Source organism: Amblyomma americanum, chromosome 8 (assembly GCF_052857255.1).
Source record: "Amblyomma americanum isolate KBUSLIRL-KWMA chromosome 8, ASM5285725v1, whole genome shotgun sequence".
Taxonomy (NCBI): domain Eukaryota; kingdom Metazoa; phylum Arthropoda; class Arachnida; order Ixodida; family Ixodidae; genus Amblyomma; species Amblyomma americanum.
In genome coordinates, this window is record NC_135504.1 from 114,836,209 (window position 1) to 114,908,297 (window position 72,089).

Here is a 72,089-nt window from a genome sequence, read left to right on the forward strand (position 1 = left end):
GGCTGAGTCTGGTTTCTGTAACGGTCGTTACGGAAACCGCTTCACCATTAAACAGAACGCGTTTCACGAAACGTGAACTCCTCTGCAGAACAGCTTGGAGAATTCCGAATCAAATTTTCACCCATCAGAAAGCCCAGTATTTGAAAAACGAGGTGTCTCGACCAAACACAGCCAGCCCAATCATAATCCGGGACAGTGCGGCGCCATTGAAGAGAGTTTTTTGCATAATTGGATGTTTGGTCTACGGAATCCAACGCCTCAAAGCGGCAATGGCTATAAGGGACGCTCTGGTGAAGGGCTCTGGAAATATCGACCACCTGGGGTTCATTAATGCGCGCTGACAGCGCCCAGTAGACGGTCCTCTACAATTTCGCCCCAACTGAAATTCGGCCTCCGCGGCCAGGATCGAACCCTCGTCCTACGGGTCAGGAGCCGAGTCCCATAACAACTGTGCAAGCGTGGTTGACGTGTTGGTATGCACTTTCCTGACGCGGTTGCCCAGATGCTTCGTTTTATATTCGATCGGACACCAGATTATTTTATTGTGAGATTTCGCTATTTGTATATTGCAGAAATCTTTGTTCAGACATTTCCTATTGCTGTTGCCAAAATATCTCGTTTTGTATTGGACCGCATACTAGCAATGTTGGTTGCAAATAAAGCTTCCGCTGATTGATGGGCTCAATCAACCTATCCCCGGCGATCATTTAAGCCTCTTCACTCAGCCTCTTTCAGCCGATTTCCTAGGCTGGTTGGAACTTCCACTCAACCTGTAAAAGTTTTCCACTTACCAAGAATAGGTCGCAGAATATAGCTCGGTAAAATTACGCTTAGGCTAATGACTTTTCCTCAAAACTTAATACGAGAAAAGTTTTCATTCCTACGCACTGACGCGTTCTAAATGCAACATCGCCCAAAAAGCGTGCGCAGCGTCTTCACTCGCTCTCTTCATGATGTGTCTTCGATAGCACAAGTATACAATAACGTCTGAGGTCAGTGCAGGCACCCGCAATGAAGGAATGAGAAAGCATCGATGCCTCCTCGTTTCTCGTTACCCCTCTTCGTCTCTCTTTTCTTCACTCATCGACACTTTTTGCTTCACTTGTCCCTTCTGCTCACATTCACTCGATTAGGCACTGATTTAAACAAATTTAGTTTCCCAATTACCAAAATTATGTGTCTTAGTTAATGAAGTTCCAACAATTGCCCATTTTGAGTTTTAAGACTTGGCGCCATGCGTCGTTTTCAAATTTGGCTGCGCGCTTTGGCTCCGCCCACACTTCCGCATTTTCAAATTTGGCGCCACACATTGCCCTGGCTCCTCCCACTTTTTGAACATTTCTGGCTTCATTTAATTAACTGATCACTCTATCGACATAATTGTTTTTTCGACATCAACCTCACATCATCCTCTTTCGATTACAACCATTCCTTTGGCACTACCTCTTCTAAGTTTCTCACAACTGCTGCGGACCCGTTTTGCGGACAGGACCTTCTTTCTGGACATAAGCTAGTAAATCTTTCGCTTTAATAAAGGCGATGGAGAGAACGCGAATAGCGGCGCGCGGAAATTCTTTAGTGGGCGCCAGACCTACACACACAATTACAGACAATCGTGGTATGCAAGATAAACAACTCACTAATCCGTCATTTGTACCACCGGAATAAGAAAAGATCTGGACGTCGGAAGGAACTCACCTGGTAGGCGTAGTGTGAGAAATGCTACAGGACTCGCTTCCGCCGGTAAACCCGAACGCTTTGAAGGAATTTTAGGCGATCCCATGGCCATCGACCACGGGCACAGCGCTGTGATGGTGATGCCTGCATCATTAAGGAGAGTTTCAGATGGCACGGCCCATCACGGCCCTGTCACACATCCGCGTTAACCTATAATAGTGTCTCGATTATTATCAACGCTTGTCAAGCTATCCACATTTCGATAGGAGTCTCCGGCCTGGTCGCCTCCGTCATTGGACGTGACGACTTTCGGCCTTTGCGCGCACTATACTTTATACGGCACTCAGATCGTGGCACTGCACTGCGATTCCAAATCAAGGCTTCAAGCGGCGTAGTCCGCGACTGCCATCCAGTTGTTCTTATTGGCTGTTAATAATGAAATAACAATAGAAGGAAAAGATGTTGCCATTCGCGGCATCTGCCATCGAAAACCGAAACACCTCAGTTGCGACTTTCGGGGGGGGGGGGGGGGGGGGGGGGGGCGGGGGGTCAGGTAGTTACACGCAGTGACCGAACGCTCCGCGAGTTCTACCTTGAACGATTAATAACTGGACGCCCCACTCCAGTTGTAACCTACACAGTGCTGTGCGCGTGTGTGATTTAATTCCTCTAAAGTGAACTAATCACGCGCACAACCTGGACATATTACTTATTGTGCAAATAGTTTGTACATATTACTTCTCCCCCTGTCCTGTATTCCTGTCCCCTCACCTCTTTCATTTCATTTCTCCATTCTGCCTGCTGTCCTTTATTTCCGCTGCCCCAGCTCAGGTGCTTCAGTATCGATGGCAGATGCCGGGGCTAGCAAAAATCTTTTCCTTCCTTTTTACTATTATTTTTAATAAAACCACTACCACCACCACCACTAGCGGGAATAAAAGGAGAGGAAGAGGGAAGGAAAGAGAGGAGCGAGAGGATAAGAAAGAATACCAGTAGGGTGGCATTGTACAGTATGTACAAATAAAGGATGTGGCGATTGGAGAAGTGCAGATGCGGTGCTCGCCGGTTATCCACGGAATTGCGCGCTCCGGACTGGGCGCAGTGTTGCGTACCATCAGCTGCACCCAATAGGCACTGAACCTCCCACGGACGTACGTCCTGTGGACGTTCAGTATGTCTTCAGGGCATCTGCAGGATGTCCAAGGAACGTTCAGTGGCCATTGGGCTGTACCGCGAGCCACTTAATTACGGCGTCCAAGAAGGGGCTCAGGCCGGCGGCTACCTACTTGACCAGACTAGGTGGAAAAGCCAGAAAAATCAGGGAGAAGGGAAGGGCAAGAAGAAGAAATGGAAAGATATTATATACATATTGAATAACGTCGAAAAGCAGCACTTCGGGCATGAGAGGCGTCGTAATGGACAGCTCTGGAATTATTTCGAGCATTATTTAAGCCCGAATTCGTCTTAAAGAAACGCTTCTTCTGTGTCAGCAATTCGAATCATTGAGCTCAGGCTTAGCAGCCGAGTGCTAGAGGGAAAAATCCACTGCGGTGGGTGGACAGATGGACAAGCGGGTCTTTTAAGACTGTCGTATGAAAAAAGCCTACGTTTATGTAACCCAGAACGCAAGACCATAGAAAATCAACTTTGATAAGAGTTGTTATCCGGCGACAAGAAAACTGGTCTATCGATATCGCTAGCCTTCTGGTCTTTCTTTCGACGCCCAAACAGATCCCTTCCAAAGAAAATATGAAATTAGAAGTGTGAAATTTTACTAGCAGAAAAAATTGTTTTCAAAAGATTCACCAGCAAACTCACCTAGAACCAATGAGGAGAAGAGAGAGAGAGGGGAGTAAAAATAAAAATAAAACAATGTTGATGATTTAGAAACGTATGTAATCACAAAACATAGAAGACGTTTTTTTTTTAAAATAATGTATAGGAATATCACTGAGAACGACCTAAAGTCGGGTGACGAGAGTGACAGCGGTAAGCAATTTCAGTTGGAACAGGAAGCCCATATTTGGTCGTCCACAACCTAGTTGCCATGACATCAGATTTGTTAATGTGAGAATAAACGCATAATACTTTTTTACTGCGAACCGAGGGCGCCACCTGGCGTTCAAACTTGCTGGGAATCGACTTCATGCTTTATGGTTTATGTGCGTTTAACGTCCCAGATTCACTCAGGCTATGAGAAACGTCGTAGTGAAGGGCTCCGGAAATTTCACCGACCTGGGTTCTTTAACATTGTCGGAATTGGGAATTAGGTCCTCGGTGCAAATGCTTCAATACTGCCCAGGATGGAGAGGCATGTATTTGCAAAATGAATGATGGACACTTCAATGCTGGTTGATTGACCTTAAAGCTAATTTCTTTCCAGAAGAGACGTGCCAGTTGGACACTGTACTTCCTCACTTCGTGATCACTTGATCCGTGACTTTGGAACACCCACCAGTAGCGAAGCTGGGTCCACTAGTAGCGAAGCAGGGTCCACCAGTAGCGAAGCGGGGTCTACCAGTAGCGAAGCTGGGCCCACCAGTAGCGAAGCTAGGTCTACCAGTAGTTGCTCGGTGTGGAAGAGGCACCTTAATAAGTTCGGGATCTGCTTCAAATAAAGAGTTAATCACTCAAAACGACACAGTGCTAAGCGTTGTTGCTAATCGCATAAATCTCTGTCGACAGCCGGTGAACTGCGCACAATACCCCACAGCTTTGTTATTCTTTACACAGCCCAGAACAGGTACAGTCAAAACTGGCGCGCTATGCACTGGCATGTACATTGAAATGCCGGCAAAAGATTGAAAATTGGTTCTGAGGAAAGGAAATGGCGCGGTATGTGTTTCGCACCTCAGCTGACACCCGAAAAGCGCCATTATAGTAAGGGAGGAAGGTGGGAGTGTAAGAAGAAAAAGAGAAAGGGGTGCCGTAGTGCAGGGCTCCGGAATAATTTCGACCACCTGATGATCTTTAATGCGCACTGACACGCACAGTGCATGGACGTATTTTATTTTCGCCTCCATCGAAACGCGGCAGCCGCACCAAGGTTCTAACCCGGAAACTCTGCTAAGTAGCCGCGCGTCCTAACACTGAGCCACAGCGGTGGGTCAAAATTTTGCAACTTTTTTTCTTATATATTGCTCCACGCTGCACATATTTACGGCCTTGTGGTAGCTGAACTGCGCACTGCCACCTTCAAGTCTCGTGCATCGCTGCGAGGGTTCAGTGAGTCAGTACACGACTTCCTGGTCTGTCGTCCAACCTGCTGCGTCGCAAGTGATCTAGTTGCTGAAGTCCCACATCTCTTCTTCGAAGCGCTCATTCGTTGCTTCTCTGTTAATGCCACCCATAAGCACTGGTGAGCTGTCCATGTGCGGGTGCGCATAGCACGGATGAAGCCCATAACCTCGTTTACGGTTGGAGTTAGAAGTAAGCGTAAGCCACAACCATTCCTTGAGGCACACGCGAATCATACATTTTCTCCCATATTTCTATATGTCTGCTGCCAAGCCCACAGCGGCAGTTTGCACTCGTGTATAGATGGCCGTGCCGGCCGCTTGGTTGTTTGGCCGTTGCTCTGCGCACGCATGCCGGAAGGCTTCCCGACTAGAACCGCAGAGGCACGGCAAGGTGAGAGGGTCTCCTCTGCGGCGACGACTTTCTGACTGCTACGCTCGTTTTCGGTATACAGATATTTTTTTCGGCAATACCACTAACAGAAATAAATGTGAATTCACCTTAAGCATGGGCCGCATGAGGGCTTTCAGGCGGCAAAGCCAAATCCGGGTAGCAATTTCGCTTTTTTCTTGCCCTAAGCAGTGCGATGTCTTTCGGGCAAGGCCAGGCGAAATAATTTTGTTGCGAGAAACCAGACTTCCTGTTCTCCTTAGTGCTGTGTTATCTCAGTCATCTGTTTCTTTTTAAGCTCGAGCCTAAAAAGGACGAACTTTAATTAGCTCGGGTCCTAGGCTAGCTGTGAATTCGGGTTTGACTGAAGCGCTGCTCGAGCCATACTCCGTAAAATAGCTCTCGCTATAAAATTGAACCAATTGGGGAAACTCCTTGGAGGGAAGCGTGACACTGCGTATTTTTTGCTTTGCTCTTGTCGGTAGGACAGTCCCTAAGAGGAATGCTCTCCACTCCCTCCCCCGCACTGCGGGTTTTTCGACAAGTTGATCCCTGATATCGTCGCCTTTTTAGCTTGCGGTATGAGCTATGTCGTATCCAGCAAGCATGGGAGAAGACCTAAACAGCTTTCTGCAGAAAAATTCACGCAGAGTTCAAGCTGAATTTCTGTTCATTTAGAGGAAGTAAAAGCAACATGCATCAGTGAAACCCCCTTTGGAACGCACTCACTCTTTTTCGTATGATTGGCTGTGCATCTGTGCTGCACACGCCTGAACTACGTAAATAGTGCTCAAATTGCGTCTTCCCGGCGGTACCGCGAACTGCGCTGCGGTTCTAGTGAAGTAGACACAAGAAAATTAAAAATTGCCGCATTAGTCATCAAACAATCATATAACAAAAGACATTACTTCATTTTTTTGTCAGTTTTCCGCATATTTCTCTTTTAAACGTCACCTTCAAAATGTCTTGCATGCGCAGTTCAACTTGATGAATGAGGAAGTTGCTTTCATTCTCGGAGGATGCTTCTGGTAGGCTTCAGGGGCACATTGTTGCTTGGTTTGTAAAGATGTTCTCCACTATTAACATTGCAGCAAGCATCAAATTAAAAGCGAACAATCACCATTGGTCCAATGAAGGACAAAATATTAGTAGAACAACTCAGAACATTTCAACTTTATCACTTACTCAGAAAGGAAGGCAAAAATATGTCTTAGGAAGTGTGAACACAACTTGATGCAGCCACTCTTTAGAAGCTGTCTTTTTTGTTATCGTGTTGGCGATTTCATGCTTTCTGGAAGGTGATACCAGTAATCCCTGGCTTTTATGAATAGGAGCACATCCTAATTTCGCCAGGTATCGAAGATCATTTCCGGATACTTTGCGCTACAAACAAACGCCAAGTTTGCCAAGTAAATGATATAGTACGCACCCGCTCTTCGGTATACGAAGAAAAATTCAGGTATTTACCCCTGATATTCGCTTTACTGCAGCTTGACTGTAGATCCCCGTCAGTCTGGACAAGTTCACCATATTGGGCCGTGCAGAGCACAAGTGGGCAGCTGGACGGCCCGGGAAAAAAGGTGAGTTCTTCGGTTGTTTTCATGACAACGAAGAAACTGCACCCCTTCGGCACACCGGCGGCTGCGTTCGAAATTCGAAAACTTGTTAGACCAAACGGCGAAATTTCTTTTTCCTGTATAAAAGAGAGGATAGCTGAAAAAAGGTGGGAACCGTACTTATTGTAGGTTTCTGACAAATGCCACGAAGAACAGTGAGGTTCTGGCTGGTGCAGCCAATCAAACTGTGCAGTGGAGAGGTACAGACCCAAACTCGCACAGTGTCGATATAGCACACAATCCTATGCACAGGCGAGGATGCGGTTGTAGCATATGCCACACGTTACCCCCCCTGCCACTTCGGAGGAGACTGAAGAGGCCGCCGTTGCCCTGGTCATCAAGGACATGGAGGCCCGGTATATACTGTCAAACTAAAACAGGGATACTAAATTTTGCTCACGGGAGAGTTCACGTCCCTGCATGTCACATGCTGAACTCTCTCGCTGCACACCCGCCCCACCACATGGAGGTCACATGGGTGCCTGCCAACTCGGGGAATCACGGAAACGAGCCTGCCAGCGCTTTAGCCCGAGGTTGATGATTATGATGATGATGATGAGCACTTGGGAGGCTTGAGAGACTCTACCGAGCTCCGAGGACCCGGCCAAGCACGTCATCGTCGCAGGCCAAGCTGCCAGCGTCATTAGCCTCCGAGACATGAAGATTTGAGTGCAGTGGGGCCGAGCGGGGGCCCCAAGGACCTGCGTGTCCCAAATTCCACTGCTTCAGATTAGGTTTTCACTATAACCGTATAACACGTACATGTTTACTTAGGTCATTTCCTAGTGGTCAGAACCATTAATAGAGAAGTGACGGATGGATTCTAGAATTAAATTGTCCACTGAGATTTTAGACAGTTACAGCATTATTTTCTTTCTTGAAAAATATCCGTTCCTGTCTCGTCTGCGATGTCAGTTGCTATAATCTGTCCTTTTTAACCTTGCTTCTACGCACAGCGACTTTGCGGTAATGCTTTCAATTGAGAAACTTAAAGGCTGTGCACCCCTCTCCATCAATGCAAACCAGACCCATCCCATTCAATGATATTAAGCACTGCATAAAAACACATGTCGATGCGCGCTAGACATCCCTAGGTGGCCGAAATTATATCGCTGCACTCCTCTATGGCACTTATTTCTCTCTTTCTTATATCAGGCAAATCTCGCCTTTCCTCATTCCTACACGGCCCGGTTAAGACGTCCACCGATATCTGAGAGTGTTATTGCGACGATTCCTTACAAAGAAAGCCACGCCCTGTTGTGATCAGATTCATATGGCCTGGGTTAAAGAAAAAATAGCTCCCGGTTTATTGTTTCCAACACGAAACAGTGTGCGAAAGCATGATTTTAGAGCAAAAGCTCCATCACTGCATGTCTCCAAAGACCTATCTTGATACGGGTCGGACCCTGACGCGCAGGAGCGCGAGCAAACCTCGTGACTTGTCAAACAGAGGCGCACCTACGCGCGCTCGCCGGCACCGCCGCTTGGAAATGTGAAAAATGGTTTTTGGGGAAAAGAAAAGGTGCAGCTGTGCCAAATGGTTCGAATCACTAATTCAGAAGTGATGGCTGTGTTGCCCGGTTCGGGTGTTCACTGAGATATGTGAAACAGTGACTGCGTCATTTCCATTCCTCAATTGGAAATTGGTTTTTGGGGAAAGGAAATGGCGGAGTACCTGCCTCACATATCGCAGGACACCTGAACCGCGCCGTAAGGTAAGAGATATAGGAGGGAATAAGAGAAGAGACGCAGAAAGAGGTACCGCCATGCAGGGCTCCCGAATATTTTCGACAACCTGGACATCATTAACGTGCACTGACATCGCACAGCACACGGGCGCCTTAGAGTTTCCCCTCCATCTAAACGCGGCACCCGCAGTCGGGTTCGAACCCGTATACTCCAGATCAGTAGCCGAGTGCTCTAACCAGCTAAACTCTTCAACGACGGTAAAATAGTACACACATTGGCGTCGCCAATTTCCGAACGTGGCGCGGCGCGCATTTCATTGCTTCATTCCCATGGATGCGAATTTCTTCTTCCAGAAAAAGTAAAGAAAGGCTTAGTGTGCTTGAGCCAACTCGAACAGCCAATCTTGCCACCGCACCACCGCGATATCTGCCGTCAAAAGGGGTCTTGCAGGGACGAGAGTCCGAAAAGCGAATTTACAGTCCTCTTATACTGCCAAAACATCCATATTTATGCATTTCGAAGCAAAAGCTTCATTACGCTGGGTAAAGCCGCTCTTCGCGTGTCGTTAAATTTGTCCTTCCCAGAGCCAGAGATCACGATGTCGCGAGGCTCAAGTGTCCACCGAGATGTCGAAATCTGAGAGCTACTGCATCCTTTCGGCAAAAACGTTCCCGGGTTCAAAGCCAACCGCGGCGGCCGCGTTACGATTGTAGCGAAACGCGAACGCGCCTTTGCAATGTCAGCGCACGTAAAAGATGCCCAGGTGGTCAAAATTATTCCTGAGCCCTCCACAACGGCACCTCTTTCTTCCTTTCTTCTCTTAGTCCCGCCTTTATCTCTTCCTTTACGGCTGGGTTCAGGTCTCCGCCGAGATGTGATATATACTACTCCCTTTCCCCGAGAACCAATTTTCAATTTTTTAGCAATTTTCTTCAAAAAACATGGTTTTGCGGAGTTGAGGTGTCCAGCGAGATGTCCAGATTTGAGAGCTACTGCGCCCTTTCTTTCTGTCAAAAACTTTTCCCTACGTCAAAAAAAATGCTTTCACATTCCTCCACGTAACCAGATTAGGTGCCCTCAGTTGCGTTTCGCCTCCATCGAAACACTATCGAGACGCTATTGCGGCCGGAGGGCAGTGCGCGCACGCGTGAGCGAACTTTGGTGAGCCTCTGCGCATTCCTCGAACACACGGGCTTGACGTCCCGTCTGTTCTCCGTCAGGTAGTTACACGCAGTGACCGAACGCTCCGCGAGTTCTGCCTTGAACGATTAATAACTGGACGCCCCACTCCAGTTGTAGCCAACACAGTGCTGTGCACGTGTGTTTTAATTCCTCTAAAATGAACTAATCACGCGCACAACCTGGACACATTTTTTATTGTGCAAATAGTTTGCATATATTACTTCTCCCCCTTTCCTCTGTTCCTGTCCCCTCAACCCTTTCATCTAATCTCTCTATCCTGCCTGCTATCCTTTATTTGCGCTGCCCCAGCTCCGATGCTTCAGTATCGATGGAAGATGCCGGGGTTAGCAAAAATGTTTTCCTTCCTTATTACTATTATTTTAATAAAAAAACCACTACCACCACCTCCATCGAAGCAAGACCGCCGCGGACAGTTTCGAACCCCGGTACTCTGGATTAGTACACGAGCGCATTAACCACCGTGTGACCTTGGCGGGTACCTATGCAGCGTGCGGAACGCTCTCAACGTTACAGACGCCAAGCCGCTGCCCCATGCCCCTGCAGTAGGGTGGGTGCGCTACCTATTGTGTGCGGAACGCACTCAATGTTAGACGCCAAGCCGCGTCTGCTTGCCCAATACACCACAGCTTTCGCCCTCTAACCAGATTTAGCAGTAGTTTAACCGCAGAGAATTTTTGTAATTTTTTTCAAGACACGCGTGTAAATTGTTTTCAGTCCTAGGCTTAAACACGGATGCTGGTCCATGAGGCAGAAATGGCTTTAAGGTGGACAGCATTGTTCGAATTTCAGTCGCCGGCGCCTTCAGCACATGGAACCAAAAAAGCCGTTGCGTTATGTGATAGTCGCGGACACTCGAAAAAATACATCGCGCCGACGCGCGTGTGACAGAGGAAGTCGAACACGCAATGACCGGCTTCCCGTCTCGTAATGTGACTGTTTTTGAACGTACAAAGCGCACCGAAGCAGCTATAGCTGCGACGCGCGTCGAGTGCTACATCTATATTCAATGCATAGCGAACACGTTGAACGCCGTGGAAAACGAGAAAATGCGGCAGAGTATCCGATGATGGCCTGAACGCCAGTTACCGGGCTAACTATTCTGCCAGAGACCTTCTGGGACATATCCTAAGAAGTCACGAATCTACCTACCCGGGCTCGTTGTCACAGAACATTGCATGTATTCGCGTTGTAAGAAGGGCACTGTAGTCCTCACCTTGTACGATGACGAGTACATCCAGGACCGGGGCAGATGTCTCGGAAAGCACCTGCAGGTAGATATCGCTGCACGTAATTACCAAAAGTGATCCAGATTGTTGCCGGCCCTTCAAGGAGTCCCCTCCTCTGCATTCTGAAGAAGGCTGGTACGGGGCACTAGCCTGCGACATGGTCCGAACAGAGTGGCGTCTTCCTGGACTGATGTCGTAGGCCAGACTGCTTCGTTGGAATGCCACGACAGCAGATCAAAAAGTTGTTGTTGTTGTTAGCCTATCAAAAGATGGCACATACCCACACTGGGGGATCGGCCAAGAATCGGGTGGCTATTCTTCTTCTTCTTCTTCTTCTCCTCAAGTAATATGGCACATACCCACGTGGGGGGATTGGCCAAGGTATAGGGTAGAATGCCAATAAAGCATTTGCGCGGGGAAGGAAACGTCAGAAGACTGAATCAAGATAAAAAAAATTGGGAAAAATAAAATGAATTCAAGAGGTATGAGTCATCCGGAATAGAATCACCTGAACGCAGTGCTCACGTGCTCGCCAACTTCCTCTTCCTTTAGCTGTCCCGTGATTCCTTTCGCGCGCGCTTCCGTCTTGACAAGAAAAATGTTTTTTTTTTCAAGCGATGTTTATTGCCTCAGGGCATAAAGATTATGATATGAGAGATGAGGAGGAGGCTTAAATAAATAAAAAAGATGGGTTCATCTAAATAAATAAAAAATGGTTTTTCAAGAAAGGAAATGACGCAGTAACTGCCTCACTTATCTCGGTGGACACCCAAAACTGCGCCGAAAGGGAAGATAAAGAGGAGGGAGTGAAAGAAGAAAGGAAGAAAGAGGTGCCGTAGTGCAAGTCTCTGGAAAGGTCCGACCACCTGTCGAAAGCGCAAAGATATTCCCATAGGTGCAGAGCAGTGGAGAATGAATGAATGAAAAACTTTATTGATTCCTTTAGGAAGTAGTAGCGGTAGAGGACGAAGTCTTCGTCTTGAAGCTTGGGTCCTCCTTGGCCGTGGGTGGGCCCCTAGTCTAGGGCTCCACTGAGTCGGGCCACCCCGCTTGCGTGTGCTATGAGGGCCCTTTGGACCCCTAGCTCGCAGCTGGTGGGCCGGCTCTCCCATTGCTCCGCACTTAGTGTTTTGTGTTTGTGGAATGCTTTATTTCTTCCGCACTCTCATGTGACATGATATAGTGCTGGTTTTGCTCCGCACCACGGACAGTTGGCGCTATACTGTGTGGGGAACATCTTGTTTAATATGTATAGGTTTGGGAAGGACCCTTTTTGCAGTCTTCGCAGCCTGTGGCTTCCTCCTTGGATAATGCTCTATGTGGTGGGGGGTATTGGAATCTTAGCCCCTTATATAGGTTTAATAATTCCGAATAGCTGTCCCCACAATTAATCTGGGGCCCCTCCGGGGTTAATGACGTTCCTGCTCGGCTGGTCATTCCTCGAGCTAGGTTGTCTGCCCCTTGCCCCTGATCCCTGCGTGACTCGGTATCCAGATTATGTTGTGTATTGGTCGTCCCTCAGGGAGCAGAGCTCTACTGAGGATCTTGAGTACCGTGCTGCTAATTCTGCCTCCAGTATAGTTCCGGAAAACCTCTTGTGAATCCGTTAAGATGTTAAGGAAGAAAAGGTTTCTAGAGGAAAAAAGAAAAGGAGCAGTAACTGCCTCAGTTTTTATGCACCACGAGCCAACCATGAGGGAGGGGAAGGTGGGAGTGAAAAAAGAGAAAGACAAAGAGTTGCAATTGTGGTGGGCTCAAATAAAATTTCGACCCCCCGGGAATCTGTGCTGACATCGTACAGCACAGAGGCGCATTTTGTGTTCCACAACCACGAATAATAATAATAATTGGTTTTTGTGGAAAGGAAAATGACGCAGTATCTGTCTCATATATCGTTGGACACCTGAACCGCGCCGTAAGGGAAGAGATAAGGGAGGGAGTGAAAGAAGAAAGGAAGGAGGAGGCGCCATAGTGAAGGGCTCCGGAATAATTTCGACGACCTGGGGATCTTTACCGTGCACTGACATCGCACAGCACACGGGCGCCTTAGCGTTTTTCCTCCATAAAAACGCAGCCGCCGCGGTCGGATTCGAACCCGGGAACTCCGGATCGAATCCGACCGTCCCTTCTTCCCATTGTTTGTTTAGGTATAGGGTGAGTTGGCTGATTGCTTCGTCGCTTAAATTTCGGATTAACGAGTTATTAATCTTGTCCGCCCCTGCTGCCGTATTTTTTGTTGTTGCCCTTATAGCCTCGACGACCTCTTCTCTTGTGATGGGTCTGTCCGTGGTTGAGTTTTCTTCGCCCTGGTAGTCGCCTTGGTAGCCGTCTACCTGGTCCTTCCAGTAGCATTTCCCTCGTACTGCCTGGAGCAGCTGTTCTTCTGTACCTTCGTACTGATGAATTAGCCTTTGGATCGATTTGCTGCTTTCCGCCTTGCTTTTGCTCGGATCCATGACTGTTCTGAGGATCTGCCACGTTCTAGCCGTGCTGAGGGTGCCATTCAGCGAGGTACTAAACTGCTGCCACCCTTGTCTTGCCAGCTGCGTTGCATATTCCTCTGCTTGCCTGTTGATTTCGGCAATCTTTTTCTTTAGCTTTCTGTTTAGCTTTTGGCGCTTCCACCGCTTGGTCAGGCCTCGTCTTGCCTCCCACAGCCTGAGGAGTCGTTTGTCCACTTCTGGTGCTTGTTCTGTTCGATCCACTTCTTTAGTGTAGAGATCCCTGATTTGTCTAAGCTGTTGGCTCCAATCTTCTGCCGAAGTTATGTCGTCCTTAAGTTGTTTGCAGTGGGTGCGGAAGGCATCCCAGGAAAAGGAAGATTGGCAAGAGCAGTGGGGAAAATTGTTCTAAAGGAAAAAAAGAAATGAACAGGAACTTCCTCCGTTGTTATGCACCACGAGCGCACTGTGAGGGAGGGGAAGGTGGGAGTGAAAGAAGAGAAAGACAAAGAAGTGCAATTGTGGTGGGCTCAAGAGGAAATTCGACCCCCCGGGTAAAGTGTACTAGTTCTAGTATACTTTACCCCGGAAATCTGTGCTGACATTGTGCAGCACACGGGCGCATTTTGTGTTCCACAACCACGAATAAAATTGAAAATGAAAATTTGTTTTTGAGGACAGGGAATGGTGTGGTAACTGTCTCGCATATCTCGCTAGACACCCGAACCGCGCACTATGAGAAGAGGGGAGGAATCAAGGAGGGAGTACAAGGAGAAAAGAAGAAAGACGTGCCGTGACGAGACTCACACGAGATTGCTTGTTAGTTCTACCATTTCACGGGAACAATCGGCCTGTAAACCTAATAGCACGATACAAAATCTGAGCACACGGTCCCGCAGAAATGAGAATGAAAATGCGTTTGTAGACGCACAGACACGTTTACAATATTACTAATTGTTGATATCTGCGTAAAAATAAATCTACGTAGCTTATTTAGCGTTCATGTAAAATCACCAAAATAGCATGACGTGCCTGAAGTGACAAGGCATTGCGGTGCAAATAATTTAGTGACTTCAATGCGACATTCCTGATGCACACAAACTTCTTTAATCAAAATTGCCGTTTGGGCGAGTTGGTGTGACATGATTCGAAAAGACCAGCGCGGAAACAGACAGGGACACGAGAAGAAAAAACACTGACGACAGGACGAGCGCTGTCCTGTCGTCAGTGTTTTTTCTTCTCGTATCCCTGTCTGTTTCCGCGCTGGTCTCTTCGAAACTTCTTTAAATGCATAAAATCGAGTATCGGAAATATAATTGCGTGGTTATCAGTTATTTTGATTACGTGGCATGAAAGCGAACGTGAGAACGGATACGAGGTAATTCAATGTGACTATATTTTTGGCCAGAGCCGTGAGCCTTTCGTCGCCGACAAATATTGAACAGCCGCTGGTGCGCCAGATCTCTTCGTCTGATTTTGTATTTTTATTTTCTTTTACCATATTTTTAATGTTCTAATAATTTTAGTTCCAAGCAAATCTCCACAGTACCTAACACAGTGGCAGGTTAAGAATGATATACATTGCAAAGCAGGCTGCTCATTTCACTGCTTGACGCCTGCTAGGAAACCAAACCACACTGTAGAATTAAAGTTTAGGAGTTCCGTGGCAGGGTAAATGACAAGACCAGAAAAGTTTTGACATGTCCGGAACCACACGTTCCTTGTCCGTGATGTTGCAGTGCCTTAGACAATGCGTAGAGCTATGAACATCGGACATATTCATCTTAGCGTCTCTCGTACAGTCTCCGTTGTTTGGCAGGCGGCTCGATGGTGTCCTCGCAAGATTCGAGAAGTGCAGCGATAATCACATCCAACACCAGATCTATGTGGTCGTCCGCCAGGGTGCACCATCCGTCCGTCTTCATCACTTCGCACAGGTTGGCACAAATAAAATTCAGGGAGTAATGACGCAGAATGGTAGCGTTGAGCTTGTGGCCGACGATGAGACTGAACGCCGCACTCTCGAAGCTGAGGTTTCGAATGAGGGCGTCTTCACACTCGTCCCGCAGAGTCTGCAAGCCATACTTGTCAACCGCCACCATGAGGGCGTGCGCCATGTTGTCGAGGTTCGGTGAACGTCCAGTGTAGATGAAGCGGAGCATTTCTCCAAACACTTCGTACTCGATGTCTGTCGCGAAGACTTGCCCTTGCAGGTTCTCGAGCATGTCGTGCTGGAACATGGTTCGAAAAACTGGTGACCGGGACGCCAGTATCGCCTTGTGCGCACCATACCTGCCGTCGCCCACATTTACAGTGACGTCGGCGCCGCTACCACTGTCCAGGAGCCAGCCCAAGTCTTCCGAGAGACGGCAGTCTGTGACACTCACAGTGGTCCTGTATCGTTCTGTGTGCTCGTTGGAGCAGTCAACGAAAGTCAGATCGCAGCGTATTGTAAGCGAGTATCCAGGCATAAGCTGCGCAGCTTCACTTTGCAGAGCGCTTCTGGTTATGGTGCCCAAATATCCGCTGGTCGCTATCCCGTCCGTGAACGTTAGTACAGTCGCGGTGCTCTTGAGAGCATCGTTGTTCTTCACATCGACGACACAGAACGTTGCTTCTGCAGTCACGTTTTGGCTATCCTCGTGGTGGAGAAAAAAAGACCAGAACTGGCACTCACGGTAATCGTCGTTGCTATCTTCTCCAGTGCGGAAGGCCAGGTACCAAGAACCGTGCGACTGAAATTTGGAGCTAGCTATTTCTTGTCCGAGACGCCCCCAGCAGAAGGAAAATTCTCGATTAGCCATATAGAGGAAGCCTTCGCGGTTTTGCTCGTGGGGATGGAGTCGTCTTCAGGCAGTTTCATGGCGCCCATCTTAGAAGGCTGCGCGTGTTAAATGTCTACGCTCACTAAGGAGCTTGGGGATAAGGAGCCTTAGGCCTTGCAGGATAAGGAGCTCTCAACCGTGTCGCAAGGACCGAGGCTTGCTGTCTCGGAGGTCCCAGTACTGCGGCCGAAAAGGAAGGAAGGAAGGAAGGCCTCAGACGTTGCTGGCACATACCCACTACGGGGGAGTGGCCAAGACACAGGCGGTTAATTACTGGATACAGGAAAGTTCTGACGGGAAAAGCAGTGGAAATAGTATGTAGTCTGATAGATTGGAAGAGGGAAGGAAAGGGGTCCAGTTTACTTGGAGATCGAAGACGGGACAATTGCTTAATGTGCATAATAGTACACAATGCCTGTAATGTTGCAATGTCTTACTGACTGAGAGCGTGAAAAAGAAATTAGAATGGGAGTCACTGCGTTTCTTGAAGAAAATTTTGCACAGCAGAGCGCACTCCTGTAGCTTCGTCCAAGCTAAGAAGCGCCAATGGAAAGAACAACCGCGGAAGACACAGGCAAGCCCATTTGATGAAATGGAATTTGCAAAAGACGCTTCCTCAAATGAGAAAAGCAGCGGCAGAACAGCAGGAAGTGATCTATTGTCTCAGGTTCGGCACAAAAAGGGCACAGTGGGGAAGCTGCCAGGCCAGATCTGTGAAGGTAGAAATTTAGAAGGGGAACCCGGCAACGCAAGCGCGTGAAAGAGACCTCTAGTCTGCGTGAGCGCCAGTCTTTGCTACTCCAAGGATGCAGAAGATGCTGATATTCGGGAGATGATGTAAGAGCCGAGGCAGCAAATTCCTGAAATATTGTGTAGCTGCGAAACCTCACCGCAGCTGTATATGCACACGATGGTAGGACAGCAACAATTGGGCCGCTGAGAGAGGCTCTTGCTAAGGAATCTGCAACCTCATTTAAGTGAAAGCCCATGTGACCTGGTACCCAAAGCAACCTTACCGAATTTAGATGCAGCGGAATCAGGAACTTAAAGAGGCGTAATGGCCGAGAGTCAGTGGGTGAGGATAAGGAAGAGCAAATGGACAGAGAGTCTGTCATAACCACGACCTGGGAAACGGTAGATTCTAATTTTCGTAAGGCTAAGATTACTGCTAATAATTCAGCCAGAAAAATTGGAGTGAAGTCAGGAAGACGGAGAGAAAAAGACCAATCCAGTGAAGGTGAAAAAATTCCCATACCTGCCTTTTCGCGATCCTGCGAGGCATCGGTAGCAATAAGAACATGAGAGGGAAAGGACCTTAGGTGGTCCTGCAATAGACCCTGAAGAAGCGGGAAGGGCTGCAGCTTTGCATTCGATGGGAAAATATCATCGAATTCAATCTGGACAGATGAGGAGTTGTTATATATTTGGCGGACATCTGTGAAATGAATATTTATGCGATCAAGGAGGGACTGCACGTAACATATTTGCGGGGTATGAAATCGAGACCAGGCAGCACTAAAAAAGGCGGAAGGTTGACTGAAAAATATTATACTGGAAGCGTGAAGAGGTGAGTCGCACAATTTTAAAAATGTTTGAACTGTTAAAAGGCGAAACCTAGCTGATAACGAAGGCATTCGCGCCTAAAGGTGCAGAACAGCATTGGCGACATATTTTGGAAGCCCCAGACAAAGGCGCAACGCCTCACGCTCCAAAAGCACAAGAGGACAAAGTTTATAGGCAAGAGCTCCTGAGAATAAAACACACCCGAACTCCAAATTTGGGCGGACGTACATTTTATAAATCATCAGAAGCGTATGCCTTCTCATGCCTGACCTAGCACTACAAAGCCTGCGCAGGATGCCAATGGCCCGAACTCCTTTTTGCAGAAACTTGCTCAATGTGTGGCCGCCAGGAGAGAGTAGAGTCGTATATTACACCGAGATACTTCACCGCCTGAACTTGAGGTATTATGTTATTTCTATAGACCAGGCAGATGTTTACAGGAACAGAAACTGGAAATACTAACAATGCGCATTTCTTCACATTAAGGGACAGATGAATTCTTCCTAGCCAGTTGTCAAGAACATTGAGATAATTTTGCAGAGTTTGATAAAGAGTGTGAATGTCACCTCCTGATGCAAAAAATGCAATATCGTCGGCGTACACATAAGTTTGCACATTTTGAATGCATGGAATTGAGCTTAGAAAAATGTTAAAAAGAACAGGTGAGAGAACTGATCCTTGCGGAACACCTCTTGTCTGTGGAAATCTCCTTGAGGAAACGCCATTTTGGCAGCTGTAAAATTCTCTATTTTCCAAAAAAACAGAAATCCAGGCTACAAAATAGCTTGGGAAGTTGAGTTCCTGTAATCTTAGAAATAGAGTCGAGTGCTCCACGCTGTCGTATGCTTTACTGATATCCAAGGTGGCAAGCGCAGCAAACTTTTTACTATTGCGAGCTAATTTAATACGACTCTCAAGGTCAGTATGAGCACATCAAATTGAACAACCCGGCCTGAAACCAGTTTGACATGGATTCAAGACAGCATTTTCTGAAATGAATGACATGACACGGCTGAGAAGGACCCTTTCCACCAATTTCACTAGGTTCGATGTTAATGAAATAGGGCGTATATTGTCTAAAGTTAAGCCTTCCCCTTGCTTTTTATGCAATGGAACTATTTCAGCAAGACGCCACTCATGCGGTATCCAAGGGCCTTTAATAGAATGGTTAATTAGAGCCAACAGGTCTGCAGGAAATTCATTGAACAAAATTTTGATCATAAATAAAGTGACCTTGTCGGGGCCAGGAGCCGCTGGGGATAAGCGCAGAACAATTTGCGACAGCCCAGGCATAGAGACCTCAGTGAAATCACTTGAGGTGCATGTGAATATAGTAGGAGAAGGTAAAGCAGATCTAAAGCGAAGCTCTAGGCCACACGCAATATCTTCTAAGGCGTTTGCGATGTCAGCAGGGGACTGAACGAGGGATTCAATGTTGGCAGCAGGAGGAATCACCTTGATGCGCCTCATGAAATTAAACAAAGCTCGTTTACTTCCTGATTGGGAAAGGAAATCATAATGATTTGTATTATACTCCTCCTTTGCACGGGCGACAGTGCGCTTAAATGTTGCTGCAACATACTTATAACCCAGCCAATTTTTTGGGCATTGATTGATGAGAAGTTTCTTCCAAGCTGCTTTCCGTCGTCTATATGCACGCGTGCACTCAGCATTCCACCAATTGTTCGCGATTGCACCCTTTGTTCTCTTAACCAAAAGTTCAGACTTTTGCCTTGCATGGTCCAGTACTAAACATAGATGTGCAGCCTTGCTTTCGGCGCTTCTCTGAGCGCGAGTGTTTGAAGTGATTTGGAGGGCTGATTTTAGCGTGTCTTTAAAGCAATTGTAATCTATTAACGTGCGCTGATGTCGCTCAGGAAGAGTTAATTTACACGCAAACTTGAAACTAATCGGTAGATGATCACTGTTTGTTGTGCAGTCAACAGGCGCCCAAGACATAACGGAGACTCCTGTGGAGGAACAAGTTAAATCCAAGGCAGAGCGGCATTGACTGCGAACAAACGTAGGCAATCCGGAATTGTTACAGATCAAGTTGTTGTCAGAAGCCCAATCAAATAGCCTAGAACCAAAGCTGTCTGTTTTAAACCCCCAAGTCACATGGTGCGAATTGAAGTCGCCAAGTAATAGAACCTGAGATCGGCTACTAGACATGAGTGAGTCAAGGGGCCAAGTGTCACGCACACCAGACGAGAAATATGCATTAGCTACCGTAAAGGGCTGTTGACCTGTTGACCGGTGCTTTCACCTCGTTTCTGCTTTTTCATTGCTTCTGAATCACTGGGACAAAATTTTCTTTCTTTTTCATCTCGGGGAATTGAACCTTCGCCCTAAACACGAGGCAATGTTCCAATCCTGTTCACGTGACTTTGTTAATGAGCAGGCAACCCGAAAAAACAAAACTGCTGATAAGAAATTTGCTTCCTTTGCTCTTGGCATTCTAGAACCGCCCAAGATCTTCCAAATGGGGAAACTGCATGGTCTTTTGCCTTTTTATGCTCGTTGTAAAGGAAACTTCACCGAATGCTGCTTTGCGGAACAAGCATTACAAGCAGAGGAATCTGCCACAACCTTTATTGAGACTAATTTTACGGCGGTGTACCTTTAATGCAAACTTTACTAGGCAAAATGCACAGAAGCAGTAATTACCGAAAAAAGAAGTGTGCACTATTGTGAAGAAAACACTTTTTTTGCTTTTATATACTGCAATTGCCCGTTTTAACGAGCACCCGATTTTCATGTTGGCTGAAATATAAAATGCATAATCTAGGCGGAACCTTTATGCACGTTTGCATCTGCGTCGGCGTTTGCTGTTCGTTCTCTATCTTGGCGGTTCTTTTTTGCTAGCTTCGACGATCGTACACATGAAAGTAAGAGACGAGTGACAACACAACTGCAAGACCAGTAGTAGGAGGCAAACGGATAACATTGGAGGGGACACTTAAGCGCCAGCTTAACGGTATAATGCGATAGCTAATTGGTTAATGGCAATATTTGCAGAATTGGGCACTCCCTAATTTGCATTCATTGATACCCGGGAGTCCTCATACCACTCCTGGCGCAGCGGTGCAGCCGTTAAACGATGCGTCAGTGCCCTGCGTTGGCAGGTTCTGTCAATGGTGGGCCCTGTGCGATCCATGAAGCTCTTCCCAAAAACCTCTCGCGACCAATCAATAATATGCCCAACGGCCGTTACCTGCCGCGGTGGCTCAGTGGTTAGGGCGCTCGGCTACTGATCGGGAGTTCCCGGGTTCGAACCCGACCGCGGCGGCTGCGTTCCGATGGAGCGAAACGCTAAGGCGCCTGTGTGCTTTGCGATGTCAGTGCACGCTAAAGATCCGCAGGTGGTCCAATTTATTCTGGAGCCCTCCACTACGGCACCTCTTTCTTCCTTTCTTCTTTCACTTCTTCCTTATCCCTTCCCTCACGGTGCAGTTCATCTGTCGGCCGATATATGAGACAGATACTGCTCCATTTCCTCTCCCCAAAAACCAGTTTTTTTCAAACTGCCCACCTGCGATGGTGGGCAGTTTGCTGACAGTGAAGTGGGCAGGTTGTGATGACGCGACAAGGTCACGTCACCTAGCCACCCCACGTGCTTCCTTGGTTGCTTCGCTGGGCATTTTACGGGGATTTTTCGCTCACGGCCAACGACGCCGACCACGAAGATATCGAGGAGGACAACGCGTTTTCTGTGATAAGAGCTCCCTAGCTATACCGCGTTAAAACATGTTTGCCATCGTCGTACCCGCTGTACTACTAGCGGTAGCGAGAACGCTTCTTCTTCTTCTGTTGTTGCCAGGAAAAAGGAAAGTGCACAGGCCGGCCCACTGGCTCAAGCTGAGCCACAATCGTTACCACGTGCAGAAAGTAGGAGAGTTTAAAGATAGGTTAGAAAAAGAGGATTGAAAAGACGCGCGCTATAATGCCCCAGACCGATCCATGAGGCAGTGCAATACCGGGCCAACCGGTGGCGGAAGTGAAGCAACCTTCAAACACGCCGCCACATTTCCAAAAATATGTTGGGTTCAAATGGGACCCGGATGAGATATTCTATAACAGAAAACGGCCCACAGGGCTTCGAACCCTATTCAAAGCATCCCTGGAACGCGTCCCTGGAACGGATAGTCGCAGAAAAGTGAGGGGCGGGGGCGCGTTGTGCGCAGGTTGGCACCCGGGATTGCAACAGTGCAGAGGGTGCCACCCACGGCGACACGATCACGTCATCACCCCGAGCACATATCCGGGCCCTTGCGCCTCGCGCTAACTTTCCCAGAACACAAATAGCGAATGTTCCAGCAAGGACGACGCGTCTGTATTGGTACACATTCTGCGGCCGTGCAGCCAAGCGTGAACGGAGAAAGGAGGGCAAGGACAGAACAGGGCGGCAGGAAGCCCACTCGGACTGGATCGCTCTTCGCGTAATTAATATTGCATACAAGCTCGTGCAGTCTTTGCGCATGACGAATCTCGCAATCGCAATTCAATTTTACGGCAAGAGCTGTCACAACAAGCTTTCCCTGGTCCTTGGCGTGGCTGGAGTCTACAAAACTCTGCAGGTGCCCGGACATGCACCCATTGAGTGCTCCGGAGGAGGCAGCTTCAGGGCCAGTGTTTCTAGAGTGAAACAGAATGTACAGGTGTGCCTAACCCTTGTTCAATAAAATACAGAAGTCCCCCTCTCGGCGTCCGGACCTGTAATGAGGCGCGGTGGCTCAGTGGTTAGGGCGCTCGGAGAGTGATCCAGTGTACCCGGGTTCGGACCCGACCACGGCGGCTGCGTTTCGATGGAGGCGAAGCGCATAGGCGCCCGTGTGATTTGCGATGTCAGTGCAAGGTAAAGATCACCAGGCCCCCTTTCTTCCTCTCGCTTTTTCAATCCCTCCTTTATCGCTTCCCTTAATTACGCGCATAACAGGTGTCGGCTGATATGTGCGACAGATACTGCGCCATTTCCTTTCCTAGAAAACCAATTATTATTATCCTCATTCTTCCTGGAGGCCTGCTTTACGGACCGCTAAGCCCGCCGGCCAGAAATGGCTGCTTTATTAGGCCTTATGTGAGGCACAAGCCCGTGGACTCCTGGACCAGTAGGAGACCACGCTGGAAGATTTTTTCATTCCTTTTTTTCTGATAAACGTTTTTTCCATCCATCCATCCATCAATCCGCAAACACTAATTTTCACTTTCGCCGTCTACTGACACGATCACCAGCGTCTTGCGATACACCAACTTTTCCCCCTGCAAGCCTGGTATCATCGTCTCCAGGAACCTCAGCGACACCCGTCGACACCACGTTTGTTAAGGTGGGGACAATTTTTGACCACTTTTCGGTCATTTGAAGCTTTCGTCACGCCGCGGTGGTGCTAAGCCTAACGGCGCAGGGGCCTGCGATGGCCCCGGTCGGGGATCCCTCGGCTCTGGCGGCTCCAAATCAAGTCACCGGATACGACCCGCAGTCCTTGCAGATCGTAACAATGGATACCCCTCAATCCAAGGATACGACTCAAGGTGAGGATCCTCTACCAACCGAGGACGATTACGTCGAAGATATGGTCCGCGTCTGGCGCGGAAGAACGCGGCGGCGGCATCGAGGGACGCTGGTGCTGGTGCCACTCAGCAACAGGCGCCGGCTAGCTCTGCGCATACGCAGGGCGGGAGAGCACTCACCGCAGCCCCGAAGAGCTCCAAGCAACTCCGGTGGCGGCCGCAGAACACGCCGTGCATTGAAAAAGATGACATCGTCGTGGTGCTGAAACCAAGAAACACGGTCGACCTCAAGGCAACTTTTGGTCCTGGACGAGCCGGCGCTGCAGTCCGCAGCATCCTCGGGGACGACGCAAATGCTGGACTTGAGGTGTGGCCCGTTTGGGACCAAAACGTCCTTGTATGTGCACTGAAATCTGTCGAAGCCGCGGAGAAGCTACTCCGGGATATTGTGCTGCCAGTAGGGGAACGCGAGCTATTGTTCCGGGGACGCCCTAAACTCTCCGGTGCGTTCTGTCGAGGCGTCGTGACTGTTTCGCCACACGAAACGTCTGAAAGCGTTAAACGAAAACTCATTGCGGAACAAAATGTGGTGTCTGTGCGCAAGCTAGGGGGAACCCCGGTTGCGGTGATCACCTTCGCGGGGACCAAGGTGCCACGGACGGTGTTGTACAGCTACGAACGGCTCCCTGTTCGCCTGTACAAGAAAATAGTACCAGCATGCCACCGCTGTGGCACAGTGGGCCATCGGGCCGATGCGTGCCCGCGACCGCAGCCGGGCCGCTGCAAACGCTGCGGAGTCCAGGTTCCCGATGCCACTTCTGATGGCCCGGCAGAACATGACTTTGTTCCGAGCTGCCTCATCTGCGGAGGCGGCCACCCTACCGGAGCTCCTGGCTGTGCCGGGCGGTTCCGGAAAGCCATCAAACCGAGCTCCCCATCCGGATCCAAACCGAAGACAAAGACGGGGCCCAAGCAGGCTCCTCTGCCCAAGGCCAAGAAAGCGCCAGCCGATCAGGAAACCAAGGCCAAACCCGGCACATCGAAACCTGACAAGTCCGCGACCCAGGCGGTGCCCCCGGTCCTCAACGCCAGGGACTTCCCGCCCTTGGCACCCGTCCAACCACAGGTGAGCAGTTCGAGTAGGGCAGTCTCCGGGCCCCCTACCCGTCCCTCCCCTACCGGAACCGCCCTACAGCAGCAGGTAGAGGAGCTCAGGCGCCAGAACCAAATTCTAGCGCGCAAAATTCAAGAATTAGAGGCCAAACAGGCCGGGTCATCCGAACCAATGCAAGAAGCTGAGCCAGATGACGAGGATGACGGATCATCCGTAACATCTTGCCTCACTAGCGTCTCGCGGCAGTGCGGGGACACGGTAGTTGGATCTGCTGGTCGCGTCGCCGGCCTAGAGGCACTGCAGCGCCAAACCGAGCAACTGGAGGAGCAAGTGGCGGCACTCCCGAATCAAATCATGTCAGCAGTCCGCGAGTCCTTCCAGGACATGTTCAAGGCAGCTTTAACGCAAGCACTTCCCGACCTTATGGCCCAGGTCACTGACTCGGTCCTTAAAGCCGTGCAGCCCTGGGTCAGCACCCAACTTAAGAACGCCACTAGCTGCGAATCCCCTCACCTCAAACGTAAGACAGCCTCCTGCCAGGCAGCGCAGCAACATGGTTCAGGCTCTTCAGCTGGTGGGTCGGTGCGGCCAATCGCTGGGGTTGCGCTGGCTCCCGGCCAGAGCTAGTCCGCTCGCCCGTAAATAAATATAACAAAATGGCTAGCAGATCTAATAGGAATGATAAAAACCTTGAAACATTCCAGATCATCCAAAGGAACTGCAGGGGTTTCAGAGCTTGAAAAAACGGTCACACCTCAAGCTCTGCCTGCAGTCCTTAGGAGACATGCCGGCACTCAATGCCCTGCAGGAGCCCGGTATAGACGCTAAATTATCAGGCTACAGCACCTTTCAGGGGGGCGCCTCTACGTGCATCTTGGTGAATAAAGCTTACACCGTGGTTCAGGTCGACTTAGAGTTGAGTACCGAGCAAGAATATACAATGGTCCGGGTACTGCCTAACAGACGCCGCGACTTGTCAATATATATCCTCAACATATACTGCCCTCCGCATAAACCGCGCATAACCTTTAATGAAATCTTCCTTCGCGCGATAAAAATGGCAGCCAAAGAGCCTCTAGTGATCGTTGGAGACTTCAATGCTCCCAGCCTTCATTGGGGCTACCACTTCGAACAGGCAAGAGGACGTAAGCTGGCGGAGCTCATCTCCACCCTCAGCCTCACGTTGCTCACGGACCCGGCGTATCCCACCCGAGTGGGGAATTCGGTAATCCGCGACACGTGTCCCGACCTTTCTCTCGTTAAAAATGCTAGAGAGGCTGCTTGGGAGAACTTGGGAGATTCTCTAGGCAGCGATCACCTCCTTCTCCGGATTACACTCATGGCGAAGGCAGCGCGCCAAAAATGGGGTCAGGCCAAGCTGACCGATTGGCACAAATTCCGAAATCGCACTATCCCTCCCGTACTATTTTCCGGCGGCTACGCGGAGTGGGCTAACCACATATACAACATTCAGAAACAACACGTCACAGCACTGCAAACCACGGAAGAGATCCCCGCAGTAGACACCCACCTCCTGCATTTGTGGGAGGCGCGCCGGAGCTTAACTAAACGGTAGAAAAACCAGAAAACTAATCGCAAATTACGCGACCGCATAGCGAAACTCACAGAGCAGGCTGCAGCGTATGCTGCCGAACTCTCAGATTCAAATTGGATAGCACGCAGCGACGCCGCAGCTCATCAGATGAGCTCGAAGGGGACGTGGCGTCTCTTTCGCAGTCTAATCGACCTTTCCCAAACGAGAGGGGAGACGCAAAAGCAGCTCCGGCGGGCTCTGCAAGGGTATCATGGTACGACGGCGCACCTTGCGGACACTCTGTGCGACAGATATCTCTGTCGTACGGAGGACCCGCTTGGGCCTGAGTACATGTACTCTGGCAGACCTAATGAAACACTTGATGCCCCCTTTGAGTTGCACGACCTTATGGCGGCCTTAGCAAAAATGCGCCGAGGTACGGCTCCGGGACGGGATCACATAACAGTGAACCTGTTGGCGAACCTACCGGAACCAGCCTACCTCCATTTATTAGAATACATCAACCAGATCTGGGACGGGCGTCCACTCCCTCCCGAGTGGAAAACGTCACTTGTGACGTTTATCCATAAAACAGGTAAGGCCGTGAATACGGACAACCTGAGGCCCATATCACTGACCTCATGTGCGGGCAAGCTTATGGAGACGATGGTTCGGGATCGCCTCTCTCCATACCTGGAGAGTAAGGGCGTCTTTGCAGTCACCCTGTTCTGGTTTCGCCCCCACATGTCTGCACAGGATGTCCTTCTCCAGCTGCACAGGGATGTAATACGGCCCACAACTATGCAACACGACAAAGCCATCCTCGCCCTTGACCTGAAAGGGGCTTTCGACAATGTTAAACACGGAAGCATCCTGGCCAACTTGAGCTCTACCGATTGTGGGGCTAGGGCCTACGCGTACGTAAGATATTTCTTGACTAATCGCCAGGCTTTCCTTCAGATTGAGGGCGAGGAATACGTCCCTTACGTGATGGGAACACGGGGTACCCCTCAGGGAGCGGTGTTATCACCGTTCCTGTTCATAGCTATGAAACATAGCTATGATGCGCCTCCCAAGCCAACTGGCCCGGGTGGAAGTCATTCAACACGCGTTATATGCAGATGACATTACAATTTGGACCACTGAGGGGAGCCTTGGGGACATGGAGGCCCGCCTTCAGCAGGCCGCTTCCATAGTCGATGCGTATGCTATGGACTGTGGGCTCCAATGTGCTCCAGCGAAATCAGAGCTTCTGCATGTCAGAGCGAACCCAAAGGATAGGACAGCAATTCACATCTCTCTGTCAGGAGGTCCTATTAGAGAGGTGGAGGAGCTTCGTATTCTGGGCCTTTTCATTCACCACAGACTCAGACCGGACTCCACCATCGTGAAACTCAAGAGAGTAGGCGAACAGGTAGGGCGTATGATCCGCCGCGTTTCCAACAAGCGGGCGGTCTGCGGGGCAGGGACGCGCTTCGGCTCGTCTATGCCTTCGTGACTAGTCGGATCCTCTACGCCGATCCTCTCCGCACTACTAAGCAAGACGAGGCGCGAATAGACGCCATCATCCGCAAGGCAACTAAGCGAGCCCTGGATCTCCCGGTGGCTACCTCTAATGCCAAACTGAAGGCATTGGGGGTGCTAAACTCCTACCAGGAGCTGCGGGACGCCCACCTCGTGAACCAATACACGCGGCTCATGCAGACGGCCCCTGGGCGCCGCCTGCTAAACCGCTTACACATCCAACACGACTGCACTCCAGAGGAGACGGAGCGTATCCCGGTACTGTGGCGCCATATGGTCTGGGTCTCCCCGCTCCCCCGTAACATGGACACCGACATGCACGAAAACAGACAAGTGCGGGCTCGGGCTCTTGAGAGACCACACGGCTCCCGACCCGGTGTATATTATGTAGACGTCGCAGGGCCGTCGCCCACGGGATTTTACACGGCCGCTGTTGTTCACCAGGACATGCACGTCAATGGACTCTCTTTTCGAGCCCTGAATTCAATGCGAGCCGAGGAAGTAGCGATAGCGCTTGCTGCCGCCCACGCCAATTGGAGAATCATCATTACGGACTCCCGAAAAGCATGTGATCATTACTTGGCTGGGGAGATCTCCCCCTTAGCTGCTGGCATTCTAAGACGGACTGCCATTGATCCAACACCAAAAAGAATCATTTGGGCTCCTGGCCATCAGGGCGTACGAGGTAATGAGGCCGCTGACGCGGCTGCTCGAGCGCTTATTTACCGGGCTCCTCATCCCAGCTCTTCTGGCTCGGAGACTAAGCAGCCGCTGCTGCGATTCAGGCAAATAATAACGCATTATAGCGACAACCACCGCCTTTTCCCGGCCCCTGCCAAGGGGCTGAGTAAGACGGAGGAGCGCACTTTAAGGCGCCTGCAGACAGGTACTCTGCTCTGTCCTGCGATCTTAAAGCATTACGATCCGAACACGGATGGGCGATGCCCGCACTGTGGGGAGACCTTTGATATCTTCCACATGGTGTGGGCATGTACTCAAAATCCCCACCTCCCCCTTCCCCTACCCCTTCCAGAGAGGCATGGGAGACTGCCCTCCTCAACTGCTCCTCGCTTGAGTCCCAAAGGGCTCTGGTGAAACGGGCGAGAGACGGGGCATTGTCATGCGATGTCCTGGACTAGGGACGCCGACCATGTAGCGGGGCCACTCTGTGGCTCCCAAAGTCTATTGCAGCAATAAAAAGTTTTCACCACAACCACCACCACCAGCGTCTTTTTTTTCTAGGGGTGGAGTTTAGGGTGTCGTGTTTGGTGGCTTGGTTGTGCTGGCAGAACGAAAGGGTGTGAATGTTCTCGTATGTGCATGACAGTGAGTCCGCGTTGTTCTTCCGAGTGGACCACTTACGTTTTGTTCGTTTTCTTACTTTTTAAGTGTGTGCGTGTGGGCACAGCGGGCACTTCTGCGCTCCTCACCTGCCAGGCTTCTGCCGCCCCTGCTCGCAAGCATTGCGCTTACTTCAGTAAGCAGCCCCACGCTTACGGCAAGCAAATCTTCATAACTTTCACACCGGCAGCATACATATAATTGCTTGTCCAAGATGCATGAATATGGCCCCTTTAATATCTATTGTGTCAATAGTTTGGTAGTTCGCGCAGACGTTACTCCTACCCCAATAATATACATTGTCACGCGGTAGTGACAATGAAGGGCACAGCAGACGAACTTACTGAGGTGCCACAGAAACCAACACTTCCTTATTTTGTAAATAGTTTGTATATATTACTTCTCCCTCTATCCTCTCTTCCTGTCCCCTCACCACTTTCATTTAATTTCTCCATTCTGACTGCTATCCTTTATTTCCGCTGCCCCTGCTCAGGTGCTTCAGTATCGATGGCAGATGCCGGGGTTAGCAAAAATCTTTTCCTTCCATTTTACTATTATTTTAATAAACAACCACTACACACACATTTGCAGGAACCCGCCGCGGTGGCTCAGTGGTTAGGGCGCTTGGCTACTGATGCGGAGTTCCCGGGTTCAAACCCGACCGCGGCTGCTGCGTTTTATGGAGTCAAAATGCGAAGGCGCCCGTGTGCTGTGCGATGTCAGTGTATGTTATAGATCCCCAGGTGGTCAAAATTATTCCGTAGCCCTCCACTACGGCACCTCTCTCTTCCTTTCTTCTTTCACTCCCTCCTTTATCCCTTCTCTTACGGCGCGGTTCAGGTGTCCAGTGATATATGACACAGATACTGCGCCATTTCCTCCCCCCCCAAAAAAAACAGTTAAAAAACTGAAACAAATTTGGAGGACTTCGCTAGCAAAACACTAAATAACATGGCGGTGTTAGCAACAAATGTGCCCGGCTGTCGCCGAAGGACCAAGTCACCGCAGCTCTTTAGAGGGGTCCATTTTGATGTAATCAAGAACTTTCGAGATAACGACAAAGAGTACAACAATCTCGAGCATCGATTGCGCAGTTGCGTTTAGTAGCGATTATTTGAGAGAAACATGTTGGCACCTCGCATTACAAACGAAGGGATGAAGCCGCGTGCTCACCGCTTTCAGTGTGACAATCACTCAAGACTTGGGAACAATATCAAAGCGCTGGACAAGAATCAATTTTGCAGTCCTGATTGAACATGCTCCTTCCTTTGTATGCATGCCTGCTAGCGCAAGGCGTTCCTCCACGCATCTGATGCAACAAGTTCGGCGGTTTACGCGAAATTATGGAAGGCACATAATAAAAGAAAGGACATACACGTAGAAAGAACGCGCGCCAGAAGTGGAAGTTGATTTTGTTATTGTTTTTAACAAAGTATAGTATTGGTCAAATGTTTAGAGGAATCACCCCAGGTGGAGTCGGCTTTGTAATAAGGAAGCAAATAATTATTGGGGTTCATCCAGGCGCAGCAAAACGGCCACAAAGAAAACCTATACAGCGTCCACTGAAAAATCGTTGTTAAAGAAAAATTCATCCTGTTTCGGGATTCGAACCAAACACCACCACTGCACCGGAGCAGTTGCTGAACCAACTGAGATAACGGGAACTGCTGGAACATGGTAGGGCGAGGGCGAACTGTTCATTAACTCGAAGTGCCGAGAATTTTCGTCAAATGTTTAGTGTTATCCAACCAGTAATTGCTCCGTTATTAGATATTCTACTCCACCTAAGCGAAGTCCTCTAAACATTCGACCAAGAATGTTCCCACTTCGAGTAATATTTCAGTTCGCTGTTGCCCTATCACATGCTAGCCATCCCGGTTACCTCAGTTGGAAGAGCGGCTGCTTTCTTCTGTACATCTTGGCCTAGGTACAAGCTTCCTCAGGTTGTGTTCACTAATTCCCTGCTGTCAAAAATTTCCGTATCAATAAATTTTGTAGTACCAGTTATCCCCTGCCGTGCTGACCCCGTGATCTCCTTTGATGACACCCTCCCAGGGAATGCGAAAGATCTGCTTCCCAGTGTATTAAAAGGGCTTATTGAGGAGTATCTGGATAATTTTCCTAATCATATTGCCGTTTTTACAGACGCCTCCCAGCAAAATGAAAAGGCAGCCCTTGGCATTTACTCAATGGCTCTTGATTGGAGATATTCATTTCGGGCCCCCGACTATACCCCTATTTTTGTCGCCGAGTTTCTGGCCATTGAGGTGACCTTAATCAGGATTCCCTGCAATATCTCTCAGGTTATTACACTATCAGACAGCCTTTCCGTCTTGACGGCACTCGAAAAATCGAGGGATACTTCTATGAGCCGTTTCCTTCGATTGTTTCTTCCATCACATATTACAGAAGTTCGTTTTCACTGGGTCCCTGGGCATTGTGGCTTTGTTTCTAATGTGAGGGCTGATTTTTTAGCTGAGTCCGGCCTTGGGGGACCTATTGTCCCCCTCGTACCCAATACTGTCTTCTTGTCGGCAGCACGCTTCCAACGGTTCCAGCGCCTCCACTACTTGAGCCATGAGCCTCTCTTTGCGTTAGCGGATTTCGAACACCTGGCATTTCTTTGGAGTGTGCGGATGTGCAGTTCGAGGAAATGTGAGGTGTCCGTGATCCTCTTGCGTCACAGAATACCGCGACTAAATCTCTATTTCTGCCGATCAGGGTTATCGCTGACTAGCCTTTGTGAGTCTTGTGGCAAAATAGAGTCAATAGATCACTTTCTCCTCTTTTGCCGGCGGCTCGCTTCTCTCCGTAGAACATACTTGGAGATCCCCCTCGCTCGACTGGGGCTCCCTCTATCTTTTCCGATCCTACTCTCCTTTGGGGCAAGTGCCAAGGGATATACCTTGAAAGCTGTGTGCGATTTTATTCACGGGTATATAATTCCATGAGATCGATTTTTATGCTAAAATGTGAAATCACGCCTTTTTCATTTCTTTTTTTTCACCTTTTTTCTCCAAATTTGCGTCTTCACAAAATTTTCCAATTACTCCACTCCTTACCCATGTGTGCTTTTGTATCAACAATGTACCCTGGCCAATCCCCCGTCGTGAGTACGTGACATTCATCCAAAGGCCATCATCATCATCACCAACGGGAACGGCTGGAGCATGTTAGGGCGAGGGCGAACTGATCAATAACTCGAAGTGCTGAGAATTTCCTTCAAATGTTTAGTGTTATCCAATGAGGAATTACTCGGTTATTACGAATTCTACTCCAGCTAGGCGGATTCCTCTAAACATTCGACCAACAATGTTCCCACTTCAAGTAATATTTCAGTTCGCTGTTGCCCTATGACATGCTAGCCATCCCGGTTACCTCAGTTGGTAGAGCGGCTCCTTCGCTGATGCGGTGGCCCCGCGTTCGTACCACGGACCACGAGTAATTTTTCTTTTACTGAGAAGTTTCTGAGAAAGCTTTATAGCTTTCCTTTATTGCCGCATGGCTGCGCTTGGGTGGATGCCAGTGAGTAATTACTCTCTTATTACAATATCCAATGTTGCCTTGATAATGCCTTCACGATGAATAATAAAAAGAGGCATATTCAGCATCTGAATTCCCACGATTGCCGGCTGCATTTGAGAAAGCTGAACAACTGCGAAACATCAGCTTCGAAAGAAGTGTTTCTGTAGTCGGCACAGAAGTACGTTTAGTTATGCATGTGCTGGTTGTTTATAGACAATGGCTATCATAATTAGAGAACCGGATATACCAGTAATAATTCTGTGGTAAAACCAGAGCCCACACAAGAAAAGGAGCCTGCAGCACTGCGGACCTCACGCATTCCATCACGCATTCCGCACGCCTTCCATCATCTATTGATTGGCCACTTTTTCGCATTCCCAATGCCAATTCTTACAATATATCATAAAAGTTTATTTTTCGGGCCCAATGCCGTAGAGAAACTTAGGAGGCAAAAATTTGCTATGTCCAGCGGTTTACGTGTAACCCTTTAAACAGCGTCGACAGCAAACGGCAGCCGACGTGCGCGGAAAACTTCGGCGTATCGTCCTTGTATCTTCTTCCGTCTTAGACTTCTTATCCAGTGAATAGTTCTAATAGAGAACAGGCGGGTCTACTGAGCACCATGAAATGAAAAAAAAATTCAATTCTGAATGCGCACCCAGTTCTTTATACGAGGTCTGATGCGGACCTGGTGGTGGTGGTGATGGTGGAAAAGACCATTTATTTTGACGACGACAGCGAAACCGCAGATTTTTTTTGCTACAACAGCTACCAGGGACTCAAAAAACAAATACCTCGCTTCAGTGCATCCGGCATGCTCCCTTCAACCTTACCCCCCTCCCCCTCCCAAGTAGCCGTGAGTTAAAGAGCTGAGTTTTTCGCCTGCCGCTTGAAGTGGAAGCAAACGAAGTCCGTTTTTCTGGTAATGCTATCTAGGGTCCGTTTGCCGGATGCACCCTGCAGACCTGTCATGTGCTGCCATAGCTTCCTGCCGAAGCCAGCAAAACCACTTGTTCTTTATGAACTACATGCGAAAGCACGCTCTCAACGTCCACTCCTTGCTTTCTTGTTTCTTGCTGTTTTTTTTGCAGCAGCAGCAGCGAGGTGCTGCATTTCATGGAAAGCGTCACCTTTGGGAATGTATTGCAGCTTGCATTTCTGTCCCTTCCGTCGGCTCCTTCCTTTATGAGACTTTTTTAATAGCTTCCACGAGTGGTAAGACCTGGATTAAAAAAAAAGTTGGTCCCGAGTGGGTCACGGTAGTCACTTTGTAGTTAGGTTTTCAGTTATAAGCAGCCTCAGAGCTTGACCTTCCGGAGTGGTCCATCGCCACCACTACTTAGCGTAAAAATTAGCTGCAAAGGCCGCTTTTGCTGAAAAATATTACGCATCAGGTCTTTTTTGCACGGTTTTCTAGTGCAGGAAGGCAACAAAGCGTATTTATAGTGTAAAAATTTAGTGCGTTAAATAACCATTCAGTATAAATAAAGCTGCTATTTATACCATTCAGTATAAATAGATATACTTGAGCCTAGGCGTGCACTTTCAGCAATACATTGGACTCAATAATGAGCAGAAAAGTAGCTATGCCCGTAGTTTTCACTGAAAACTCACCTCTCAAAATACTAGGGTTGCTCGGCGGCCGGCAGTGAACGTTCTGTTTACGGTGCTCGCTTTCGTATCTACAGCCTCAATAAAATATTTTACGGCAATATGGGTAGCTTGTGCATCGTTGAGTAGATAATTTACGAGCGCTATAAAGATAAAACGGTAATGAAAGCTGCAGACGACGGTTCAGGTGATAAGAAGAAAATTATGAACTTCGGGGGTGTCAGCACTCTGCACAAACAAGCAAGCCGTGAGGCATAATTACTGACAATAACAATACTTGCAAAAACATACGAGTAATACTAGCGCTAGATTTATTCAAAACTTTTGACAATGTCAAGAACGAGGCTATTCTAAAGGCGCTAGGATCGCTGGGGGTCGGGAAGAACACCTACAATTATATCTCAGCGTTTCTTCAAAACAGAACGGCTGAGATACATATTAACACACTCAAAAGTGAAACTATTACATTAGGAAGCAAAGGGACCCCACAAAGATCAGTCTTGTCCCCTTTCCTATTAAACATAACTCTCATAAATCTGGTTAAAGAACCTAACAAAGTGCCTAACCTGCTCCATGCACTCTACGCCTATGACATTACGCTACGGGCCATCAAGGGAAGTGATGCCGAGCTGAAGGAAACCCTTCTAAGAGGCGCGGACGCAGTGGTTATGGAAGGCGAGCGGGATGGAACCACCTGTTCACCGTCTAAATAGGAACTTCTAACATTAAGGCACCCGAGAATTAAAGAACACCCACCAATTGAGATACTTCTGGGGCAAAAGAAAATTCCGGAGGTCAAGGAACTTAAAATACTTGTACCATACATTTAGAGCAATGGTAAAAACGCCACAGCCACTAACAAAATATTCTCTTGCGTAGGTCCATTCAGCAGGTTAATTAGAAGAATCACCAATAAACAAAAAGAAATGAGAGAGGCAGACAGCAGGAGACTTGTTCAGGCCTTCGTCCTGAGTAGGATCGTATATATGGCACCGTATTTAAATCTGGACCGGACTGAAACAGAGAAAATTAACACCATGATTAGGCAGACATACAAACTCGCGCTATGCCTACCCGCAACTACGCCTCCGGATAAGTTGTTGGGGTTAGGAATACACAACACCATAGAGGAACTAATTGAGACTCACAAAATCTTCCATTTCGAGAGACTCGCTAACTCTAACACCGGCAAAACCTTCATTAGAAAACTCAAAATTGGCTGTCATCGAAAAATCCGAGAAACATCGAATAACTAAGAATATTTACGCGATGCTTCAAGTTAAGCCGCTTCCAAAAAATATGAACACCACGAGACATGAAGCTAGAAGACTGGCTAGAGCTAAAGCTCATCATAAATATTAGGGTGGCCAAATGGAGGTAACCTTCGTGGACGCGGCAAAGCATGAGGAGAGGAAGGGTCTCGTGATAGCCGCTGTAAACCAGGACGACGAAACAAAAACAGCTGCACCTGTCCTCACAAACAACATCGAGGAAGCAGGAGAGGCAGCAGTCGCCCTGGCGATAACCAACACAAAATGTAGGGTCGTAATGAGTCACTCGAAAAGTGGTGTAAGAAACTTTGCACAAGGAAAAATACACAAAATTGCACACCAAATCCTCGACAGGGCAAAAGATAATTAAATTCGTCAGATTAAATTTATCTGGTTCCTCGCACACTCCTTTCATCACGGGAATGAAATGGCTCATGAAAAAGCTCGAGGTGTCATTAACCGGGCCATGAGCTCTCATCCCTGGGAGATAGCTGAGGAGCGCATGACTACATACCAGGCGATTACAAACTATTACAAGGAACAGAGAATAATATACGTGGCCTCACATAAATCACTAAAAAAACGCAGACAGGTTATTTGGAGGCAAATTCAAACAGGCACATTCTAAAGCCCACACAGAAGAGCCCTAATGTACCCCGGTAACTTTAAACCACAGTGCCCCATAAGTAAGGATCCAAAAGGGAGCCTTGCACATATGATGTACGGATGCCCCAGGCTTAATCCTAGTCCAGAAAGGCATATTACCAACAAAGAACAGTGGGAGACTTCGGTAACTAGCTCGGAACCTGAAGTTCAGAGGCTGGTGGTGGATCGGGCACTGGAGGGCGCCTGCAGGCACGAAGCCGCGGCCATCGCCTGAAGCCTGGACCCAACACCGCATCCACGGCGGTGACAACTCAACCTTTTTGGTTCAATAAAGTTTTCAATGAAAAATTACTAAAAACTCACCTCTGAAAATACCAGGGTTACTCGGCGTCCGGCAGTAAATGCTTTTTTCCGGTGTTCACTTTTGTATCTACAGCCTCGATTAAGTTTTTTCAGGCAATATGTGTAGCTTGTGTATCATTGAGTGCATCATTTACGAGCGCTATAAAGATAAAACGGTATTGAAAGGTATGGACGACGGCTCAGTGATAAGAAGAAAATTATGAACTTCATAGGTGTCATCACTCTGCACTAACAAGCAAACCGTGAGGCACCATTACTTTTCACAGAGAGTGCAGAGGTGTTGCCAAAGTAAAAATTGACTTGCGGTGTACATTGCTAAACGCGAAGTGTTGTACGAAAGCACGGTTTTCTGCAGGTGGGGACCCGCCGCGGTGGCTCAGTGGTTAGGGCGCTCGTCTATACTGATCCGGAGTTCCCGGGTCCGAACCCGACCGCGGCGGCTCCGTTTTTATGGAGGAAAAACGCTAAGGCGCCCGTGTGCTGTGCGATGTCGGTGCACGTTAAAGATCCCCAGGTGGTCAAAATTATTCCGGACCCCTCCACTACGGCACCTCTCTCCCTTTCTTCTTTCTCTCCCTCCTTTATCCTTGTCCTTACGGCGCGGTTCAGGTGTCCAACGATATATGAGACAGATACTGCGCCATTTCTTTTCCCCAAAAAACCAATTATTATTATTATTATCTGCAGGTGGGCACCACCACCGCATACCTCACAACATGATTGAGTGGTCCACTTACCCAGGGGAGCCAGCTATGCGCCTTTTCTCCCCTCATAATCAAGAGTGTCTTAACCTTGCGCTGTTTCTGAGAAAAATAAAGGCACTTAACTGTCCGCGCCGCAGGGGGATGAATAAGACCCTCTGCAATTCACAGCGTGAGAGTGTGCTGCAGTTTACCGCCGTAACGGTTCTGCTGCGTTGATAGCCTAGCGGTCTCGCGCAGCGGCCTCTGAAGTTGATCTGTTCAGTCCGCGCGGGTTCGACTCCCAGACGTGTATATTAATGTGATTTCTTTTCGTGCGTCTTTTTTAAATGCTCCCGAGGTGCACATACCACATACGATTTTGAAAGGCTGCAAACCTTCGTTGCAGTTATTTCACACTAAAACCAAGCTTGCGAGTGTTGGACGAACTAAATCCCAGCGCTTTCTAGTAGCGGAAGAGCCTGCAGTCCGGCTTGGTCCGGTGGACTGATTTTCAACTATCCACGTTTGCCATTTTCCGGTAACTGCAAAGCCGCGCTATTTACTTAGCGCGTGTAAAGGCCGTTTTTAATGACACATTCCGACATTTATGGTTAGCACGCATCCTGCCGAAAGAGTTGTACTTTGGCGGCCCGCGAGTTCTGTTTCGTGAAGAATGCGACAACTTTCAGAATGCCTGCCTGCCATTGTTCACGCTTGGCTTCGTGCTTATTCTTCAACCACCGAATCTTGGTGCGCCAGCAACAAACACTTTCATGAAACAATAAAAGTGCCCCTGACAAACAGTGGGTGAAGCAGCCCTGCTGCGCCAGTGTCAAACGAAAGCCGAGCATCAAAGCTGGAAGATGCGTCCGCCGGACCCTAGCTGTCTGCATGCGCTTCACCCAATAAAGCGCGCCGGGAAGCAGGTTCGTGCTGCGTTCTTCTTTTGGTGCACCTGTACGTTTGATCGTTCACATACTCGAGGGTTCTACGCATGAGCATTCTCGCGTAGCCGCTTATTGATCAAGGATAAATTAAAGGACACAATTGAACTGGTACCTCTTTGTCCAGTGAAATTCTCCAGTTTGTCTAAAGACTTTTTTTTTATTCGAGAAGTGTGCCATGAGGCATAAGTTGAAAATAGGAAGGGGGAAGAGAAGAAATGCACGGGATTGAAGGTTAAAAGAAGGAGTGAAGAACCGTTGCGCTGAGGTAGTCGCAGAGGTTGCTAATGAAACGGTTGTCCATAGTCCACTTCATGTAGTCATTTTCGTGGTTCCACCGCAGGCCCACCTCCCTGAGGAGCCGTTTTCTGATAGCAGCCGTCGCTGGGCACGTCCACAACAAGTACCGCACATCACAAATGTCCGGTGCAGCGCTGCAGTGAAGGCACCTGTCAGGTGCTGGCAGATCTTTGGCACGCCACCGATGACGGACAGATGTTGTCAGAGCCGCCCCTGCCCGAATCCGACGCACGGATACCTCCTCCTGCCGAGTAAGACTACGGTGGAGAGGGTGCGAACACGGAGGAATTAGAGCGCGTGTTCGCTGGCGCAGAACTTCGGAATCGGAAACATGGGACAGGAACGGATCTAAAGACTTGCTGAGGTCTCCACTCCAACACGAAATCATTTCTTTGGTATATAAAACTTATCAATTATTCATCAAATTATTGTGCATAGACTTAATATCGTACGCAGAAAAATGTGAGTAAAGGTTACGGTCCTTTGCAAAACTTTTTTCAAACAAACTTGGTCTGAAAAGGTTGTTTTTCTTTCTGAATAAAATAATAGTCGTACGCACACACGAACATAAGTCGCAAGCTTCGGCAAGATAGACGCAGATCACAAGCTGACTCTTCAGACTGTCACCAGCGTTCTGTCGTTTATACCATTTTCGTTGCTCGTATAGAATGGCTAATCCGCGCAAGTATAGTGCGCTTATCTTATTGACGCCCACTGCCAAGCACTCTGCAGGCGTCGCGCAGACCCCGAAAATTATGCGCCAGAAAGGGGCTGGTTCCGAAGTAGGACACGTCGCCACGACGCGTTGACGCATTCCTCGGCCACCCGATAGAACAGCGTTTTTCTATATCCGCGCCGGATACATTGCGGTTGTTTTCCCTGGACTGTAATGCATGCTTGCGAAAAAGTAGGGTTGGTATAGAGTGCGTGTCTCGATGTGTGCCTTATATCGGTGACAATTTTCTCCGGCGTCATTTTATTGCCCATGTCGTCACTCTAACTCCGGTTTATCGGACCTGGCCGCTTCTGTTGAGCAGCTTTCTTAATATTCTAATGACAGATAGCACGGTTCGTGCTATACGTCTTGTTTGTAGCCTTGTTTGTGGCGTAGGATCACAGTTGGGCAGGAAATAATAGAAATGCTAGAGTAGTCAATGCTCCATTTTTGGCTATCCCTTGAAGGAGAGCGTTTTAAATGGATAACTAATGGAAGAGAGCAAACGGGTAACAAAAAAAATATAAAGGACACCTTGGAGATACATCATCGGGAGAGTAGTGGTTATCAGTATACACAGTTCGGAGCAGTAAGAAATGAAGCTGCAGATTAGATGCAGCGACCGCACTAAGACAAGTTTGATTAGATAAAGGAAGACGTTGTCACCCCCTGGTGTGTCACATGCACACAATTTGGCTTGTTCTACGCTGTTTGTTGGTTTCTGTTATCCTTCCGACACGCAGCATATACAGAACAGCAAGGAGGGTAGGTGATGCCGAGGTACTTCCACTAGCGCGATCTTAAATGGTTGAGAGAACTTAGAAAGACTGCAGTCACGCTGTGCGTTTTCGAAACATGAGGTAGTGAATCTCAGCAGGCGATTTAAACTCCTGTTGGTGCTCAAGGATTGTGGTGTAATGAACACTAATAATAGGAAGAAAATATGCCGGTACTTTCTTGAATATAAGTTTTCTTGATATGTCCATAAAATCGTAGTAAAGACAGAACTGCGGCTAATATGGACATTTCAGACGCTAATCGTTATCAATCAATGGGGAAAGTTGCGACACCAAAGAACAACACCTGAAAGCAATGTCAATTTTTCGTACACTCCTAATTTATTACGAAAATCTTCCGGACATGCTTAGTTACCGAACGCATTTCGAATAAGCCGGAAAAGTGTGCAGGAGTGACAGATTTCGTGAGAACATTCCAATTGAATGCTTTTTTAAATGACCGTTAGGTTAACAGATCAAATCTCACATTGCATTTCGTGCACCCATTTCAAAATGTTCTAAGGGCACAATCAGCGCGTTCAATACTTACGGGGCTCTACTCTAGACGAGCCGTCACGTCAGACGTTGGACCACTAATAGAAAAAAATCGGAAGACATTTGCGGCGCGAAGAAGCGGTAAAAGCATTGGTTCCTCCGTGAACTCGGTATGAACAGAGCAGGCGAAAGTAAAAAGGTCTGCGCTCACTTCGTTTTTGGTTCTCTATAAATATTCATGCTGAAGCTGTTTAGTGGTAGTTTTGGCTAACTTAACCCTCAGGGTGCCTCTCTGACTGTAAACGAAAACAAAGTAGCTGAGGATTTGTTTCTCGTTGGTGTTCTGATACCTGAAACGTCAGCTCGAACGCTCGTGCAAGACAGAAAAGGTTTGGAAATCGGCCCAGCCAGCTTCTACAAGAGTGTCACATCTCGGCGGGCTCCTCAATCACGCCGCAAAGAAAGAGATAAAGGCCGTAGTGAAAGAATAAAGAGGTAAAAATTTACCGTAGTGGAGGAAGCCGCTGTAATTTCGGCCACCTGAGGTTCTTTAACGTGCACTGACATCGCACAGCACACGGGCGCCTTCTGCGTTTTGCCTCCATCGAAACGCGGATAAGCAATACAATATTGTTAGTAGAAGCAGCCGTGAACACATCGTTTAAAAAATCAACGCATATTTCACTCGGAATTAACTGGCCACCAGAAGTTTTCAGAACAATGCTTGAAGCATGCGTTTTTTAACTGCATAAAAAACTTGCCTGGGTAGGTAGGTAGGTAGGTAGGAAAAACTTTATTGAGAATGCCGGCAACCGACGGTTTGACGCGTCGTGACGCTGGCCAAGCGTCGACCCGGGGTTATGCCCTCCTCTGCACTACCCCCGTTCGGCCCGTTTGGGGTGGGTCGTGAGGATTGTGCTTTTCGAGCGCACCCCGGGCCTGCTGGACGGCCCATAGTTGAATGTCCTAGTCTGCAGACTGCACTGCACTTTGAAGTTCGGGCGGGTATATCCTGGAGGTAGCCTCGGTCGGAAACCTGGCACAGTCCCACATGATGTGCCATTGGTCCGCCGGACCAGCTGCACAAACATTGCACACATCGCTCGGATAGAGTTCTGGGTGAAGTACGTGTAGCACTGCCGGGGCGAGGAGTGACCCGGTCTGTATCTGTCTTAGGATGACGGCCTCCTCCCGACTGAGTGCCGGGTGGGGAGGCGGCATTGTCCGTCGAGCTAGGCGGTAACACATGGTAACTTCGCCATAACTGGTTACGCGGTCCTTGGTTTCGAACCACCACACGGAACGGTCACTCTCGGGGGCGCGGAGGGTAAGCGCTCGTGCCGCCGAATGGGCCGTCTCGTTGTGGTTCGGCGAGGATGCACACTCGCCCGCATGCGCCGGGAACCACTTGATACGGATGGTGCTGCGGCGGTCTTGGGGCTGGAGCTTGCCGATGATGGCGGCCGCCGGCGCGCTCACTCGCCCCTTGGCAAAGTTGCGCACGGCGTTCCTCGAGTCACTGAGCACGGTGTGACACTCGGCCTCGGAGATCGCTAGAGCGATGGCAACCTCCTCGGCGTCTGTGGCGTCCGTGCACCGCACGCTCGCTGCCGTTGTCGTGGTGCCGGTAGCCGCCGCAACGACCACTGCCGCGAAGCCTTCTCGTTTGTATTCCGCTGCGTCCACGTACCGGGCGTGCGAGTCTTGGGCGTGTTTCTCGATGAGGGCCTGGGCCCGTGCCTGCCGCCGTTCTTGGTTGTATTCGGGGTGCACGTTCTTCGGGATGGGGTCCACATGGATGTGAGCCCGCGCCTCCTCGCTGATCTCGCATGGTTGCCGGCTGGGGGTTCGGGGGTTGTAACCCAGGGATGTCAGTATACTGCGCCCCGTCTTGGTGGTAGAGAGGCGCTCCATTTGCGCGGTGAGCTGCGCCTCGGCTATTTCTTCTAGGGTGTTATGGACGCCGAGCTGCAGGAGCCGAGCCGTACTCGTGGTCTCCGTTAAGCCCAGCGCCGTCTTGTAAGCCCGTCTGATCAGCGTGTTGATCTTGTTCCTGTCAGTGACCTGCCAGTTGAGGTAGGCCGTAACGTAGGCGATGTGACTGATCACGAACGACTGGACGAGGCGCACGAGATTGTCTTCACGCATGCCCGCCCGTCGTGTCGAGACTCGGTGTATGAGCCGGATGGCGTCCATTGCCTTGGTGGTAAGTTTGTTGATGGTCTCGTCGTTGCGGCCGCTCTTGTTTAGCAGCAGGCCCAGGACTCTGATCTTGGGAACTTCGGGGATGCGTTGCCCCGATGCGGTCATGATCTTGATCTGATCGCACTCCCGAGGGGGAGCGCGTTTCCGTCCCGGTCGTAATGGTGTGAGGACGAACAGCTCGGATTTGGCGGGCGAGCACACTAGGCCGGTGCCGTCAAGGTGCTGCTCGATGGCGGTAACCGCGGCTTGTAGCTGTTGCTCGATGCTGGCGTCGGTGCCGCCGGCCGCCCACAGGGTAATGTCGTCGGCGTAGATCGTATGCCGGACGCCGGTCCCCGCTACTGCCCTCGCTACCCCGATCATAACGAGGTTGAAGAGCAACGGCGAGATGACCGAACCCTGCGGGGTACCCGTGCTACCGAGCTTGCGTTCGGGGAGTCTGAGGTCTCCGGCGTGCAGTTCCACCGTGCGGTTGGTCAAGAAGTCTTGGATGTAATTGTAGCTCGTTACCCCCATGTTGAGTCGTGATACTTGTGCTAATATGGCTGAGTGTTTGACTTTGTCGACTGCGCTTTGTAGATCGAGCCCCAGAATTACTTTGCTGTCTTGTGTCTTGTTGTCGATGATTTCTTGTTTTAGTTGTAGCATGGCGTCTTGTGTGCTGAGTCTGTGTCGGAAGCCGATCATCGTGTCCGGATAGAGGCCTTCCTTCTCCAGGTATTCCTGCCACCGGTTGGCCACCACGTGCTCCAGCACCTTGCCCACGCAGGATGTAAGCGAGATGGGACGCAGGTTGCCGATGTCCGGTGGTTTGCCCGGTTTCGGGATCAGGATTGTTCTTGCCGTTTTCCACTGTCCGGGGAGCTTGCCCGAACGCCAGCATTCGTTGAAGTAACGGGTTAGTGCCTCGATCGATGCATTGTCGAGGTTTCGTAGCATCTTGTTGGTAACGAGATCGGGGCCGGCTGCTGAGCGGGTGTTGAGCTCGTGCAGCGCTACTCGTACCTCTGACACGGTAATGTCTCGGTCGAGCCACGCGTTGGGCATCCCCCCGTACGGCGGGTGGATTTCCGTTGGCGTGTCAGGCAGATACTTGGCTTCCAGGCTCTTGATAACGGCGTCTTTTCCTTGTTGTTGTGTGGTGGTGTGCAGGAGGCGGGCGAGGCGGTCGCGCTGGTGTGACTTGGTCTTGGTTTCGTTTAGGAGGTGCCGAAATAGATTCCAGGTGCAACCGCGATGCAGTTGCCTGTCAGCTCGGTTGCAGATTTCGTTCCATTGCTGACGGCACAGGACTTTGCAGTGGTGTTCAATGGCCCTGTTTAAGTCGGCTACCTTCTTTCTCAATTTGCGATTCCACCGTTACCGCTTCCAGCGCGCCTGTATTGAACGTTTGGCCTCGAACAGATGGGCCAGGCGGCTATCCATGGCGATGACGTCCTCGTCCGTTTCGATGGTTTCGGTGGCCGAGTGCACAGCATCGCAAAGCTCTTCCGTCCAGGTTTCGATGTCTGTGATGTCTTGTGCTGTGGTGGGACGTCCCTTACGGAAGCCGTCCCAGTCCGTCCACTTGTGCATAATGGTGTTGCCCCGGAATTGGTTCGGTATCGTAATTTCGAGGATGTAGTGGTCGCTGCCCAGGTCGACGCCGGTGTTGTGCCACGTTACTTTGCCCGTGTGGTCGTTCTTGATGAACGTAAGGTCTGGTGTGGTGTCTCGTGCTACGGAGTTGCCGATGCGGGTGGGATGAGCGGGGTCCGTGATCAGGGCACAGTTGTGGTCCAGGATATCTTGTAATAGGTCCCGTCCCTTGGCCGTATCCTTCACGTAACCCCACGCTCGATGGGCGGCGTTGAAGTCCCCTCCGATCAGCAACGTGTTGTCTTTGGCTTGGGTGCTGGCTGTGTGTAGTAGGGTCTTGAATTTCTGTGTTTGGTGCTTGGGGTTACTGTAGATGTTGGCGATGAACAGGCTGCCTTTCCGTTGTTTGTTTGGGATGATTTCGGTGAAGGTATATTCCACCCTGCTGCGGCCGTGTTTGAGTTGGTGCTCGATGAACGTGAGCCCTTTGCGGACGAACGTGCAGACGCCCCGTCCCTTCGCCGGGCTAACATGAGCGCGATACCCAGGGAGGGTGGGGGTCACCGTCGCCGTTTCTTGCAGCAGTATGATGTCGGGTTTCTTGGTTACTGTGGTGATGTGTTGTTGCAGCACTGCTCTCTTGCTGTTGTAACTGTTGCAGTTCCACTGCCAGACCGTAAGGCCCGGTAGCGATCCTATTGTGGCTTGGGGCTGGGACATGATTGTGTCGGAGTTGGGGCTTGCGTCTCTTCTTGAAGGTATGGGTGGTTGGAGAATTGCGCCACAAAGGTGGGGCTGCGTACTATGGGCTTAAGGGTCTGTTCAATGAAGGCGAAACGCTCTTGTATGGTGCAGAAGGACGTGGTGATCAGCTCCTCCAGCCGCGCCAGGCGTTGGTCGGTGACGGCAGCCGTGCTGGCGTAGGTGTTGGCGAACGCTTCGATTTTTGCTTCGAGCTGAGTTTCCAATTGGGTCAGGTCCTTGTACTGTCGTGATGAGGTGCGTGCTCGTTTCTTGGGGGTTGGGTCAGTGGTCTGCTCCGGCTGGGGCTCGTCTTGGGTTGTATCCATTGATTGTGTGCCTTGGTGTGATGGCGTGTCGGTTTTCTGCTCGGTGATAACGGCGGGTGTACGTGTCTCGGATGACTGAGCTGGGACAGTGGCTGGCTGGGCTCGCTGTGCTTGGAGTTCTTTCTTGGCCTCGGCTAGTTCTTGGGCGAGCCGGCGCGTGGTTTCTACCAGCGTCGCGTTGGTTGCGCGGAGTTGTTCGAGTTCCTTGTAGTAGGGGCTGGTAATCCACGCCTGCCAGCTGCTCGGCGTGGTTCGGCCACTAGTGGCGCTGCTGGAGCTAGCGCTGCTGCTTTTAACTCCGCCCTTTGCGGCGTCGGCCCAGCTGACTCTGTCACGGGAGCGCGATCGCTGAACGCCGAAGCTGTTCCCGTCAGATGAGTCACGGCCGCGGGATGCGCTGCGCGAGGCATGACGGGAAGCGTGGCGTGAGGCATGGCGCGACGCGCTGCGCGACGCGCTGCGGGATCCACTACGGGACGCACTGCGCGAGCGGGAGCGTCCGAGGCGTGGAAACGAGCTTGATTCGAGTGCTTGCTTTTGCTCTTCTTCGGCGTTACGGCGTTCACATCGCCGTCGCCGTACGACGTATGGAACCTTGTATTTGGCTCTGCAGAGGCGGTCCCCGGTGGGGTGTTCTTCGCCGCAGAGCTTGCACTTGGGGACACACTTGTGGCCCTCTTTTGGATTAGAAACACCGCAGGCAAGGCAAACGCGAACGTCCGGGGTGGGGCACACGTCGCGCCTGTGGCCGACCTTGCCGCATACCTTGCAAACTTCTATTTGCTTCCTGTAGAGACTGCACGGGTAGAGCGTGGATCCGTAACGCACATACTTGGGAACCTTGATACCGTTGAACACTACGATTACTGTCGTCGTGTTTCCGATACGCTTCGCCCCCGCGGCGAGGGGGGTGTACTTGGTAACAATCTGCTGCATTATTTCGGCTTCGCTGTCCTCGAGGGCTATGCCCTTGATCACGCCCTTGACTGTGTCGTGGGCGGTCGTTCCGTACGCGCGCACCTCGTATATTTTGCCTCGGACGTTGATAGCTTGAATTCGAGCATACTTCTCCGCTCGTTCCTCGCTCGGAGTGCTGAGCACCATAATGTTCTGCTGGGTATTGGGACACGCCATATCCTCAGCTCGGTCTGCCGTCTCAATTCCCGCTGCCGCCATGATGGCATTAGCCACGCATGCAGCTCCTGCCTTGAAAATATCGAGCCCATCGCGGGGCCGCACGACGATCTTAATTTCTTCTACAGGCATGGCGGGCATGCGAGCCGCCCGAATAACTGCGCTCCTAACGTTCTTGTTGAATTTAGGCTTCTGTCGAGAGCTCGGAGTATCGGCACGAGAAGTCGACTCACCCTGCGTTCCTTGCAGGCGTGTTCGGCTCGTGTGCCCGCCGATGTGCAGCCATCCGGGCGAGCGTCGGAATTCCTCGGGCGTAATTTCTTCTCCTTCTACTTGCACGCACATTTGGGAAACCTGGGAACCGTACGTCAAAGCGGCGGCGGAACCCTCCATGTTGTGGCAGAAGAACAGCTGGCTAGGCCTAGCTAGCCCTGGGTTCGCTTCGGCCTAGCGTCTCCTCTTGGCGGTGAACCAGGAAAAGTCCGATGAATCGATGAAAAACGCACCTTGGATGGAAAGTCGGGTATCGGATGATAGCGGATACCTTCACGAACACAGTGGTAATAAAATCTTCGTAATCCAAACTAATCAGCACTAATCAAGAGGAACTAATCAAGAGGAAGACTAAAAACTAATATCTTGACTTGTATTAGTGATGATTTGTAGACAGAAGCGGCGGAGTTAAATGGATCCCAGTGGGACAGAGAATTTGAAATTTTAGCCGAACGAAACAGGCGCTTCTTCTTATTAGACAGCCTGTTTAATAAACAATTCAAGCAGGCTGCAAGTCTGTTAGTTATTACTTTTCTCAGCGGCACATAAGAATTAATAAGGACGCAGTTTTAAGCTAAATATGTTGCAGTTTCAATTGATCACGCGTCCTGAAATGAGAGTAAGCATTGGTCATTAAAGGCAGCAAGTTTACGATTTACGGCATCGAAGTTTGCATTCTGGTAGTCTTGGATATATTTGAAACTGTTATTTTGGTGGGCTGCCAAGTCATTCGGTGAAAAATGAACCATACAATAGTCCCTCAAGCCTGGAAAACAAGATATGGGAGCGAGAAGATCGCGTGAAGTTTAATAACAAGGTCTAGCAAGTTGGAGGATGAAGATGTATTTATGCTGAGTGGAAAATCATGAAAAAATTAAGAACAGCACACTAACGCAAAAAGCCATCAAACTCAATAGAAAAAGGCTCGGCATCAGAAAGCACAGTGGACCATAAAATACTTGGAAAAATGAAGCCACCTACTAAAACAACAGGAACATTTGGAAAACGAAAGGTAATCGCGAAAAGCAATATAATGGCGTTCTTCAACGAAAGGGGCACCGTATGAGACAGGACGATAGCGAATACCCAAAATCAGTTTATATGCGTTGCATATTGCAATCACTCAGTTCAGCCCTTGAGCGCGGCCGGGCAGCCACCATTGGCCTTTAGCGCAACCACGTGACGTGACGTCACGACAGCCGGAGGAAAAGCTGGGCCCCAACTGGCGCGGTCGCGCGCGGCCGCAGCCACCACCTGACTCCCGCTCCTCCCGTATTGCCGAGAAAATCGAGTGCCGCCAAGCAGTACCTCGCCCTAAAAAAAAAAAAGACCGCGCAATATGCAACGTATTCTTGGCTTAACCAAGCTAAGCCTGGCCATATTTTTAACACGCGTGCCCCGTTACGCCAATACAAGTTCTAATCTGGAAGCAACATGAACAGGAAAAGAAAAAAACAGCCACTGGTATAAAAATTCTACCTTCAATTATTCACCTCTTGTCACACCGTTAATTGAGGAAACGCTTGTTACAAAGCAAAATTTCTGAGCTATGAACTTTCGCAGAAAGCAACGTTTCGGCAAAGCAAACAATGCTCACGGCACATGCATCGATAGTTGCAAAAAGTTCATCACACTTAGACTACACATTTCGAATGTTAGCATACAAAAATGACAATGAATTCCGGGCTGCAGATTGGTAGCCACCACCCCTTACGTATACCTAACCTGTAGAAGATTAGGATGAAAGGCTGGTTACAATACGGCCTTCAGAAACGCTGTCACTAAGAAGATTGTAGCTATAACACCTATTCATGCAAAGCTAATTGTAGCGCAGTTTGAATTTATACTTTTTAGAGAGTCCAAATTAGCGTAGTTTTCACCTCGCCTGACGCGTCAGAAGAAAGTAATCGTTACTTACGCTTATGCCGTCATCGTTGAGTTTGGAACTTGAAAATTTTTTGCCTTCATTGAAAGGAGGAAAACTTCGCAATGACTGGTCTGTATTTTTATTCTAAGAAACCATCAATCTTATGCTCCCGTTCAATCGAGAGCTATGATGCCGGAATATTTAAGGCAGACGAGAGCAAATTAAGATTTCTTCAGTCTCGGCACAAGACTCAGAACTGACGTGAGGCAGGCCATAATACAAGATAATCATGTCGCTGCCTACCTTCGAGGTCCGCCTGACTAACCATCCTTTCACTAGCTAGGTTCTCGGCAAAGCATCGCAGGCGCTGATATTCTTCCTGAAGCGATTCACTAGCAGCACTTCTGCCTTTGACCACAGTTAGCTTTCTACCGATATCTAATAAGTGATTATGAAGTGCCTTCTCTTTTATTTCATTTACTGTGCTAATTAAAACAACCAGCTGATTTCCCTTAACATACCGGTGTCTTGAGCATGCGTATTGGGCCCAGGATTTTCCTCCACATCACCGCAAAGCAGAAGCAGCTCTTTACCAACAACAAGACGATCACTTACCAAAGAGAATAGTATTCCCGGGCGTGGGAACAACAATAAGTAGACACTGTCCGATTTACTCGCATATAGACAAGGGGCATGACTTCTCTGGGCAAAGAAACGGACGAAATTGAAGAGCCGCATCACGAAGCTGCTGCCACACCCCCTGTAAAGTTACGGAGCACGCCGTTCTTATCGACAATCAATTTTGATGGCATGGTCGATCCGGATGCCTTGTGCCCCTGTGGAGCGATCAAGCGCGGTTTTCTTGTTTTGTAGCGATAGCTACATTACGGTAGCATTTCGAGCCTTCAGAGTGGCCGCGCCACCACGATGTCACGTGGTTGGTCACGTGACCAGTGGTGCGGAGCAGCCAGAGCCGCGGCGCGCCGGCGAAACCTAGCTGCAACAGCTGTGCGCATGCGCCGTGTCAAGTGGGACGAAGATGAAAGAGGTACGCCCAGAGAAACGGAGCGGCGAATGACTGACTTTGCAATTCAACTGAGCAAGTTCCTCTCTGCCAGCTGTAGCTATCGCGTCAGTCCAGGTGTAACCAGACCTAAACCACCGCCAATTTTTCCTTACCTTTTTTATTTCTTTTATAGACACATTTCACTGTAGCTGCAAGAGATTCAGCCACCAACTTGACATTGAGGGTCAAAATGGTAGGAGCGCGGAATTCAAATGTGGAAAATCACCTTGTATAGGAAAATACGTGCAGGCTTAGGTCGTGTCCACATAGTTTAAGAGCGTACCTTGTTGGGCAAGTCGGTCAATCATGGTAAATACAAGGGGGGTGGTATTGCGCACAAAAAAACAAGGACAAGAAGATAACACAACAGGCGCAGACTCGCGACTAACTTTATTGACAACACGACACTCCTTTAATAGTTTCAAACTCTCACATCACACACATGTGGAAACCAAGAACTTGTCTTCATTCTGATACAGTTTGATAGAGGGGTCACTTATGCAATCTTTATCCTTCTGTTTGATACAAAACGCCTCCGCTAACTCACGCACCACCTGGTCACGGCTCCTCCTCAAAACTTTCGTATCTGTCAGCAAAGGCAGGCAAGGGTTATTGCGCGTAGCATCCGGGCATGCGCCACAATGCAGGGGAAAATTCGACCCTGTCCCTGATTTCATGGAACGCTGGTGTTCCCTTAAGCGCTCTTTCAGACATCGGCCTGTCTGACCGATGTATACCCTGCCACAGGTGAGGGGAATCTGGTATACGAAACCCGTCTGGCACCTGACAAAACGAGTGGCATGACGCTTCTCGCAGTCCGCTTTCCTCTTCACTCCGGACATGACCTGAGGGCACAATAAGGCCAACTTGCATGGGGCGGTAAAAACTACCGGCACGCCTTAGCGTTTCGCCACGTTCTTCAAGTTGTGGGAAATTCTGTGAATATACGGTAGAACCACTGGCCTCATTTCCTTAGAACGGCCACTATCCCGGCACGTCCTATCTTTCAGCTTGCGCAGAAGCTTCTCTGCCACTGCAACAATGATTGAAGCAGGAAAAACAGCCTTCGTCATCCTAATTACCTGATTATTGAGGCTCTCGTGCACCAGGTGAGCGCAAGACTTAGACAAGGCGCCCTGCAAGCAATACGTTTCGATAGCCCGTTTAACAGTCTTGGTATGTGCTGACCTGAAAGGCAACAGGTCTTTCCGTGCACGTGGTAAGTACATCCAGCAAACGTGATCTGGTGTTAAAGTCAGGTTAATATCTAAAAACTGTAGCTTGTCATGTTCCGGTAACTCGTGAGTAAAGGTTAGACCCTTCCCATGTCGTCTGAAAACCGACAAAAATTCTTCCACAATCACAGTGTGCGTCGCGCCAGGTCGATCTTTAAGAAACACTAAATAGTCATCAATGTACCTAAATATTTTCAGAGTAGTCTCACCGTCAAAATAGCGCACCAGATCACAGTCAATGCTGGACAAGATGTCAGCCAGTACAGGTGCCACACAGGAACCAATGCAAATTCCTTTGCGCTGAACAAGGACCTGATCGTTAAAAGATACAAAGGTAGAACCAAGATAAAACTCAAGTAAAGACATAAAATTGTTCAGCGTTATACCGCAGGCATTCTGAAAAGCTATTACACCCCTATCTTCAATACAATTGACCTGACGGAGCAAAACAGGGCATCGTGGGGTATTGAAAAGAACAGGTTTTCAACGTCAATTGAAAAGGCGTAGCCTACAGGTGGAGCATCCTGTAGGTAGACGACTATATCATCCGCGTTCCTAGTCAAGAATGGGTCTCCCACTACCACCATTTTCAAACACTTTTGAATAAACACACTTACTTCACGCTGCCAAGTACCTTTTTCACTTACTATGCACCTAAAGGGCTTGTCAACCTTATGTGTTTTAACAGTGAAAAACAGTTCTAAGCTATCGCGCTTGGCGTTAATAACTGCTCTAGACAGTTTATCTAAAGCAAGGTCCTTGCACAGCACAGAAGCTTGGGTCTTTACCTTTGACGGTTTCACCTTCTTCCGAACAAAGTTCTTCTCGACTGCTTGAGCAGCTTTTTCACCTAATATCCCCGAAGGCAGGACGACGAAGCCTCCCTCTTCATCAGCTTGCAGAAGGGCCAAGCCGTTGTCGTGGAACCGGCGACATGGCAATGCCCATCTCAACTGTTCTGCTGTTAATGCAGGTTTTATCTGCGTGCCAGACTGCTGGAGGAACGTCTTCGGAGCCTACCTTCATGGACGACGTGTGCCGGCTCAAGGATGAAAATCACCGTCCTTTTTTCAAGCCCGAAAATCAAGTGTGCCCAGCTACCGACAAAGCCGCACTTTTTTCAACGTTGTGTTTGCAACAGTGTGCACTGGGCGTAAACGATCTTCGGCTACAAATGCTGCGAAGCGGCACTTCACCAGCGGGGCGTGGAACCGGCGACATGGCAATGCCCATCTCAACTGTTCTGCTGTTAATGCAGGTTGGTTTTCATCATCGTTCTCTTACCCGCCAAGCTTTTTTGCTGCCGGTTCCACCCCACACGTTGTTTTTGATTGTGTCATCACAGCGAAATTATGTGCGGTCGCGAAATGTTCATGTTAGACGGCAACTATCTCTGTTTCGTAATCCTGCATTTTACTTTCTCCTATTGCTGGTGTGTTGCGGAGATGTTGAATTGAACCCAGGTCCCTCTGAACAGCTGACTCAATTACTCGAAGGCCAAAAAAATATGATGTCGAAATTAACATCAATAGAAGCAAAACAAAACCAGATTACAACGGAAATGAATGATTTGAAAGAGCGTCTATGCTCTCTTGAAAAGCAGCTTACAAAAATAGATGACATGAGCAAAGCAATAGATTCTATTTCAGTAGAACAGCGCCAGGACCATGAAGCGCTGAAGTTTCTCAATGCCAAAATTGAAGATTTAGAAAACAGAGGAAGGCGGAATAACCTGATCATTTTTGGTTTCGAGGACTCTGAAAACGAAACCGCTGCCAAGTCAGAAGAACTTGTTCTTAGTCTATGCGCCTCCGAACTTTCACTTCCCTCATTGGCAATTGAACGCGCTCACAGGCTAGGTAAATTCGAAGCTGGCAAAGATCGGCCTGTCATTGTAAAATTTGCCTCTTTCAAAGTACGGCAGTCGGTGCTCTCAAGTGCGCATAAGCTGAAGGACACTTCTTACAGCATATCTGAAGATTTTTCACGTGGTGTGCGCGAAAAAAAGATTTTGTGGGACTACGCAAAAAGAAACAAACAGGATGGAAAGAAACCAGTGCTAAAGTTCGATACGCTGCACTTAAACGGAAAACGTTATCAGTATGATAGCGATTCAGGGGGTGTGGTCGAGCTGTGACCACTGGGCTCGTCCCTGAAAACAAGGCCGCTGAGTTTGCTGCTCATAAACTGCCAGAGCATTAAAAATAAAATTGATGAATTCTGTCTTCTCGTTCAATCTACAAATCCATCATTTGTTCTTGGTACTGAGTCATGGCTCGATTCGTCTGTCTTGAATTCTGAGGTTTTCCCTTCCGGATATCAGTGTTTTCGTCGCGACCGTTGCACAAGAGGCGGGGGTGTGTTCATTCTCGTTGCTTCGGGAATACCATGTGTAATGTTAGACTCTTCTACTGTTACGGAGTCTGTGTTTTGTAAATTGAGATTATCGAATGGAAAAAGCCTGAAAATTGGGGTATTCTACCGCCCACCTGGTTCATCGCGAGCAGAATTTGAGCACCTATCAAGTATTCTCGACACTGTTGACGGTGATCCTATCTTGTTGGGCGGGGACTTCAACCTCCCTGGCATAGATTGGTCAGCCAGTTCCCCGAGAGACAGTGCTCAAGGTTCCTTGTACTCGACATTTTTTTATTTAATTGATTCATTCAGGTTCCATCAGTACATTCATGATGCGTCTCGCAATGATGGCTCTGGGAATATTCTTGATCTATTGCTGTGCAATACCCCGATCGTTATAACAGATGTTAGAGTACTGCCGGGAATAAGTGATCACAATATAGTGATAGCCGACATTTCAATTGGAAATGTGTCAGTCGCAAAGAAACTCGCGCGAAAGGTCTATGTATTTAGTAAGGGAAATTATGAGAGCATTAACATAGAGTTAGAATCATATTTTTTGGTTTTCGATACTTTGGCTGATGAACTTAGTACTGAGCAGTTATGGACCATTCTAAAAGAAAAACTCTTACAGCTACAAGACATGTTCATCCCCACGCAAAATATATCTCCTAGAAAAGCTAAAAGCAAACCATGGTTCAACAGCCAGTTACGCGCTCTCACGAAAAGAATAAAGCGAGTTTATCTGAAACTTAGAAAAAGGCGTTGCCCTGGGAATCTAGCTGAACTAAAAAGGTTGAAATTTGAGTTTAAATCGCTAGCAGGTACAGCGAAACTTTCTTACTTTTCTTCACTTGGAGACAGGCTGGCACAGGATTCGAAGCAATTCTGGAAACATGTTCGCAGTCGCGGCAAAAATGACTGCTCGGTACCAACGATAAAAAGTGGTGATACGCTCATTGAAGACGACGCATGTAAGGCTGACACCTTTAGTAAATATTTCTTGTCGGTATTTACTTCATCCCACTCGCGAGCTTTACAGATTCCAGCAAGTGCTGATCTGATGCCAGAAGTTATCTTTAGTACAGCAGGAATTCGCAAGTTATTGCGCAATGTGAACCCGTCGGTTGCAAGCGGCCCAGATGATTTACCAGCAGCAGTTATCAAAAATTGCGCTGATACATTGTCATTGTATTTTACACGATTATTTGAAAAGAGTTTGCAAGAAGGCACTCTGCCGAAAGACTGGAAATTGGCTCGCGTTGTGCCTATCCATAAAAGTGGACCGAGAAATTTGTTAGAAAACTATAGGCCAGTGTCTCTAACAAGTATAGCTTGCAAGACAATGGAGCATGTAATTTACAGTTCTATCATGTCGCACCTCGTTAAACACAATTTGCTTAACCCTGCTCAGCACGGATTTCGCCAAGGTTTGTCTTGCTCTACACAGTTGGTTGAGTTTACTTATGATATCGCAGTTGCTATTGATAAACAGAAAGTTATTGATTGCATTTTTTCGGACTTCCAGAAGGCATTTGATATTGTTGCGCATGATCTCCTTGTTTCTAAATTACGCAGCTACAATTTGAATGAAAGAGTCATTGTATGGATCTCTGAATACCTATCCCTACGGCAACAGTGTGTAGTTGTTGGTGGTCGCTCCTCGAACTATGGTTCTGTCACTTCAGGCGTCCCCCAGGGCTCTGTTCTGGGGCCACTTCTTTTTTTGTTGTATATAAATGATATTAATGCTGATGTTACTTCTTCGTTCAGAATGTTCGCAGACGACTGCGTGATTTATAGAATTATAGACAGTTCACTTGATGTGCAAAGCCTGCAAAACGACTTAGATAAGATAGCCATGTGGTGTAATGATTGGGACATGACTTTGAATACTAAAAAGTGTGTACACGTCACCTTTTCGAGGAAGCGTTCCTACCCTGCTTATATCTACACTATAAACCATGCGGCCTTGAAAAAAAGAACAGAATTTTAAATACTTAGGCGTTTATCTTACTGCTGACCTGAGGTGGTCAAAGCATGTTAATTACGTCGTAAAGAAAGCTGCTGGTATATTAGGTTTGTTAAGAAGAAATTTCAGCCACCTTCCACAGCATCTCAAAGAACAGCTATATTTTACTCGCGTCCGCACAGTACTCGAATATGCATCAGTGTGCTGGGACCCGCACACACAAGAACTTATTGACAAATTGGAAAAAATTCAAAATAGGGCAGTCCGCTTTGTACTTGGAAACTATTCCAGGACACTCAGTGTCTCGGAAAGCAAAATGAATCTTCAGTGGCCAGAACTTAAAACTCGAAGAAGAAACCTGAGATTAAAATTTTTGCATAACATTTTCTATTCCAAGACTGGCATAGACGGATCAAAATATTTGAAGCCGCCTTTCTATGTCTCGAAGCGAAGGGACCACAATTTAAAGCTTCATGAATTTCCTTTTAAAGGTGACGTACTCCGTTATTCGTTTTTTCTGCGAACAGTTCGCGAATGGAATGCTTTGCCGCCACATATTGTTAATGTTCTACCTAATGATGCCTTTTTTCACGCGTTAAGTGCATGATTTTTTGTTTTTTGAATGTGAAAGTGCCCCCCTGCTGTTATGCTGAAAGGCGATGCAGGTACCAAATAAAAAAACAAAAATAGACTTCTTTAACTGATGTCTTCCATGAAATCAGGGACGGGGTCGAATTTACCCCTGCATTGTGGCGCATGCCCGGATGCTACGCGCAATAACCCTTGCCTGCCTTTGCTGACAGATACAAAAGTTTTCAGGAGGAGCCGTGACCAGGTGGCGCGTGAGTTAGCGGAGGCGTTTTGTATTAAACAGAAGGATAAAGATTGCGTAAGTGACCCTTCTATCAAACTGTATCAGAATGAAGACAAGTGTTTGCTTTCCACATGCGTGTGATGTGACAGTTTGAAACTATTAAAGGAGTGTCGTGTTGTCAATAAAGTTAGTCGCGAGTCTGCGCCTGTTGTGTTATCTTCTTGTCCCTGTCTTTTTGTGCGCAGCACCACCCCACTTGTATTTATCGTGTCCACATATGTGGACACAGTGCCTGAAGGGTCCTGCGTTGCAGCTTGGCCCATAACACAAGCATAGCTTTGTGTTAAAAACCTTTTGTTGCCTTTCAGTGATGGAGCGCTCACCATGCGTGGTGGCGAAATTTATTGACGTTTCACTTCATTCCCGCGCATCCGAAGTAAGCAGGGCGCCAAACACTGGACATGAAGAAACCTGGACAAAGAAACAGACGAAATTGAAGAGCTGCAGCACGAAGCTGCTCCCAAGCCCCCCCGATTCTTGGACAATCCCCCTATGTGGGCACGTGCCATAGTATGTGGACAACAACAACAACCCACGCCTCCTCATGTGCGCTGGAGGTCTCAGCATGGGGGTATAGATTCGTTTTCAATATTGGTAGGGTACCTAAGAGCCTCCAAGACCCCTTTACTTTGAACGCTGATCATAGCGCGTTGTGTTTGTCGGCAGCGGCTCGGCGTAGTAGCGGTTCTTTGCGATCGTCTGCGGGTCTTCAGTGCTCGGTCGGCCATGCTCCTCCATCCGCCATTATCATGAAGAATGCTTCAGCATGCTTCAGTCGTCCAACGCCCTCCTTGTACAATCATTGTTTTCAACACCTGTTAGCAATAACCCCATTTCATACCTCACTTGCTCGAAAAAAACTGCGCATAGTGGGTAGAAAGAAATGAAAATGCAAATTTGTTTTTCAGGAAAGGCAATGGCGCTGTACCTCTGATACCTCGGCGAACACCCGAACCGCACCGTAAGGGAAGGAAAGAAGAAGGGAAGAAAGAGGTTCAGTAGTGGCGGTCTGCGGGAGATTTCGACTATCTGGGGATTATTAACGCGCACTGATATCGCACAGCACACGGACGCGTTTTTGCGTTTCGCCTACACCGAAACGCGGCCGCCGTGGTCGGGTTCGAACCCGAGTACTCCGGCTCAGTAGCCAAGCACTATAGCCACAAAGCCACAGCGGGGGGCTGGCAGATATCGCCGCTTTGACATTTTCGGCATTAAGGCGCATTGTCCACGTTTGTGGACTCGCCACTTTTAACGTCTAACGCAGTAGTTTTTTAGAAGCGAGAAGCTTCACTACGCTAGGTAAAGCAGTCGTCGCGTAGGCCGGATAATGACCTTGAACGACCTTCAGCCCAACCACGTTTGCGGTGCATGACCATATGTGGTACAGTTACGGTGTCGAACCCTTGACCCATAACCTTTACTTTTACATTTCACCTTAAGAACATCGATAGGGTGATGTGAAGTTACGTGATGACATTCGATCAGGTGGTCCTTAGACCATGATACCACGTCATAGACATTTGGTTTTGTAGGTATATGTCGAACGGCTGTCGCAAGCACGTAGCCAAGCTGCCATGGGCGAGCCTCGGACGTTTAGCAAGCGTCCTTCCTTTTCGCTGAATTCCAGGATTGGCCAAGCTAAGCCACTGCCATTTTTTTCGTCTATGACAACAAAAATTTCTGTGTCGTTCCTACATTAACCTACTGACATATTACGAACGCTAAGTTGCATCATTCACTGCCACTCGAAAAGACAGCGTGCAAAAATAAAAGGTACTGACTCGTGCCGCCAAAAAAAAAAACGCCGTAATGCGGACCGCTTTTTATCGGATGAAACTTTATTGATCTAAAAGATCAATGGGGCGGGATCATTTTTTGCAAAACACATTTCGCTGTAGCGCTGCAAGAGATGGCGCCACAAACTTGGCAGGGAAGGTCAAATGTTAAGAACGCTGAATTAAAAGGTGGAAATTCGCCTTTTATACGAAAATGCATGCAGGCTTAGGTCGGGTTCACAAATGCGGACACGGCACTTGATATGTCTAGCGGCACAACTTGGCCCATAACACAAGCATAGCTTCGTGTTAAAAACCTTTTGTTGCCTTTCAGCGATGGAGCACAAATTCATAAGTTATATACCCTCGGACAGTAAACAATTCGGGCTGGATATTGAAGTAGCAGTGCATATCTGTTTACAAAGCTGTTTTTCCGACTTCGATTTGCTCTCAAACGAGCTGCACGCGAAGCTTGCTCCCGGCATCAAGCTTCACGCGAAGCTTGCTCCCGGCATCAAGCATCAAGCGCAGCTTTCCAGCTGTTCACCGAGTTCGCGACCATGGTACGCGCCTATAGTACTGAACAGCGAGTAAATCAATAGCGATGTGGTTAGGTGGCTCGGATGACACCGCAGCCGTATACAGGCGCAGACGGCAAACAAAATGCTGTTATTAACGCAAACACTTAATTGTGCAAAGTCATGCTCGCTTACAGAAACATCCCCGCAGCGGCCACAGCGGAAAGTATGCTCGGTAGCCATTGCATTTCAGACTCAATCCCAGTGTCTCTAGCGGGAATTTTAGATGTGAGGGAGAAGTTTGAAGATTAAACAAGAAAGATATACTGACTAAAATCTGAAATGTTATAGAAATAGTGGCCGTTTATTACATTGTGCCCAGACATTTCCAGGGATTGCGAGGCCTCTTGACTAAACGGAGGGTGCAAGATCTCAACGGAACCGCACATAAATGTCTCGAGGTCTTGTTTTCGCCTCAAAAATAACGATAGTGTCTTGAGCTGATGGTCAAATGTAACAACAGTAATGGCCCACACTTGCAAGATTTGAATTTTACAGCGGTAATTTCTGAAGATCAGCGTCCTGTGAAACGTGGGGGGAGCTGTGTAAATGAAAGAGGTTTGCACATTTTCTGACATTGGCTGCACTTACACGTTGGCGAGCTAGCCACACCATTGCGGAACCCTTTGTATCGTACCAGTATTTTCCACACCACGGGCAGCAAATGTGAAACGTGGAATAAGTATAATGTTTTATCTTGAGTCTTAAAGGATTTGATGCGGCAAAAAAACCATTGTTGCGCTTCGGAACCTATATTTTTGAAATTACAAATCCACATTCGCCCCAATTTCATCCGACGTGTACAGAGCGTATTCCATGTAAAAAGTCCCACATTGCAATTCCCACAACTCCTTTGGCCTGCGAATGGTTCATATGCGAGCGATAAGGAGCTCGTTTTGGCTATATAGGAGCCTATATTAGCTGTAACGACTTTGATGGCGCGAAAGACGAAATTTATACGGGCTTGGCACATTATGCAAATAATATGGAACTAGCGTGTGAAGTACACACAAGGAAAAATCACTTGAACAACATATAAAGACGCACGAGTATATCTCTCTATTTGCCGTATCATGCAGACTCCACTTCACATTGGTACTTACTCGCCGTTCACATGGACGGATATGAATTATGGCGGCCCATTTTTTGTACATATGAGGGAACTGTAAGAGTATTTGGTAGGCAGTATTTCTGTTTGGCACGCGACAGAATTCTTTTTGATTCGCCTTTCGTCTTTAGTGGAAATGACTGGAGATCACTGAGATTGTGATAAAGCAAATGTTCTGAGGCTGAGCTATATTCTAACAAGCAGAGTGCGCTTCTTTCTAAACAATTGCCATAAAGGAAATTTTTCAGTGCATTACACTTGAAGGAGTCACGCAATGGGCGACGTGGAGATAAGCGCCCGAAATACGAATAGAAGTAAGCCCGTTTGCTAGCTGCTGCACGTAAAATTTCTCAATTTTTGGGTGTTATCTACTGGTTGGAAACTTCTCACCCATGTAATTCTATCTCCAACCTCCAGATCAGTGAGCGCTTTGTCACTTCCTCTGAGCATACATTGCCCGATATATTGAAAACGTGCACACACAGCAGCACCACAGACGTGAAACCAATATGCCTCTTTGCTACTGTAGCTTTTTATACATGATTATTTTTGTCTATGACAGATAAACCAAAGCATAGTGGGAATAAGTCCATGATTAGCTTAAGAGTTTTAAGTGAAGCACCTACTAGTTCAAGCCCAGCTTATGCCCGCATCACTGTGCCATCAAACTCACTGCCGTTACATTGGCTGTGCCATTCGAATACTGGGGCAAAATGCAGGATGCCCGGAACTTAACAAATCTGTGTCTCTCCCCTAGCTCTCGTGACGCACTTAGACATATGAACTAATAACATTGAAGCATGAAATTTATCTCTGGATGCGCCTCCAGTTTGGTTAGGTTATGTAGAGCCAATCTGAGTCACCACTTGGATGACACCTCATATGCTCTGCCAACTATCGCGAAAGTGACTGTACTTAATCACAATGTCTGACTGTTTTCATTCTTTTATTGTTCCACAGAGCATATTTTCCTTGTGAAACTATAGACTATCATACCTATTTTTAGTGCATTTTCATTGCACTTTTTATGGCACTTCATAAGCATTTTATACTTTGCCAGACGTACACTGATCGCGCATAGAATAATTTCTAATTAGTTTCTATTTGTATTAATTTGTAATTGTACATTTCCTTCGCATCGCAAGGGAACGCTACGGTGATGTCATACACTGTGCCGGCTTTCACTTCATGCAGAAATCCTACAGAAGCAGAGCTTCCTCTTTTCACGTTACCTCACAGACGGCGCGTGCATTTTTAATGGACGGATGTTCAGCCGGCTATCTTTCCGCGATGAAGTATGAACAAATGTAACCAACCGTCTAATGCAGCATTGCAGGAACAGCGAAAAAACTTGTGCACTTCGCTGAAGCTTCTTTAGTTTTATCAATAGCTACAATGATGTTTGTAATTGAATCAACGACGGCCACTTTTGCACATTCTATGGGGGAAAAGAAATATGTCAATGAAAAATAGACGATCCAGCACCCTGAGCTTCGCATCATCATCATCAGCTTGACTACATGCATTGCAGAATAAATGCCTCTCTAAGCTCATTCCATTTACCCTGCCCTGTGCCAGTTGCAGCCACATTCCCCGCATCCTCCTACCTAACCTTCTGCCACCCCCTGCTACGCTTGCCTTCTCTTGGAATCCATTTCCTTCCCTTAAGGACCATCGATTATCCTCCCTTCTCATGCCCTCCCCAATTTCCATACTTTCCTCTTGATTTCGACTAAGATATCATTAACCCACGTTTGTACTCTGACCCACTCTGCCCTCTTCCTGTCTCTTAACGTCCCACCTATTTTGCCTTCTATAGCTAGCTGCGTTGTCGTTAATTTGAACACTTTGTATTCGGAAGCGGGACAGGGGCTGAAAGCCGCCGGCCTATGCACCTGTGCATTAATGCAACAATATTGTAGGTCAACGCCAATGCGTATTGCTCTCATGATCATCATACTGACTATGCACACTGCACAGCAAAGGACTTTCCCATGTCTTGATTAACTCTGCCCTTTGCCAGCTGCGGTCATCGAATCCCCGCAAACTTATATTCTGCCCGTCTAATTGTTCATGCTTTGCATCTCATCTCTTGCGACTTAACAAAGCAATACTCTACTGCCGTGTTTCTGCCACAGTGTTGTCCACGCCAACGCATGCAGTGCGCCTCTTCCACTACCGCCAGATTGATCAAAGCGTTAATATAAGATTGAGTAGCGTCACTTGACGAAGAATGTGATGTGCAATACACAGCGCGAGTGTGTTGCAGTCTAGTTCTCTCGCGCAGTAGCCAGCGAAGTTGATTTCTTCGTGCCGCCGCAAGCTCGAGTACAAGTCGCCGATATTTGATTTATTTTATTGCACTCGGCATAAGCCAACAACCACCGCAAGCACCCAAACATCGCAAGATCTTGCGGGGGTTTACCTATGAGACTAGTGCTTTTACACTAAAATGCTCAACGAGATATTGTGCCTTGGCCGGTCCCATTGGCATTGTCGGACGCAGGGGAAGAAAACATTGGTCAAGCAGATATGGGTCGTCGAAACTATGTACGTGTGGGGGTCGCCCAGGAAGGCGACCGCGGTCACATTTATTGAGCGCTGTCGAAGAAGAGACAGCAGCGACAGCGTCCGGCCCTGGTCAAGGTTGCGAGTGCTCTGGGACGTGCCGCCACCGGAAGTCAGGGTGGGAGAGCCAATGGAATCCATGTAGGAGGATGCGGTTGCGTGTTCGAAGCCGGGTCGTCAAATCTGTCGGAGCTAAGGAGAGGAAGGACCAGCTCCGATAGCGATGAGGTTCGAACTCATGGCAAAAGATAGCGAGGCGTTCTCCAGACAAACGGTGAGGGCAAGCAAACACTGGAGGTCTCGATGTCACGATGTGGTGAGTGATCGAGTGATTCTCCGGTGACGCATTCAAGGTGACGATTGGATGGCATGCCATTGTACGGTCACAGATGTCAAGCTCGAAGCACGATCCCGCTGTATGGCTGTTCCAGGATGACATTGCCATAAGAAGCCTCGTTAGCAGCCCCATGTAGAATTGGCTTCAGCATCTGCATGACAGAGAAACCACCTCTGAGTACCCTGACCCTTCAAACGACTGTTTCAAGAAAGAAAGAACCACAGGTCAGAACATGTAGAGCACCGACATAGTTCCGATGAGTGCCTGAAATTTCTTTTCTAACTATGAAGAAGCCGCCATCTCCACGTCGTTGTGTTAAACAAGATAAGTATTGTTAACTGTTGAAATTGCGAGGGTCGAAAACTGTGATTGTGCGTAACTGTGCGGCAGACTCCACTGCAGATGAACTTGTGAACCGTCGTTACCGTGACCTCTACGTCTGAGCGGACCTCCTCACTCGAGCACCCAGAACAGAGGCGTAACAGCTTCGGTTTCTGACCCGCCTGTAGATAACTGGAACGCACGCAATTCGACCTAACGTTTAGTGTTGAAATCGAACAACCACATTTCTTTTCTTGTGTTTTTCGTGGGTATTTCTTCTCCTATTGTTGTTTGTTCATTAACCAACAGGCTTACTAAATGCTCTCTTCTGCAGCCTACTCACCCTCTGTGGGACGCTGACCGAAGGTCATGCGTTTGCTTCGTGGGCCACACTAGGTTGCCGCACTAAGCACATCGTGGCGGGGGGTTGTCAAACTGCTGCATGCTGCGGTGGCTCTACTCGTGCAGCGACCACTGCTGAGACCAGCCGCCTGCAATATGGTCATTTGAGACGGTATGTTACATTGCATTATCCACAACTGGGGAAATTCTTTTTCACGCACATTGCTGCGTTGTGTTGGGACTTACGGCGCCTAAGGCTGAACGGTCGACACGTGCCAACCAAAGCATGACACTGTTAGTTTTTCAAAACATAATCTTTGAGAAGCCTTAAGTGACCTGATAAGCCCCATTTATATCGCATTTATACGGCAGGTGCATGGTGCCCTTCGTGCGTGAGCACAAGGGTGTAGGCCATGTTTAGCTGAGAACACACACACACACTGCAACATCTGTAAAGCTGAGTTAGTTGGAACATCACATTAGTTTAAAGCAGCGCGAAAGACAGGCAAGGAAGTCGAAATGCCAATCTGAGGCAGAGACCGATATTGAGCAGCCGTCTCAACTTCCTGCTTGTCTGAGTCCTTCACGCAGTTTTGTGCACCAATACACACAATAAACTTTGATGTGCTGATGGTTTCGAATAAATGTCGATGGAAAACAATTATATATATTTTTTCAGTACAGACCTTTGGTTATTGATTTTATATATCGTGGTTAGGAGAAGCATATTAAGATAACTTTCTCATGAGCAGAACTGAACTTGTAGGTAATAACTCATACAAAGGTAGCCTTGAACTCACAATGGGCATATACACTGTCGCCAGACAGCAGCACTATTGAACCTACTCTGGACAGATGAGTGTAAAATAATATTTCGCTTGTGTTTCATGTAATACATCCTCGCGAAAACATATTTTTGGCACTGACGCAAAGCTTCATGCAGTAACTGATTAATTCTTTCTGAAACAGTCCAAAAGGCAATGCACATAAATACAAATTACAAGTTGCTTTTGTCCCTTCTTTGCATAACCGGTGTTCTCAAAGTCGCTTAGCTGAAAGTTCTGTTTCACTAACCGCTTTTACTACGCATTCCTGAGATACGATCGGGAAGCGGTATTTTGGAACCCTGAGAAGTATAGCGCTGACTCTCTGAACTTTTTGGAGGGAGCACAGTCCCGTAAATCCTACTTTTGGCAGCACATGACGATAGTAATTTTTCTGACCTGACTAAAGCGGTGCTTAAGAGAAGGCCTGACAATCCGCCGCAATCCCTACTGTCAAAATGCATTACTCCAAGTTTTTAGTTTTCCGGCCAAGCAACGCAGTCATCGTCACTTGTTTCAATAAGGTGCTATGGCAGCCAGTAGAATTCAAGTAACGCTTTCTCTCTGGATGAAATCGTTACTCCTCAAGAAACCTGAATCCATCCTGCTCAACCCCCTGCCAAGTGTAAGCCTGAATAAAAACTTGAACTTCTCCCGAAGATGTCTCCCCTCTCACTCACCCCATGCCGACCCGAGATGAAGCAACAGAGGAGGGCGCCAAGCTCAGAGCAGACAAAGTGACATACTCAGCCCGGAGCGGGATGCCACATCCGGGAGGCCGGAGGTACCCTGCAAAGGTAAAGCCTTTAATCATTTGTGTGCGTAAACCATAATCAACTTTGACCACAGCAATACATGTAGAGGTCGAAACATTCGAGACAAAATTCCCCAGAGGCCACAGATTGGGTTTTTCCTTTGCACCCTCGGAATTTAAACAGACACATGTAGAGATCTCGCAAACTCAGATCCCGAAGCAGTTCCGAGATTGGAGCATAAATGCAGGAATGATATTTCATGTGTGCATTGAGGGGGACATCGACATGTTCACACGGAAAGTACATTTGTACAGTGGGCGCACAGAAGCATAGGAATTATAAAAAACACTTAATTTCAGCGGCCGACACCAGGTCCTGTCTAAATTATCCCGGTTATTTTTATGCGAGGTGCACCCCACTAATTTCATTGAGCAGTAGATAGGACTGGAGTCAGGTAAAGTAAAAATAATTTGATTTTGCAAAACAAACGAAATTTCATCCATCTCTGTAAGTTATGTGCTGTTCGGTCTTGACGAGCAGAGTTGGCTCAATTAAGCCATGTGTAAGAAAGCCTAACTTTTTTGCCTTCGCCACAGCAGATACACAGGACGGCAACCGTGACTAATGCAAACTGGATCTATTTGGGCCCTACAATCTTGGTCGAAGTGAAGGAGAACAACTGGCCCATTTATTCCGCGATATCATTGTAAGCGTTTTTTTAAATGCGTAAGCATTGTGTGGCTATATAGGCGGTTTCGGTGTCGACTAGATAATCTCGGTGCTATAACAGAGGAACTACCCGAACGACGTGGACTGGAACTTGTGTGCACTGTAAGCGAAGAATACAGCATCAAAAAGCTTAAACCAGTAAAAAAGTATGGTCGATGTGGTTTAATCAGGTAATTAGGTGAAAAAAACGCTTCTGTGCTTATGCATTTCTTCAGTGTGGGTGCCCCAGTGATCTATAATGTTTTTCGGGTAAGAAGTTAGCGCCTGTGTTGTTTTACATATTTTATTCCTGGGGTCTCTACTGGCGTGAGTTTGAAACAATTCGCGTTAATTAGCGCTAGATATTTGCGAATCCCCCTCAACCAAAACACAGGCGCTCTACTACATTGTACTAGCCATAACGTGTTATGGGAGTGGCATAAGAGGACTCACAATTTGTCTGAGGGTGTTTTATAAGATATGCCTGTGCGATAGGGGCATGTGCGCGCTTTTACTTTCGCATGAAATTAGTATACTTACATCTCCACACTAAGCACCGAGTGGATGAGGTAACAGCCATGTCCTATGTTTAGTAGGATGACTGCCAGCTAAAGAATCGTGCACGTCCAATATATTTTCGCTAACCATCCTCTGACAGGCAACTGCGAATGCGAGCTCCATTGTGGTGGTTATCGCGCCAACTCACTTGATAGCTGGCCCATTAAATGATAACCGCAGTATCTAAAAATCACCCTGTCTTTCTAGATGTCCATGCCACCAAGATAAGCATCCCTGTGGCTCAAGTGTTTGGTAATCAAATCAAATCAAATCAAAAAATTTATTTTCAACATTGATACAATGTTGATGGCTTCCGTGACAAAAAGCTGTGAGGACAGCTTGACTAGGTCAGGGAACCATTTTGGCAGCAGCGACTTCATATGCACTTCAATAATTCAAATACAAATGAAATGTGCAACAGACTACATACATTGTCCTACTTACTGAGTACAATAGTTAAAATGCAAGTGAATATTGTAATGGAATACACGGACTTCATTCATCAACTTAACTACGCCACAAAAGAACAATGTGCACTACAATCAAACTACGCAACAAACGAATAAAAATTAGTACCATAAAGAGTTTGACATGTGAGATCCCGATGAGAAGGCAAACACACACACACACTCACTCTGTATGCCCAATTTCACAATTACCACTCAAAATCATAAAACAGTCTTAGAAAATTGCCCAGAAACAAACATGCTGCGCAATGCAGTGCGCGTTAGGGCAATGGAACCAGAAAATTGCGTTTTAATCTTGTTTAATAGAAATGGTACATTGTACGTTAATGTTTGCAGAAGATAATTAGTGCGTGGCCGGGGTACAAACCATTCCTCAGACGACCTGGTTCGATATGTGCGAGTTTGCAAAGTAAGAGTACACAGCTCCTTCAGGAACTGCTGGTAAGATACACTAGAGAAGTACAGCAGGTATAGTAGACGGTAATCGTAAATCTGTTGTATACTGACCAACTTGAACTGAGTAAAGAGGTCATGAGTGTTGTGAAAGTATGAAACATTAGCGATGCAACGAACAGCTTTCTTTTCGAGCCTATGTAGTATAGTTATGTTTTTTTTAGTAGTCGTGGCCCAAATTAACGTGCAGTAGTTAATGTGGGACCGAAAGACGGAGTGAAAAACTTGAAGTTTAATGTTAGTTGGAAAAATATCTCGAGATCGACGTATTAAGTGAACAGCGGAAGAGAGTTTTTTCACCAGTTGCTGTATATGCGCATTCCAAGTCATACGGTGCGATAGTACCACTCCTAAAACCTTGTGCTCTTTGACTATATCGATTGTAGAGCTGCCCAAGCGGAGCTCGCCAATCAAACTTACTGGTTTGTTTTTTGAAGCAAACAGAATGGCTTTTGATTTTTTAGGATTTATTCTTAAACAGTTTTTGCTCGACCAATCAAGCAATTTGCAGAGAGTTTCATTAGCGGTATGCAGTAGGTGAGAACTATTATCTGATGTGAAAAACAAGCTGGTATCATCAGCGTACAAAACAAACTTGACATGCTTATCAATACGAACCACATCGTTAACATAGATATTGAACAAAAACGGTCCCAAAACGCTGCCTTGAGGGACGCCGCATGGTATTTCTTTAAAGGACGACAGACTGCCATCGATAACTACAGATTGCATGCGTGTTGCAAGGTACGACTTTAATAGTGAGTGGGGTACGCCCCGAATGCCATAGTGATACAGTTTATTAAGGAGAACAGTATGGTTGAGGCAGTCGAAAGCTTTGCTATAATCTACAAACACCCCAAGCGTCAGTTTATTCGCATCCATGTTTTTGAGTATCAATTCCTTTTGAATCAAAAGGGCGGACTCGGTAGAGCACCCTTTTCTGAACCAATGGTGACATTCAGAAAGAAGTTTATGCTTGGTAAAAAAGGGGTCGAGACGAGACAGAATAACTTTTTCAAGACCTTTTGAAAACACTGAGAGAACTGACACTGGTCGGTAGTTGGCAGCATCATTTTTGTCGCCGCCTTTATATATAACTGAAACTTTTGCGCGTTTCATGTTTAGTGGAAAAAAACCAGTCTCCAAAGCAAGGTTATAAAAGTGTACGACGGCTGGACAGATGACGTCGAGGACGTATTTGACCGGTCGGACCTGGATATTATCTATGCCAAGGCTTTTACTGTTCTTTAGTGACGTAAATATGTTGTAAACCTCAGCTGTATTAGTTGGCACCATAAAAACAGTGTTCAAGAGGTTGTCGTCAAGGACGCAAGACGTTACAGAAGGAGCAGCATTGTTAGTCATGGCAGTTATGTAGTGGGTGTTGAAATGCTCTGCTAGAGCACCCTCAGTAAGCAGTTGACCTTGGACAGTCATCTGAAACTGATTAGGCGCAGCTGTACGCAGGCCGAGTGCGTCGTTCACAATCTTCCATATCCGATCAGGACGAGATGTCGAGGCATCCTGAATCAGCTGCTGAAAGTACTGCACTTTGGCTTTCCTTAGTTCTGATGTGATTCGATTGCGTAGTTTCTTGAACTCTGCTAATATGGAAGGCTTACGCGTTTTTAAGAACAGGGCGAAAAGCTTATTTTTATCTTCAATCATTTTTACCTGCTCGATGCCGATCCAAGGTTTTCTTATCGATCGACGCTGCCTAACAGATTTAAGTTTGAAGCATGCCTTGTAATGGGCAGAAAAAATAGTCATAAAAGTGTCGTATGCTTTATCTGCAGTACTTTCTGCAAAAACCTCAGACCAGTCAGTGCTAATAATTTTATTCCTAAAATCATCGATACTGGTGTCATTTATAGATTGAAAAATGAACTTTGAACGAGAAGGTTTGCGACGCACAGCGACGTCTGAATAAGCCATAAAAACAGGACAATGATCACTGAGGCTGCAATTGACGGTTCCGGCTGCGGTTACTGGTGTGTTGCTGTTCGTAATCAATAGGTCCAAAACCGATGAAGTTGTTGATGTGACACGCGTTGGTGTTTTAATGACGTTTTGAAACCCACAGGCTGCAAGTTTGTTGTTCAGTTCAGTAGAAGAGGTATTACCTGCAGTAACATTAATATTAAAATCTCCACCAAGAACTAGCCGCAATCGTTCGAAGGATGCATATTCGAGTAGGTTATCCACAAAGTCCATGAATCTTTTAACATCGCCTGAAGGAGGTCGGTATACGACAGCGAAAAGAGTGCTCTCTTGTTGCAAACAAAGTGCTTCATAATGTTTGGTGATATCGGTAAACTGGGACACCTTCTCACTTGATAAACTGTCAGAAAGTACATGCCAACGCCGCCACCACGCATGTCGGTTCGATTGATAAAAAAATTATTATAACCTGGTAACAAAGGCGCACAATTGCTCGTTGTGCACCAAGTTTCAGTTAGCATGATAACATTAAATCGGAAAGAAAACTGATCAATGAAAAGAGCAAATTCATCGTGTTTTTTTGCCAGAGAACGGATGTTAAGGTGAATAAAGGATACTGTGCATTTTGCAGATGAGCACAGTTTAGCTGTTCTAGGTTCAACAAACTGCTGGTATAAGACATCAGAAAGACTGAACATTTTATGGTAGCTGCAATTCGCACCGCTTCATTAACAAAACCATTCAGGAGATCTTAGTAAGGTCGTCCACAGACTCAATGTGAACAACATCGCTACCCTCAGTTTTCCGTGCCAATATTTTGCCACTGCGTGTCCACACGAACCGCCATTCACATGCTTTCTTACGTACAATGGCCGATGACAGCAGCTTTTTTAGGCTTGGACACAAGTGTTCGTTGACGAACACTGGATGGCTGCTTGCAGAGCTATCTGTACCGTCAGCACTGCTGTCAAACAATCCTAGACTTTCATTAGTGATGCGCTTCTTCCTTGATTTTTCTAGAACTTGGTCACGTTTCCGGCGACTTCTGAACTGCACAACAATATTGCTCGCAGCGAACTTTTTTGTTTCTTGATTTTCGCTCAGCTCAACAATGTCGCTCTGTCGAGCATTCCGCGCTGACACACGATGGCAGGCCTCAATATCTAAAGGCGAGACAGGTTCGCCGACAGCAGTACCAATTTTACCAACAAGCTCGACAACATCCTCCGCCTCTGTTTGAATTACACCTTTGATCTCAAGGTTGCATTTCCGAGAGTACTGGTCGTTGTGAACAAACATTTTTTCAAGATCTTTTATGCGTTTCTCATTTTCCTCACACTTCTTCCGAAGGCACTCATTTTCCTTCTTAAGCTGTTTATTTTCGGCAAGGACCTCCCCCAAGTCTTTTCTGAATTGCTCAAGATCCTTATTAATATACTCCATACTTTTGACCATTTCTCTCATCTCAGCCCTCTCCTCCCGACTGTCGCTCCGGGCGCCCTTTTCAGATGAATTAGGGCCCTTTCCCATTCTAGACAGGTCCTCCTGATAGAAGAGCTACCACAACAAGAATCTACAAACAATTTCAAAGAAGTCAATGTAACGGCAATGCAACAACACTTCAGCAGCAGCAACGACGCCTTTACTAAAAAAAAAAGAAAACAGACAGACTGCAACTAACCTGCGTAGTCGACAAGGCAACTGTCAAAGTGGTGCCTTCAGGCGTCGTCGGTGCTGCCAAATGGCGCGTCCAGGGATAGCACAGAGTTTATATAGGCGAGCGGTGACGTCACAGTCCCTCGTGGTACCCAGCAGACGAGGTAGATATCAGGGTTATCGGTGATGACCGTGCAGCGTTGGCCCGTCGGTCCAGATAACCTGAATAGAGGGACCGTTCATTGAACGGACATGTAGTATGGCTTATAATTACAACGAATTAGTGTCATGCATGTACGGTATTCTGTTTTCACAGCGCTTAGTGATTCCATATTTGGGGCACAGGGGAATTTGGAGGAAGAGATGCGCTGAGGTATCAGCCGATGCAGATATGGAAATTCACGCGCCTATTTTCTGAGGTAATTGCAGTAGAAGACTCGTCTAAATTGTTTCCAGCATGTGCGTGTCAAAAGGTCGCTGCCATGCTGGAACCTTCAGTGAATTGCACTAAATACAATGAGCTTGTAGCACTTCACAGCGAACCAACAGGAGGAAGAGCCAGCTATTCTGTAGGAATAATTCCAGTGCCTTCATCAGGTTCCGTTAATGTTCTGCGGAAAGATAATAGCACCAGGTTGACCAAGGAGCATGGAGACGCAGTGAATTGGGGTCACCAAAATTCAGTAGTAGCCGACAATTGGCGTAGACGCTGCCGACAAAGAGAGGCAACCGTGACGTTTCTTTCGCATTATCCTCAGCCATTTATTCGGAAATACAGAAATTTGATTCAGTGATGATGCCTGCAAGCCAACAGAGGGCTGCTTTTTGCTTGTTCCTGCTCACACGATAATTAGCTTGCCTGAGTGAGCTGCCGTCTCAGTTTGGTATTGGAGCCATCAGCGTAAAGCCATCTGAGCGCCCTCGACGAGACCCGCCCAACAGAAGCTGCACGGTGAAAGGCAAGGCTGAGTTGAAGGAGTAAAGGCACCTCTAGATCAGTATGCCAGTCACACTGAATCTAATTTTGCGCACATTTGGTTGTCGCTAATACACTTCGAAGAAAAAATATGACACAGTAAGAAAGCCTCGGCCTCGGATGGACAGTTGTCGAACCTGAACCACCTACATAGCAATTTGCATACAGGTTCAGTCTGGTGACAATAAATAGCGAAAGTCTTTGAGGGTTAGCTGCAAACAGGGGAAGATTATAGCGGAAAATTTTTACAAGGCTGAGAAAGTAGGATCGCCGATGATCGATTCTATCCACCTGCATTTAGAAACAAAATAAGATGTTTAAGCAGCAGATGAGAAGGCGGCCTCGACAAGCGACATGATCCTCCGCGGGGGTGCACCTCCCATGATAAAACATCCAGGTACAAGTTCATCTCGGTAACCGATGTGCGAGATATTGCGAGGATAACCGAGGAGCGGGATACTGCGTATCTACTTACGCAGATAGCAAGCCATGTTACTTATCTTATCCTCATAGTCTTGGAAGCACCACATGTGAAGAGCAAGAAGTACTAATAAGAGGGCAGATAATCTAGACTAAGGACATCTTTGAGCTCCGTTGTATGGAGAGGAAGGAAACATGCCCTAATGCACAAGGAAATACCGTGCGTTCGTTCATACTGTTGTCTTATTCACGTGCAGGGTGAATTACCCAGGAAGCTGTTTAACTAATACAGTATCAAGCCATGTCAAAGTGCCGTAATGTTGTGCAATCTGAATAATTACGGCGCTTTGTAGAGAACAATGCTGGAATGGCCGATAGCCCTTCGCATGCCTTAATGTACAGCGACTTGTTGGGTGGATACTAAGGTGATTCCCGCGGGACTACTCACGGTAATGCTGTGGATGCAAGGCTGCGATTATGGAGTGCTCAT

General features: G+C 47.9%; 2 pseudogenes; one reads left to right on the forward strand and one right to left on the reverse strand.

The window, feature by feature from the left end:
• Positions 1-15,263: 15,263 nt before the first annotated feature.
• Positions 15,264-15,950, reverse strand: LOC144102682 (speckle-type POZ protein pseudogene; annotated as a pseudogene).
• A 7,328-nt stretch (positions 15,951-23,278) lies between these two features.
• LOC144102683 (uncharacterized) lies at positions 23,279-25,116 on the forward strand (annotated as a pseudogene).
• Positions 25,117-72,089: the final 46,973 nt, after the last annotated feature.